Source organism: Homarus americanus, unplaced genomic scaffold (assembly GCF_018991925.1).
Source record: "Homarus americanus isolate GMGI-L3 unplaced genomic scaffold, GMGI_Hamer_2.0 scaffold57980, whole genome shotgun sequence".
In the NCBI taxonomy this organism is placed as follows: Eukaryota; Metazoa; Arthropoda; class Malacostraca; order Decapoda; family Nephropidae; genus Homarus; species Homarus americanus.
In genome coordinates, this window is record NW_024716703.1 from 24971488 (window position 1) to 25042788 (window position 71301).

Consider the following 71301-nt stretch of genomic DNA (forward strand, 5'->3'; position numbering starts at 1 on the left):
CAAAAGTGTTGTCGTTTGAAGCTTTTCTTGAGATACAAAAGATGTCTGAAATCCCACAAAATTTTGCAATTCTTCACTTTATCAACAAGAGAAGTTTCAGAGTTCCTTGTCCAAATAATTAGTGAGGCTTGTGACTCCATGCTGGCCGGGCTCAGTGAATGTAAACAAAATTAAAATTAAATATTATCTGTAATTTTCATTTGTATGTATACAGTACAATATATTCTAATGATATTTTATATGCATTTAAATCACTTAAAATTGTTTCCTAATAATATGTTTGAATGAAATAATTGCCTTTCAATTATAAGCATTATAAAACCCCAGTTGGACTCGAAATGTAGTCAAAACTTGCCCAAAACTCCCAGTGCTTTCAAATTTCCTCAGATCTCAGTTTTCAGGCGGAAAATTTGACCAAGGAATGCGGAAATTTGTCCAATATGATAACCCCTTAAGGGAGAAAGTGTGGTTGGCACTACACTCTGCAGTCTGTTACATCCCCAGCAGTAGAGCTAGGTACCCAATCAGCAGCTGGGTGAACTGAGGGCGCCTCATTCAGCGGGCGGCTGAGGAAGTGTTAGTCAGAGGGCGAATGGTATATGTACTCAGCCCCAGAGAAGAGCTGACGACTGCCAAAACATCCTTTAATGACTGAATCATAAAATGCGTCTCACTCATTTACATTTTCTCAAGCTCTATTTCGTTCCCTCTAAGAAAAATGAACAGTATAGAGTCTGTCTGTGTATGTTCAGGTATTCAGCAAGTCGATCACTCATTCATTCAGTCAATCAACCAGTCAGTCGTTCAGTAAGCTAAGACTGGTTTTCACAGAGCTGCCTCATACACAGTGTAGCTACAACAAGTACACACGCTCCCTCTCACTCCGTAATGATATTTCTCAACATTCTCATAACCCAAACATCTAATTCCCTCAATGATGTGTTGAGGAGCAGTTACCTCACCCCTCCCTCACACTGCACCTCACCCCTCCCTCACACTGCACCTCACCCCTCCCTCACACTGCACCTCACCCCTCCCTCACACTGCACCTCACCCCTCCCTCACACTGCACCTCACCCCTCCCTGTGAACTGCTACCACACACACACACACTGAGTCTACCGTAGCTGGTCAGTCCCATACAAGACAGCTTATAATGAACTTAACAGAGTGAACAAAGTCAAGGAGAACTATAATCTTTATTTCTCTTCCCCTTGCGAGTACTCCCCTGCCCTCCCCCACCCCCCTCCAACCCTCCCTACTCCCTGCTATTAACTCCGCTTCCTCTCCGCTAATATACTCCTCCTATATCTTCCTTCCCTCTATCTACTCCATCATCTCCTTTATTCCCTCTCCCTTCTCCTCCACTCCCTCCTCCTCTTCGCCCCTCTGGTATCATTTCTGGCTGGTGTTGACTCATCCAGTTTATGATTGGAGAGTTTGGGAATGGAGAGAAAAAGACGGGATCGAAACCTAAGTGGAAAGTCATCACCAGGAAGAGGAAAGTGAGAAGGAGGATCCCACACCCTATGATAACTCTTGACGTCATAAGAGTTAATAAAGAGTTTGGACACTAAGTGATTTGTGGAGTTATTGCGTCACTAGTGTAAACAAACGCGTGACTGTATCAAAAGTTCACATGGAAATTGGATCTGAAATGACTTATACTGTACGTGTCTGTGATTAATGAAAAGAGTTAAGATTCGGTTAGGTTAGGTTAGGTTAGGTTAGGTTAGGTTAGGTTAGGTTAGGTTAGGTTAGGTTAGGTTAGGCTAGGTTAGGTTAGGCTAGGCTAGGTTAGGTTAGGTTAGGCTAGGCTAGGTTAGGTTAGGTTAGGTTAGGTTAGGTTAGGTTAGGTTAGGTTAGGTTAGGTTAGGTTAGGTTAGGCTAGGTTAGGTTAGGTTAGGCTAGGTTAGGTTAGGTTAGGTTAGGTTACAAGTTATACAAAGTAATTAAGTCAACAAGCACACATGATAGTCTCACCGAGGAAATGTATCCTGCAGGAATGAGTCCCCGTGAGGCTCAAGTGAACATATGGCCGGAGAGTGTCGAGGCTTTGTGAAGGTAAGACTCTGGGAAGGTTTATGAACCCCAATTATTTAAACTAGTGAGATACAATGAAATTTAGTTTGATCATTTGAACTTCTTATGACGTATGCAATGACCCCAGAACCATAGCAATCGCCTCACTTAACCTAACCTAACTTAACTTACCTGTAATCAAACCGTGACTTAACCTGACCTAAACTACCTGTAATCAAACCGTAACATAACCTAACCTAACTTAACTTACCTGTAATCAAACCGTACCTACCTGTAATCAAACCGTAACATAACCTAACCTAACATAACTTACCTGTAATCAAACCGTGACTTAACCTGACCTAAACTACCTGTAATCAAACCGTAACATAACCTAACCTAACTTAACTTACCTGTAATCAATCCATAACCTAACCTAACCTCCCTCAGGGCATGTTGTGTATCCATGTGTGTGTGTGTGTGTGTGTGTGTATGTGTGTGAGTGTGTTTATATATGTGTAAAGATATATAATGTTCCTATGTGTTTTTAGTCCTCATTATCTACGGTATCATGTGAATGTCGTGTTGCTCAAAAAGGCCAAACGTATAAAAAGTAGCTGTTGTGTATCCAAAAGCTCCCCGAGTTACATCAAATGCGGCGCACCCATGAACACGTTTCCTCCTCCGGCGTGAACTTTTCCTCCTGCGCCTGCGTCGTTGTGAACTCCTTCTCTTCTGCGCATGCGTCGTTGTATTTTGGGTGAGAGTATAAAGGTATGACCAATGGCGAGAGATATTTAGTTCTCTTCTTCTCCTAAGTGTCGTCATGCTGCTACTGAACAAGGTATATTACTGTACTTGCTGGCGTGTTGTAGTGGTCGGCCGAGGGGTCATGTGGTGTGTGTGTTGTGTACGGTATGTGTATATTGTGCTGTGTATGTGTATATGTATGTTGTTATGTGTATTGTGTATGTGTGTTTTGTATTTTTTTTGGGGGGGGGAGGGGGGGGGTTGTTTCTTTTTACGGGATTAGCTCACTGATTATGAATTTTACTGGGAGTTCTCGACCACAATTTCCTATGCTTCACAACAGAGGTAGTGCAATGTTGTTAAAAGTACCACGGATATCAAAACAGACTACATCACTATAACCAAACCTGACCAAACTAATCTAATATAACCTAACCTAACCTAACCCATGCTAAGAAGAGCTATTATAATTTAAACTATCCTAATTAAACGATTCAGGGGTAGTTCTAGTTAGGTTAGACTAAAATTTCAACATATTTGCGGTGTCTTGCCACACCGCCTGACAATAATAATAAATTTACGATTGTGGCCTAAGAATACAGTATAACAAACCTAATTATACACGCACAAATTATTCTATATAATCACTTGTAATTATCGACTTACCAAACCACAACCCAAGCGTCTCGAGGGCAAATTCATGGTCAAAGCTGATGAATGGACATAAATCATCCCCTGGCCTCGTAATTGATATTTTTCTTTGGTCAGAATTGATGGATTAACAGGTATTATAACCAGGTGTTGCAAGAAGTGACTCATTGATGCCTCTCCGTGGTTACAATTGATGGATTGATGATTTATCGTCTATACTACTACCATTATCGTCATGGACAGTTACTCTCAGACAATTAACCTCACAGACAATTAATATTCCAGACAATTAATCTCACAGACAATTAACCTCACAGACAATTAATCGTTTGTTGGTGTGGCTTTATCATTCTACTGTTCCTTCAGTTATGACACACCCTCACCGCTCCAGTTTGTTGAGGTCTGACGTAACGTGACGACGAAACTGTTAACATCCTGAACCTACAGTGCTCCCAGCCGTTAAGTTCCTCGCAGGATGTTCATTTAATCAACACAAAAACTTAATGTTAATTGAATGGTTTTCATAATCGGTTTATACGTTAGTCTCCCGTTCAAAAAATAAATACAAAAATGAGTTGTCCACATCGTCATCACACGTGTATATGATAAAACTTGGAAGGCGTTGATCTCAAGTGTTTCTGAGTTTGGAAATGAAATTACGTCGAAATAATATACATACACTGCTAGCAAGGTAGGATTGAGTAATTAATCACGTGTAATACTGACAATTATCCTGTGATGGGCGTGTTTGAAGGAGGCGGTGACGGCGACCTTCCAAGGAGCGTCTCACACTTTTACTTAAAAAGATCTAGGCGGGAACAGACTGTTGCTAGCCCACTAATTGCTCCCAGGGAATCAGCAACATTTTCTGGACGTTTTGCAACAGCCCGTGGAAAGATGGAGTCACTCTCAGCTAACTCGCGCGTTAATGGCCACGATAAAGTCACCGCCCCTGAGCTTTGCTGACACTGCATTAAACACCTTTACTTATATTACTTAATGCTACTTAAGTCTATTGAGGTTGAAGGTATCAGCGCTGTGTATCCAGAACTTTATCCACTTTTAAGACAATCGTGCTGGCTCGTGACGCTCAGGTAGTGTACGCGACCTCTTGATCTGCCCAGTCCCTGTCCTGGCAGACCATGTAAATTATAACACACGTTCACAAGATGCATCGAGAGGTCGTTACGCCACAACTTGTGCTATGATCGTGTATACCTGATTACACAGACACACACACAACATAAGGTGACCATGGACCTTGAGAGAGAGCGGAGGAAAAGTAATCACAACACAAAGTACTGTACTGCGTGAGGGAGGAAAGAGAAGCATACGGCTGTAAGTGTGGCAGATGGTACTACAAGGTCGGCCTCTCTCTCTCTCTCTCTCCTAAGTAACGGTCCACGGTAACTACCACCTTACTACTACTACTACGACAGACGGTAAACCAGCCACCAAGGTCGAACGTTATACTCTTCCTCTCACTGTCTATGTCTGTCTATAGGTCTCTCTGTCTGTTTGTCTCTGTGTCTGTCTGTTTCTTTCTGTCTATCTGCCTCTCTCTCTCTATTTATCTGTCTGTCTCTTTCTTTCTCTCTGTCTGTCTCCCTCTCAACCCCCTCCAAGACGACTCGGCCTCCTCCACTGCCTTGAAGGAGAACGTCCACCTGCGCTTCACGTTCCCATAGGATGACTACCTCACGCCACAGGGGCCCTCGGCAGCTGTACCCAATGGACAGATCCTCCACACTGACACCCGGCACTAGAGGAAGATCTTGTGCAGTATTAGTCGTGTGTGTTGACCATAACCCCGCCAGGCTGAAGGACGCCACTCATAACGCCCACAAGTTATAGTAAACGACGAGGAGAAAAAGAGTAAAATAAGAGGAAATAAGAACAGCAATGAAGAGAGTTTGGTTAAATAAAGAGAAATATGAGGAGGTGGAGGATTATGAATGATGGTAGTAGTAGAAATACTAATGAAGCTGGAAGAGACAGACAGAAAGACAGACACACACACTGCTGCTGCTGTTTCATCTTGCCTGCAGATAGAGAAGCTAAAATATATCACACATTTGCAATATAAAAATTATTACTTCACTACTTCTTGTAACACACACACACACACACACACACACACACACATGCAATTTACCATCTGTCGTTGTCGTCATCCATATTATCACACTATTTCAGGCTCAGGTAGTGACTTGTTGATCCTCTAGGTTAGGTTAGCTTAGGTTTGGTTAGGTTAGCTTAGGTTTGGTTAGGTTAGCTTAGGTTTGGTTAGGTTAGGTTAGGTTAGGTTAGGTTGAGAATCCTCCATACAAGCACCTTAAGATAGCTTGTATTTATTTACTACTAAATTAATATTTTTTTGAGAATATTGAAATGAAATCGTCCATAAGTGACTAATTAATGTATAATGAATAATAGTAATGACATAAATTATAATGAAAATAAAGAAGAAATAAAACTCATTGTAATTATTGTTGTCAAGTCAAAACAGTGTGAGTGACGTACTCTGCTCTGCTCTCACCCATAATGAACTTTCTCTTAATAACTTTAATCTATCCATCCATCCATCCAACCATCTATCTATCTATCTATCTATCTATCTATCTATCTATCTGTTCGTGTAGTGACTGTTCCATATGTTGTCTGGTTAGGAAGATTCTTTTATTACACTGCAGCTCAGAGTATTTCAGTGTCTTCTACTGTATTGTGAAAGACGTTATGTTTCGTCTACTTAAACCAGAGGACGGAGATGAGGTTAAATTGGACACAAACAAAGAAAAATTAATTAATGTTATAACCAACACAAAAGTTTGACCAATCACCGACCCCATTTTCTCACTTCCTCCACACAATAATAACAACACAGCTATTGACCATCTGTCTTATACACTCACTGGTAAAAGTAGGTTAAATTAGGTCATGTTAGGTTGGGTAGGTCAGATAATAAAATATAATTGTACTGTGGAACTAAAGTGCGTGTGTGTGTGTGGGGGTGGGGTGTGGGGGAGGAGGGAAGAGCCTGAAGTGCAGATTTCCGTCTGGAGATTCAAAGAAATGTTTACGATTTTCACCTGTCTTTACGTCTGTGTTTCCTTTCACCTGATTAACCATATGTCATGTCATGGAGTAATTGTTCTACGGATATTTTAAAAACATGAACATATTTGATATCTGAATCACATTTGTTTTTGTAAAGGTGTGAAGGAGTGTGATACTGTAATGTTCTTATGTAATGGTGACTTTAGTGATGAGTGTTTCAGATATGTTTGCTGAAAGTTGAATGGGCTACAGTTCAAATAGACCCCACACCTAATAGACCCCACACCTAATAGACCCCACACCTAATAGACTCCACACCTAATAGACCCCACACCTAATAGACCCCACACCTAATAGACCCCACACCTAATAGACCCCACACCTAATAGACCCCACACCTAATAGACCCCACCACACCTAATAGACCACACACCTAATAGACCCCACACCTAATAGACCCCCACACCTAATAGACCACACACCTAATAGACCCCCACACCCTAATAGACCCACACCTAATAGGCCCACACCTAATAGACCCCACACCTAATAGACCCCACACCTAATAGACCCCACACCTAATAGGCCCCACACCTAATAGACCCCACACCTAATAGACCCCACACCTAATAGACCCCACACCTAATAGACCCCACACCTAATAGACCCCACACCTAATAGACCCCACACCTAATAGACCCCACACCTAATAGACCCCAGTCTTAATGGTCCCCGTCATTAGGTTTGGGACCCATTATTACCAGGGACCATCTAAGGCAGCAGTTATACCTTGTATGTTTACATTGTGTTCGTCCGTCCTGCCGTCACTCTCGCGTGCCGTGTGAGGCTCAGACGTGATGACAGGCGGCGTCTTCTTTTACATAATTACTGTATTAGTCACATTCACAGCCGCCTGAGAACACACACACACACACACACACGTTGTCGGCAGTGACTGTGGTTGTACGTGTGTTTGTCTGCGTTTGTTATCATGTCCTTGAGATAAATGTATAGTATATATCAGGTGCCTAAAAGAGAGCTCAGGTTCTCAACTGGCTCAGCCATGTTAATATTGTTATTATTATCCACTCTGTATCTTTGTTTTTCTTGCTAAATAAACTGTTTCATTTCAATTTAATGCTACTGCTTATCTTATTTACAGTGATTATAACAATGTATTTGTGTCCGATGTCAACACGTGTTATCAAAAGCTACCATTATATCTTCATATCGCATTTGCAGATCATCAAGAGTTATCAATAATTATCTTACACATACGCATTATTTTTCTTCGCTAACATGTGTCATGGATCACTATCAACAGCTGTTTACTTTTGCCTTTGTTTGTTATTATGTGCAACGATCACCCCTTGCGTGTCTACCGTCACCAGGTTGCACAGTGTCAGTGACCTTGCAAGATTATGTTTTCCTCATTCTAGTTTGTCGCTGAAGTAACCTACTGCCGGTGTAGTTGTAGCAAGAACAAAGGTTATTTATATCAGTTGGTAAGGTGTTGGCTAACCGTGATGGAGGGAGGGAGAGGGAGGGTTATTGAGAGGGAGGGGTTGCTGGAGGAGGGAGGGTTGCTGGAGGAGGGAGGGGAGAGGGGAGGGTTGTTGGAGGAGGGGGGAGGGTTGGAGGGAGAGGGAGAGGGAGGGTTACTGGAGGAGGGGGGGTTGCTGGAGGAGAGGGGAGAGGGAGGGTTACTGGAGAGGGGGGAGGGTTGTTGGAGGAGGGGGAGAGAGAGGGAGGGTTACTGGAGAGGGAGGGTTACTGGAGAGGGGGGAGGGAGGGTTGCGACAACAAGTGACCGCGATAATTAGCATATGTGTGTAGTGGTGTTGCAAGATATAGGAAATTTACTCTTACTGAAACTTACGTCACTACTACTACTACTACTACTACTATTATTATTATTATTATTATTATTATTATTATTATTATTATTATTATTATTATTATTATTATTATTATTATTATTATTATTATTATTATTATTATTATTATTATTATTATTATTATTTTTATTATTATTATTATTATTATTATTATTATTATTAATATTATTATTATTATTATTATTATTATTATTATTATTATTATTATTATTATTATTATTATTATTATTATTATTATTATTATTATTATTATTATTATTATTATTATTATTATTATTATTATTATTATTATTATTATTATTATTATTATTATTATTATTATTATTATTATTCCTGATTCTCATAATGGCACTGTCAGAGGTCACTGATGGCGCCCTAAGGAATCACCCATGTTATTGGCTCACCTGTGTACTGTTACAGATAGTGGTGGCTGTAGTGGTGTTATGGGTGGCGGGCTATGGCGCGGAGGGCACGGAGACCACGGAAGAAGAGGAGGACGGGGACCTGGAGACTTCGGAGACTCAAGATGGAGAGAGGGAGGCTAGGGAGACATTAGGCTATGATCCCTATGAGTTTGAGGCTCACGATATTCCTCTCTTAAACCAGGTAAGACTCACCACCTGGACACAGCGTCAACATAAAGGTCATTTTGGGCTTTTATATTGTGGATTTTTGTACTTATGCAAAACATCCTTAATTAAATAGTTAAAGAATATTATGAATGTCAGACGTGTACAGTAATAACTACTCTATAGACGTTTAAAGGAGCTGGTTAGTAAATAAATGGTGATTAGTTCAGTGTGGGGGCTAGTAGTCAAGTCGATATGTCCCCATTGGTTCTGTACGTATAAAATGAATTACGTTTATTGTTCATGTCTTCGCGTGAGTGTCGTGGTTCTGGAGGGCACCATCTTAAGATTACTATTTTCAACATAAGTAGTTTCACTTTCCATAGAACAATAATCATTTTGTTGCAATTTGATGCTCGTTTGACCATCCTAACACTTTGTACAGTATAGCTTATTCCTATGAGACATGTCATGGCATGTGGAGAAACACTATATCTGCACTGTCCATTTATACTGATTACATTTTCATCTATCTATTTTTCTATTTAAAAAATGTGATCATTGCCCTCCTTAAATAAACACGAGTTGTGTAGAAACCATTTATTTACAGACAGACTGACGGACCGCAGAGGGGCGGACCATGACTATACTGTACTGAACATATACCTCCCCCTCCCCCCCCCACACTCCGGCCCTTCATATAGTGTGGGGGATAAACTATCTTCTTTTCTCTCTCCTCCTCCACGTTCTCTCTTCTTCATGTTATCAATCTGGAAATGTTACTCTTTTTTGCTGTAACAGTGTGACAGTGGGGGAGTTATTACTACGGGGCTATTGTGTCGGTAAGTATCGTAAACTGTAGTAAACACAGAAGCTACGATAAATCTACAATAATTTGCCATAAAACTCGAGTACTGTATATCTTAAATATTAGTCTGAATACAATATATACTTGTCAATAAACTTTGCATATAATTGTTTCGTTGGTCAATGAAATTAGCATAGCATTATAATGTATCGATAGCTAAAATACAACTCCTTGTTGGGATGTGTTGACAGAAACATGTGAGTTACGACTTCGCGTACAGTGTCCGTGATGACGACACTGGCGCCTCCTACAGTCACGCAGAGGAACGAGAAGGCAAAACAACCCGCGGTGAATATCGGGTTTCCCTCCCCGATGGCCGAGTCCAGGTGGTGTCGTATATCGCAGATGAGAACGGATACCGGGCCAAGGTGTCTTACGAGCCTCTTCACGCCGTCCATCCACTACACGTACAAGAGGCTCTAAAGTACGCCCCGGAGATCAACCCCACCACCCCGCGACATCCCCGGCCTCCTCCTGGCTACAGTGCGCGTCGACCACCAAGGCCACGAGCACGAAGACTGAGACCTCGACCAACCACTCCCTTCCCGTCTACTCTTGGTCACCCTGACGCTCCTCCGCACCACCACTCGATACCAAAAGACGTTCCTTACCACCCGATACCAACTCAAGGCTCAGATCTTCCCATACCAACACGAGGCTCATACCTTCCCATACCAACTCAAGGCTCATATCTTCCCATACCAACAGACGTTCCCCATCATCCGATATCAACACAAACTTCCTACCTTCCCTTACCTAAGGAAACCCCTCTCCATCCGGTACCAGTGGGACCTCTCCTTCACACGATACCAACAGAATCCTCATCCTACCTCCCGAAACCAACAGAATCTTCATCCTACCTCCCGATACCAACAGAATCCCCATCCTACCTCCCGAAACCAACAGTATCATCCTCCTACCTCCCGATACCAACGAAGGATCCTTATCATCCTCCAAAACCAACAAAATCTACGTATTACAGTCCCTTACCACATAAGACTACCAACTATCCAACATCGAAATCCTACCTGCCCACACCTTTCTCCTCCTCACCCCAACAGGACTCAACACGCATCACAACGTATAAGCCTCGTTACCCCACCACCCAAGTGCCTCACGTTACTACAGAACCATTATTTTACCCCAGTGATCCTACCCCAGCAACTCACGGGTCTAAACTAGGGTCAACTTCGCCAATCACAGCCTCGACCCCTACAGTCACCCCTCTAGCTTATAAGACACTTAAGACATTAGCGCCTCTGAAGCTTCCTGAAGTGACGAGTTATAAGCCCAAGACAACAACTCCTGCAGTCACGACCTACTCACCCAAAACACTCAAAGATAAATCCACGTCTTATAAACCTGCCTCTATATTCCCCAGTACCCTCGCCCCTATCACTCCCTCGCCTCGTAAATCAACCTCATATTCTTCCCCTGGACCTTACTCTCCTACCCCTTATCCATCCTCAGGGTCTTATTCTCCCTCGCCTTATCCATCCCCTGTTCCTTACACTCCCTCACCTAACCCAGGCCCTTACTCAACCCCCTCATCCTACCCAGGCCCTTACTCAACCCCCTCACCCTATCCAGGCCCTTACTCAACGCCCTCACCCTACCCAGGCCCTTACTCAACCCTCACCTACCATGTCCTTACTAACCCCTCACCCTATTCTGCTTCCCACTCACCAGCACCCCCACCATACTCAGCGCCTTATGGGCCATCACCAGGGAGCACCGCCCTTTGGGGGTCCTTCACCCCGAACGTACGAGTCTTACCTGCCCTCCTATTTTGGCCCCCAGTACGGCCCCCTGCCTTCAGGGCCCCTCATACCCCCCTAGAGTCAAGGGACTGCCCCTCCACCCCAGAGACTTCTCACCGGCCCTTTTTTTCCCACCACTGCCGAGTCTCCCCTGTAAAGTGACGCACTGGGTAACCCGCACCCTGTATGGCTCTTCCCAGAGGACTGGGGTCATCCTACCCAGGGAAGAGGCAAGACCCTACCCTAGGGGAGGGCAAGACCCTGCCCAGAGGGCCACCGTCCAGGGCGAAGTTAGACACCGTCCAGGGGCGGGTTAGACACTGTCCAGGGGGAGTTAGACACTGTCCAGGGGGCGGAGTTAGACACTGTCCAGGGGGCGGAGTTAGACACTGTCCAGGGGGCAGAGTTAGACACTGTCCAGGGGGCGGAGTTAGACACTGTCCAGGGGGCGGAGGTAGGAGCTACCCTGGGGATGGAACCTGTAGGTGACACTCGGGGTTACTTCCCTCCTGTCAGGTGATATCTAGTCTGTCCTGTACCATACTGTACCTTAAACCATAAGTGTAACTTCTTACCTCCAGTCTATGTAGAGTCTGTATCTTACCTGTACCTCCAATTTACGTAGAGCCTGTAGATCGTCTATTATTCCCGGCTGCTCTCTGCCTAAGGAACACCATTATCCTGTGATTTGTCTTGTAATTTACCCCAGGTTATTGCGAGTCCTCTAGTGTGTGAATTACCTCCCTTAACGTTCTTATATGCCTTCTATGTCCTTTTTCAATAATTCTTTTTATGCCTAGAATCTTCTTTTAAGTTATCTATGCCTCATTTATCCTGCCTCTTATATTGACTTCCTCTGTGTCATTATGTTACTAATGCCTTAGGTCTTGTTTTGAGATCTTCTATGCTACCTACTCTAAGATGTTGTATGCCCTGGGTCTTTGTTTTTAAGTAGCTGTATGCACCGGATATTATTATGAGCTCATCAATGTATGCCTTGAGTTCTCTTATGCCTTATTTATGATCACTTTCTATAATATTCAGCTTCTTTTAAAACTCGCATGCCTTGTATCGTATTTTAGCCCCATATCCCCTATTTTAAGTCTTAATTGGAGCTCTTTGTACGTCATCTAAGCATTTATTTTTCTTTACGTCACCTTGAACTAATGTGCATTCTTATATTTACCTACGTTTTATTCTGTTTAACTTTCTTATATGTCTTGTGCCATATTTCTTATACTTTAATGCCCCTTGAGAGGGTCCTTGTGGGTCCCATATTCTTGTTTTTAAATTCGTGTTGTATCCTTAATTGTAAACCATTTTAGTTTATCGACCTTAAAGGGTTAAACCGGTATCCTGAAAGGGTTCTTGTATGCCTTGTTCTGTAGTTCCTTGCGTATCCTGTATCCTGTATGAGTCATATGTGTATCCTGTATCCTGTATGAGTCCTTGTGTATTTTTGTACTTAAGTCCATTTACGTCCTATATTTTGGGTAAGTCTATATATGTCTTGTAACTTAAGTCCATGTTTCCCCCTGTATTGTTTAGATTTTAGAGGCCCTTTACCTGGTATAAGTCTATGTACTGTATGTCTTATATTTTGCCCAGCTGTGTCACTGAGTATTGATGAACTCTTATAAAAATTCTTATACGTCTAAATATATGTTTTATTTATGTTTCCTTTAATGATTTATGTTTCAGGTCTTGTCATGAGGGGTACTGTAGTGTGTGTGTGTGTGTGTGTGTGTGTGTGTGTGTGTGTGTGTGTGTGTGTGTGTGTGTGTGTGTGTGTGTGTGTGTGTGTGTGTGTGTGTGTGTGTGTGTGTGTGTGTGTGTGTGTGTGTGTGTGTGTGTGTGTGCGTGTGTGTGTGTGTGCGTGTGTGTGTGTGTGTGCGTGTGTGCGTGTGTGTGTGTGTGTGTGTGTGTGTGTGTGTGTGTGCCACTTCCACGTGTTATACTAAATGGGGTTAGTTTTCTGGTTAGGTTAGATTAGAAGTGATACTATTCATTTCATTGTTTGTATTATATTATATCGTGACCCTTATGTGATACTATGTTGTGGCACTTTATACTATGTAGTACTACGTCATTCTGGAATCAACATAGAGTAGTTTAGAGTCGTCCTTGGTACTATCGTGCACTACAGTACGTTTTTATCACCTCGATGATCAGGTGTCATATGCAAGGCTTAGACAGAGTTGGACAGGTAGTCAAGGCAGGTAGAGCCTCCGCCGCTTGGGTCTGAGTGACACATTACCTCGTTATACTTTACTCCTTAATACTAACGTAGCCTTAAGTTTGTTCAAGACACCAGGTGAACGTATAGTAATTAATGTTCCTTTGGTCATGTTAAGGCTGGGTGCAATGTTTGTTAATTTTGTCATTTGTACGAGAAGTTGTGAAGAGTCGAGAATGGTCGTTCTTGTCCCAGAGTAGTGTTGGTGTGTGTGTGTGTGTCTGTGTGTGAGTGTGTGTGTCTGTGTGTGAGTGTGTGTGTGTGTGTGTGTGCCTATCCCTCCAGTACAGCCTCACACGTTAAGTCATGAGGGGAAATCACATACATACATACATACATACACATACATACATACATACATACATACATACATACACACATACATACAGTTTCCATTTAATGTGTACATAAATAATTGACAAAAGTTATACATTAAAGGATATTATTTATAGCTGTTGTTATATTTATCATCCTAATATAAATTTTATTACCTGCGTCAGTCAGCTCTATGTCTGACTCACTCACTCATCATCAATATCGTCAGCCCATCGTGTACCGCATTTACGTTGTTTGTTTGTTTGTTTGTTTGTTTATTGGTTTGTTTGTTTATTTTATCTAAGACAGAGAGAGAGATATCCGTACGACTTTCTTTGTAACAGACTAATATATCAGTAATTACTAAGGTTTTGTCAACACACTATAAAAATTGGCCAAACTTGTTTATAATCAACGTGTCTCAGATTTTGGCCTCAAACTACCAGCCACTGCGAGACTGTTGTTGTGGCTTTGATATGATCTACTTGTGTGGACTAATGAGGAACTCGAGCCGACTAGAAACTTAACCTTCAGGAATCGTTTGACGTCAGGGTCGAATCTAAACCCCTATTTGACCCATGATTCGTTTTAGGGTTCACTTTAGGGATATCGTGAACCCTATGAAGCCACGAAACAAACCTACGAGCAGGAATAACTCGACCAGGGATTCATTCTTCACTTCACAAGATTCGAATCGACGTCGAGCTGAACTTGGTAAAATCAGCTACAGCTCGTCAGTCGTCATTCCGCCATTCACGTCGCCCAGGACTGGTGGTGGTGCTCTGCCTGTCATACATCAACTACAGATACTCACGCATTGAACAGGTAGAGTAAATTCTCCTCCAAGTAATAAACAGGTGATTGAAGGGACGGTGATTATGTATAGACAGTTTTAAGAAATTTTTCACTTGTAAGTTCGTTCAATTTAATCTTGTTGCCGTCGAATATGAGAAGGAAACCCACGTCTGTGTTCATTAAAATTACGTTAAAAGATCAATATTAACCAACAAAACTCGTCTATTTGCAGGTATTGGGATTTAACTACGAAGATCTTTGTTTTTATATTTGTTTTAGGTTGAGGCTTTAGTAGTTCGGTTTAGATCCCATCTGATATAAACCCCGTCCTCACACACACACACACACACACCAGGTCGTAACATAGATGACTGTTGTTGTTCTGAGGATTTAAAGTAAGAATTTCCTTCGCAATTATTCCTTTTTCTTCCCTGATTAACATTGTGGTGGCCTCTTGTCTAAACCTTTTGTCGAAAATTCAGAGAACATAGTGAGTAGTTAGGATGACCAAAGACCTTCTCTCTACAGGAAATAGTGACAGGAGCCTTTCACCTACAACCTGCTCAGGAGTGTGTGCCATGGATCCAACAGATAGTGCCATGAACCCAGGGAATAGTGCCAGGAGCCCTACACCCATGACCTACACAGTTTCAACACACCCTGGACACTCGCGCTTCCATACCTCTCCCACAGCAAGCGGCCCGTCCTCCCCCTCAGCGTGCGGCCCGTCCTCCCCCTCAGCGTGCGGCCCGTCCTCCCCCTCAGCGTGCGGCCCGTCCTCCCCCTCAGCGTGCGGCCCGTCCTCCCCTCAGCGTGCGGCCCGTCCTCCCCCTCAGCGTGCAGCCCGTCCCTCCCCCCCTCGCGTGCAGCCCGTCCTCCCCCCCCCTCAGCGTGCAGCCCGTCCTCCCCTCAGCGTGGGACCCGTCCTCCCCCTCAGCGTGCAGCCCGTCCTCCCCCTCAGCGTGCAGCCCGTCCTCCCCCCCTCAGCGTGCGGCCGTCCTCCCCCCCCTCAGCGTGCAGCCGTCCTCCCCCCCTCAGCGTGCGGCTTCCGTCCTCCCCCCTCAGCGTGCAGCCCGTCCTCCCCTCAGCGTGCAGCCCGTCTCCCCCTCAGCGTGCAGCCGTCCTCCCCCCCTCAGCGTGCAGCCCGTCCCCTCCCCCTCAGCGTGCAGCCCGTCCTCCCCCTCAGCGTGCAGCCCGTCCTCCCCCTCAGCGTGCAGCCCGTCCTCCCCTCAGCGTGCGGCCGTCCTCCCCCCTCAGCGTCGGCCCGTCCTCCCCCCTCAGCGTGAAAGCCCGTCCTCCCCCTCCAGCGTGCTGACCCGTCCTCCCCCCTCCCGCGTCGCGGCCCGTCCCTCCTCCCCTCGGCGTGCGGCTCCGTCCTCCCCTCCGCGTGCGCGACCCGTCCTCCCCCTCCGCGTGCAGCCGTCCTCCCCTCGCGTGCGGCCGTCCCTCCCCTCCGGCGTGCCCGTCCTCCCCCCTCCAGCGTGCGGCACGTCCTCCCCTTCCACAGCGTGCGGCACGTCCTCCCCTTCCACAGCGTGCGGCACGTCCTCCCCTTCCACAGCGTGCGGCACGTCCTCCCCTTCCACAGCGTGCGGCACGTCCTCCCCTTCCACAGCGTGCGGCACGTCCTCCCCTTCCACAGCGTGCAGCATGACTTCTGTTACCCGCAGCTTGTCACTGCCAGCAACCTTCAGCACTAGTCTCCTTACAAGTGGCAGCATACACTCACACCTGATACCGTTTACCTCGCCGGCAGAGTCCTGTCAGAGCTACAAGAGCAGCATGGATCCCATCTGTCGCATCTGCCACGAAGGTAAGTGACGTCACCTCCCTTACCTGTGTTAACCAGTTCCAGAGACTACCTGTCCTCACTGCCTGACTAAGAGAATTATTTTTACTCATTTCCTGATTATTCCGTTACGGCGAATTCTTATTTATCAATTTAGTAAAGACAAGTGACGATAAAGAGGAATGAAAGTGACTCGACTCGTATGTTCTGTGCGGTTAGGGAAGAGTTTATAACCCGTTCCAGAGTTTATAGGTTTTGTTAATTCATTCTTACAGTTGTTTCACACCGCCTTGATGTTTGTATTAAGGATTGTGGTATAGGATATTGCCAGCAGTCTTAGTGGTAACTGGAGGAAAGTAATATTTAGCTTTGTTAGTAGTTATGTTAGTCAAGGATTTCTGACAATACTGAACATCTAAGCAGATGAATGTAAAAATCATTAAACGCTTATCCAACTTAACCTAACCCAACCAAATTTGACCTGATATGACCTACTTTAAAATGACCTAGCCTTTCTTAACCCAACTTAACCTAACCTAAACTGACCTAACCTGTACTAACCCAACCTAACCTAACCCAACCTGCCCATATTATTCGGAGGTGTCGTGGTCCTGCAGGTGAGGTAGTGGAGGAGCTTATCTCGCCGTGTTTGTGTACGGGAACTGTCGGGGCGGTGCACAAGTCGTGTCTGGAGCGGTGGCTGACCCTCGCAGACGGTGAGAAGTGTGAGATCTGCGGATACAACTTCACCCTCAAACGTACACCCAAACCCTTCTGGAAGGTATAAACCCATCAGAACGTAGTGTAATTTGCGTGATAATATTATTGGTAACTGTAGGTACTATTTTTTAGCAAGCGTGACTAAAGGTTTACTAAGCTTCAGCAGGTGCTACTATAGTGTGCGGCCTACAAAGATATATTTAGTTTAACCTAACCAGTACTGTAGTAGTCTGATCTACATCACTACAGTATCTGCTGTACGCTGACAACCCAGAGATCAGTCGGGCCTTGCTGGTGGACGGGATGTGTATGTTGTTGCTGACGCCGCTGGCTGCTCTCTCCATCTATCTGTGTACCATGGGCGCCCTTCAGTACATAAACGGAAATGATGAACACTTCACTGCCTTCACCAACCAGTTCATAGTCCTGACCAAGCAGAGAGTCGTGAGAATTAAGGTACTGTCAGCGTGTGTTACAGGTATCACCAGACATAGATTCAACCCCATATTGAAATATCCCCTTAATGGGACTCTAGCCCTTTCTGAATTGTTTCTGAGAAGGGATTCGAACCCATACTGAAATATCCATTGACTAGGGATATATCGGTTGAAAAAAAAATGTTGAATAGTGGAACCAACTGTGCATACCATACGTTTCTTCCCCCAAATAACTTAGTTCATGAGTGATTAGAGGTGTTTTTCTTTTTATTTACAAGTGTCAGGTTATTTTTCGTACAAATATGTGCATCAATTATTCAGGATAGCTTTGAGCCCCGCAAGAAGTACGGTCATCAGAGAGACCACGAAGGTGAGAAGGGTGGAGACAAGCCCTGGGAGGGTCTGGGTCTGGTGCTCCTGGCGCTGCTGCTCCTGGCTATCTACATTGCCTGGGCAACCATCGTCATCAGGTCAGCTGCTAACTGGTTTGAAGAAATACTTGAATTACCTCTTGACTAACCAATATTTACTTATTACGAGAATGTACCCAGTCCGCCCTGACGTAACGGAGGATTATTTTTTCATTGTTCCTCACATGTTAAATATCAGCAGAACAGATTGTTTACATTATGTTACAGAGCAAACCAGTCACAAATGTCAGTGCTAACATAATGTTCAGTGCAGAAGTATTTAAACTACTTTAGACGAGTAAATTTCACTTCATAGGCTGTTGGAATGTTTGGGGATGGCACTATAGAGTACAAATATTCAAAACGCTTATCTGAAATTACTGTATATACCTACAGAAGAAGGAAAGAGATGATATCCCTGTAAATGCCTAATACTAGGCATAAAAATAGTTTTACATAAGCCGTTGCTGTTACGTGACGCTAAATGTTACAGATACATGAAGTGAATATGTGGTGGTTCACAGGTACCAGGCGCGGGTGTGGCGTAGATGGCGTCTGATTCACCAGGACCTAGAGCTGGTAAACACCCACCGGAGTCCCAGCTATTTGTCCACCACTTTTTACCACAACCTCCGCACGAGTCTCAGTCCCATCAGCTTACAGACCTTCAATATTCTATCACCCGGCCAGCAGACAGTCGGTTCCCTGCCTGCCCTGTCTGCTGAGACCACCTCCCCGTCGCCAGCTTTACAAGCAGGCGAAGAGACGATGGTAAACTTAGACAGCCGGCAAGACTTACGTACATAAATTAAAGGAAGGTCTGTCAGTCAGGTTTTCAAGGAGACATAAGGATGATACGCAGAACCCGCTAAGAAATACATAATCAATGCGTCTGACTTTCAGTAGAGGTTTAGAGGAGATAAAGGAAAGCTGTAATACGCGCCAGTCCATCTGTTGGGTGGACAAGCTGTAGTGAGGGGGCTTCTTGCGTTGGCTCAGGGTTGGATAAAAAGTGTTTAAAATTTATATTTACAGTGTTCCATAATTTGAGGTTCATCACGAAAACACTCAAGTTATGATAGTGTTTATATTGTGAAAATTATAATGTTAAAAAGGTTACGCTAGGTTTTATTGTATGTCTGATGTGAGTGATCTGTTTTATCATTGTGACTCCTATTTTTAATAATAATAATACAAACAATATAAACTGTTTTATTTAATATAATAATAATGCTGCCTCAGGTACAGTCACCCAAAAAAGTCCTGTCGCGAACCATGAACCCGGAGATTCAGACTCTTGAATCAGAAGCATTTATGGACAGAATAATGTATCAGTGGCTACTGCTTCGGGTTCACGAGTCTGAATCGTGGTTCGCGACAGGACTCTTTTTGGGTGACTGTACATAACACAAGGAATCTATACAGTTACAAAGACCATCATGATGCCTATTCTAATTACAGGTATATACAGGGTGACAATTAATTCATGGACACATTTTTATTTTTTATTTGGATAGTATAACTTCCAGACGCCAATTATTATAAGAACACCGTATGGAAATATTGTTGAAATCCACTTGTTTATTTTTTGCCACACGAGCAATACAACAAGGCGAATGTTGCAAGAGCCTTTACTAAATCCGTTATTTCAATATTTAGGGACACTCCATGGCCACCCTCATCACCTCACCTACATATTTTTGTGTGGCTACTTAAGGTCCAAGGTGCAAATAAACCAAAAACATTACCTGAACTGAAGACAACATCAGACACGAAATAAATCGGATTTATTCTGAATCTTCAAGTTATGGATAACTGCTTCCGCTGCCGTGAATGCATACGTTCTAACGGAAATTAAGTGACATCAGTCATTTTCAAGTGTACTACATAAAAACTTAATGGACTCAAAACATGTAAGTATAAGTAATAACATAAGTACCAAACCTAACTTAACGTAATTTAGCCCTTTAGACGACAGGCTTTTCGAAGCTGACCAAAGTCGTCTGGCAGTGTTGGTAAAGGGTTAGATTGTCACATAATAACTTAATATTACGAAATATTTAAGGTTGAAGCTATTGATTGTATTACGTCATACAGTAAAAACACAATGTACTGTAATGTGCATTGTGACATGTTTATTTCTTTACATCACTAAATGTAGTTATAATTAACCTTGTTACACTAAACCGAAGTGTGCGCTGCGTTATGGTGTGTGTCATATTCTTTAATTAAACTGTTAGTTAGCATTGTTATCCATTAAATTCTCTGGTACACTCGCTGAGCCACGCAATCGTTCCCAGACCCGGGAGAGGGACGTTGTCGGCGCCCAGGGCACGGTAGTGACGTGTGGCTGCTCTATACAGGAAAACACGACCTAATAATCCTTCACAACATTTCCTCCTCTGACTTATCATTGATAATTAAATTCCGTATGTGTAATAACAACACATACAGTAATTGACAGCTGTTTGGCTCATAAGAGTGCTGGGTTTTTTGTGTTTTTTTACGGCATTTGCGTGATTCAGTTGGTGACGGAGTAAGTCATTCGTCCGCGGTGTGCCCTTAGCGCTGCAGTACTACAGTGGCGTGCGGCACAGCACCACCAGGTCTCTATCGGTCTGTTTATCTCGCCACACACCTCTTCACCATGATCTGGACCGTGAACTACAAGGTAAGCTACAAGCACCACTACTATGAGTACTCCACACTACGCCAGGATGATGATAAACAGTAGTAATGTCGATAATTGTATGATTGAATGACAAACGAATGAGACGACTATGTGATGATCTTGTTTGTTGGCTAATGGTAGTTAATGTTTTCCGAGATTTTAATATGTACTTCAGTTGATATGACGTATGAGACCATATATAATAAGTCACATTTTCTCTGAGCTGACTGACTCAAATTAACTGAAATTAAAAATACCTTCCACTCTCCCTCCTCCTTCCTTCCACTCCCTACCACCTCCTTCCTGCTACTCCCTCCCTCCTCCTTCCTTCCACTCCGTCGTGTTACAGACTGGCGGGGCATCAAAACCCTTGCCCTACAGAAGGTGGGTCGGTCTGGTGGTGCTGGTGCTCTTGGTAGCAGCAGCGGCTGGCCTCGCCTACCTCTACTTCTGGCAGTATACTGGAGAGGTCTTCCCCATCGTCAAGTTCGAGGACCAGCTCAGGGAGGTGAGTAGTGGTGAGGTACCTGGTGATGATGGTGGTGAGGTACCTGGTCGTGGTGGTGATGAATGTGATGTTTGGTGGTGATTTTAATTGTTGTTGTTTTAGATGCATTAAGTGTCAGAGTTATGCAGCACCGAGCAAAAAAATTACAATAAATATGGCAACACAACTTCTTAAAAAATAACAATTATAAAACATATATTACACATCCTTCTTATCGTCTCCTGGAAGTATGAGAAATCTGTATACTGTAAAATCTTCTTTTTTTTTTTAATATTAATATGTATTTCATCCATAATTTTCTAACACTTCTTTTAAATATAAACGCCTGAAGTGAAAAAGGCGTCACATGATTTAAATTATTGCGACGCCAGCTGCACTTTATAGTCAATTATTTACTCGAGCTTCTCGTGTTTCGCACAGGTAAATGTGTACTATGTCCACAGGTGTAACATCATAAACGCAACAGTAACAGTCGGTTTCCTCAGGTGTGTGCTAACCCCCGTCTACCACCACTGGAGTACCGTGGGGCCCAGAGCTTCTTCGAATACCTGAACAAAGTCGATGACGAACACTGCTACTCCTGGGTTGAGTTTGGCGGCGAGAAAATACCGGTTCCCTCTCAGGTGTGTGTGTGTGTATCTCTTGGTGACTAATTATTGGCAAGACAGGTGTAGGAAGACTGACTTATGTATAGTAATAATGTAATCACAGGTAAAATAAGTCTCCATCACAGCTACGATACAAAGATTAATTTAGATAAGTAAGGAGTGACCTAAGAGTGCTTATTGAAAGATTTGCAGTGATGACAGAGATCCAAATTATAGTAGTGAGTACACTGTTGTCTCTCCATCCCTCCTCCCACAGAGTGAGACGCAGTGCGTAGACGAGGTGCGCAAGACGAAGTACATCTGCTTCAACGAGGAGTACAAGATGACTCACGACCCTTGCCTTGTCTACAGCTTCGGGAAGGACGTCGACAATCAGTTCGAGAGAGACATGCAGATGTTCAGCTGTGAGGTCCACGCTTTCGACCATGAGAGGGTAAGTAGCACAGGCGTACGTGAACTAGGTGAAAAAAGGTCTTACTGCAGTTATAGCTAGAGATGAGCGGAATGGGATAACTCAAATTGTTATTTTGAATCACTTTTCTTTTGAATCATTACAGGAACTTGGATGATATGAATATCGTAAGCAATAATTGAACATATTCATTTGTCAGTGGATGCACTAAAAATATTTAAAACTTGTCTTAAGAAATTATATTCTGGGCATGTCGTTACACCTGGCGCTTGGGTTAGATTTAAAGCCTCGGCGTGCATAGGTGATATAGTTAGTTATCTGAGTAATGCTGTAGTGTGTGTGTCTTATATGTACTGCAGTGGGGTTTTCTTATGTATCCTTGTCCTTATAATATGTCCATGTGTGTGTGTGTGTGTGTGTGTGCGCGAATGTCAGGTGACGGAAGCGGAACACGTGCAGAGGTCAGAGTTCTGGAAGGAGCACGCGTGGAACATCGCCCAGTTTCCCTACGATAAACCTGAAGGGGAGGGGCGGATTCAGCGTCGCCGCTCCCTCGACTACATTGCCTCCTCCCTTGGACACAGCGGGCGAGAGATTAAGTACCTCAAGAGTGACTTGGAGGGCAGGGAGTGGATCCTTCTCAAAGAAGTCATTTCCAACCTCCACAAGCTGGATATACAACAGGTCAGTACCACAGGTCATCATAGGTCATTGTTAAGATCATTGTAGATCAGGAGCAAACTTTCCACATATCAGGCCCAAGGTCATCAAAAGTTAGAGCCGAAATTGTCAGAGGTAAGCCCTACAGTACACGTCAGGCCTGAGGACATTACAAGTGTTTGGAAGTCAGAGTCAATCCTCAGGTCATCACTGCTGTTAGTAGGTTAGGTGGTCATGTTCTAAGGTCATCAAAGTTCAGGAGTGAGAGGTCATCACCTCAATGTCTGTAATATTCGATATGGTCAGGTTAATTCTCAGGTCAGGGCAGGAGTACGACCTCGACACTGACGTTAGTCACAACATTACCGCTCCGCCCCCACACAAAATCAGTCTTCAAAAATATGTACTGTTGTATAGGCTTTTCCATTGGCTCTTCAGTGAACAGGTAGGGTGGCTGAGGCCCTTTAAAGCCTGAGAATTCCTGATATGGTACTCGAGTAATAACTTGTGTTCAGGTAACCACTGCAGCACGTGACATGAAAGGTGTTCTCCCGTGGAACATTGTATAAAAATATATGACGGAGAGATAAGAAATCATAAACTGTATGTATGTGAATGTGGTTCTTGAGCGCTGTGTAACTAAAGGAGGGTAGCCTATAGTTACTTCCTGGCCCACAGATTGGCGTCAGACTCCATATTCCCATCACGGTGAACGAGATGAGTGGTGAGGCGAGACATCAGTACTTCGCCAAGCTGTTTCAGGTAACGTCACCACACTACCACTTGTTCACTCAAACCTTCACCTACTACATACTCTCAAACACACACACACACACACACATACACACATACACACACACCCGCGCATAAGTTTTTATCAATACCATGATAATCTTAACTTAAAAAAGGGAACAATTTATTTTATTTTTTTGTCATACTGCACTGCACTTCAAAATTCACCCCCGCCATCAGCTTCCTAGCCGGTAAGGTTAGTCCAATGATAGTGAGGAGAAAACCAGAGTACAGAACCCAGCAGGATGTGTGATGTCTGGTAGTCACACCCTCCTTAGGTGGGAATCGAATCCCTGGATCACAATAGTGAAAGTCATGACCATTACTGAATTATCTACACATATTAAGTAATTCATCTCTTTTTTCGTGTTTTCAGGTCATTTATATTCAGTATTACTTCTCCAGGTGTTCCAGGGGCTACAGTGTGCAGGGTACAAGTATGTGTTGGGTCGAGCCATCAGGTACTACAAGGGCTCTATCAAAATACCCGAGACGGAAAACAAGGTTTTCTACCCAGCCTACGAGGTTAACTGGGCCAAGGTCCTGTAGACACCATCTATTATGGAAGAGTTGTCTTGATCTCATTCTACCCCTCTGAGACAGGCAGTGTAAGGAGTCTTGATGGAGAGTGTAAGGGGGCGAGATATAGAAAGACCAAGTCGTCTTTGGTCGCCTTGTTCAACATACTGTTCTTCATCATCATTATCTTATTCTCTTGTAGTTTTTCTCTCCATTTACCTTATTCTACTCATTTTATTTTCATTTCAGCTGATTCACAAGATTTTCATATTTAATATTCAACTTACAAGCAACATTTTTTTACAGCCATCTCGACATAAGCCAAAGAAGAGAGATGATAGGCAAGTCACTTATGAGCATATCTTGTTCAAGTAAAAACCTGATTTTTTTATTACTGTACTTTGATTTAATTGTGCAAATCAAGTACCTGTACCAGTAACCCAATATTTTAGAGTGGACTAATTCTTGCTGTTTACTGATAAAGTTTTTATATTCATTTGTCAAGGTGACGTTTTTAGTGTCTTATATTTTATTGAATGTATAAATCAGTTCGTGATGAGGGAAATTAGCTCTTAAGTACAGTACAGTATAGTTGTGGGTTTGTATACTGTGACTACGAGAATTATACAGGAGCTGTGGGCAGAGGTAAAGCTCCTGAGATCGTACTGTACCTGTACTGTGTATGTACTTGCATATATAAAACTTTAGAAACATATTACTAACAACAAAATCCAGAATACAATACTTGTATCAAACTGTTCTCTCACCAATTAATTCCAATAAATGTCTTTCCTCCAGTGATAAAAGATTTACTTGTATATTTCTTACCTCAAGCAATATAATTTAGCCCAAAGTTGTTATTGCTAAAGAAAATGGCCCTACAGTACAATACTTGTATATTTTATTTGCCAACAGCTGTTGATACAAAATCTATTTTGTTAATGCTCTTCAATATGAAGTTGAACCTGCATTAAGCCATGAGTGTTGGGTTCGGATAAACTATCCGGTAAAATTCTGAGTAAATTTAAATTCCGGCTATTGGAGAGTTCCACCTTAGAGGAATTCTGGCCAACAGATAGGTATTACCGATACAGTATTCTAGTTTAAGCTTACTTTTGTAATTAATGTCTGTAGTTATGAAAGGTTCAATTTTATGAAATGAAAACACAGTTAGTTAAACATTTTATTTTCTTAATTTCTGCACAAGCTTATCAAAATATTCCACTTCTACGAATTTACAAATCTCCGTGAAAGAAGATACCAAAAATACATATACAAAAATAAATGATCAGGACAGATTGGTCTTGGAAGCCTATCACAGAATGGTCCAGAAGACAAAATATGAGAAGTAGTGTGAAATCTGAGCTGATTCTCCAACTTTGTGTAAAGCAACAACAGTTTTTCACACAATCTGTGTTCTCTACGGAACTTGGATGTCCCAGTGAGTCTTGCATTTATCCTTCGGTCCTCGTACTCATTCTTTCCTTATTTTGTGGTTCACTTACACATAAATTACCATATTCTTCCTAAATTCATAAAATGGTGCATTGGTGAGTGTACAGTAATTGTTCAAAATCATTAATTATTCTATAAAAGGGGTACAGTATTAGTAATATCAATGAGTTTTTTCTCCAGAAGTTTCTATTATAATTTTCAAATGAAAAACAATTTTTCCATGTCTTTTGTGTACAGTATTCATGTTGGTATAAGAATTCACCATACAGTATTGGCCAAATTGTTTGCAATCCTCATTTTAAATGTTAATAGGCCATCATCCTTCTGCTTGTATTTAGTAACAATTAATACAACTAATCTGATGATATAAAGAATATGGTCATTTCTGTAACACATTCCTGATACTGTACTAAATTACCATATTCTTGAAATTATTATATACGTATAACGGTAGTGACTACCCTAATAGAGCTCATCAATAAGGAAATAAACTAATCTTCTTTATTTAACTCTTCTAAGTCCACTGGCATGACCTCACCGAGTTGCTGGACTCGAGAACAACACAGATTCTTCATTACTGTCTCCCTGCCTTGCTTGTCAAGTTCTACTGTAGTGCTCCCCTTCAACGACAATACTCCAAGGTAACCATCTAGTTCACCCTCGTGTACAGTGTTATCCAAACTAACCAGTTATCAAAATAATTGTTGCTTTACACAAAATGGCACAAAAAAATCCCCAAAAGAATGGGGTTGGCATCTGGACTAAGGAAAATCTTTGGTCTAAGTTCATGACTATTTTATACAAAAGAAGACTTCTTCAAAAAAATGATGAAATCAAGAAGTATTTTGGTGGATTTACAAACAAGAGACAAGAAAAGAAGCTTTGGTTCTGTTGAAAATTTAGATATTTAAATTAAGAAACATTCCCTAATGCTCTTAACTTACCATGTACTGCACTGTATCTAATGACAAATTAAACACTAGTTACAAGAAAAATAAACCGAAGCAGTCGAGCTACAATTCATGCCATTTGTCTATACTGTATGTATTATTATATATATGCAACTATATATTTATTATCTACACACACAAGCTTTCATCAACACATTGCCAGTGGGCCCCTATCTCACTGTGACTGGTTCAAGAGCAAAATCATGTTACTGTACGTACTGTAGTACCTCATGATGATCGCAGACAGAACCAACCAAATTAAACCTAACAATCCATGGGTAGGTTTGGTTAGGTTAATTGGTTCAGTAGGAATTATCTTGTATATGTAGTTTGCTTTCTAATCATGTGTGTTTCAACCAGCCACAGTGTGACTGACAGGTACTCTCTGGCCGCATCTCTCATCATTCAGTACTGTACTCAGCATGAACAGGTTTATGACTACGTACATTATTTTGAAACCTATTGGTACTTATATATTCATTTTAGATTTTTTATTTCTTATTACCAGTCTGTTTATATCTCGGTTCAAAATCAATTCCAAAATCTTTACTACAGAGGAATTATCTGAAACAGAAGGGGATGAGTAAGTGAAGTGGTGTGTTAGGGGTTGGTCAAGTCTTACAAGTACTGCACTGTAAATGAGGTTAATTCTTATAAATTAATTATGTCTTGTAAGAAAGGTCAAGTCTTGTGTGTCAGGTCTATTAAGTCAAGTTTATGAACCAAAGTCTTTGACAGAAAATACATAAACAGATAATGAATCTTCCCTCCATAATAAGTAAAAGATAAATCCAACTATAATTATTTGAGCATTTCTATGTACGTAATATAAAACTCTAAAATATTGTAAATACATATAAATCAGTTACCTAAAATGTCATGGGACAAAACAGTTATAAAAAAAGATGACAAAGTATACTAGGCATTGATGAACACTGGTATGTAATTTTACAAATACTTAAGAACTAGTCATCTTCTCCAAAAGCAAAGTGATATTGGTTATTTCACCTTAAGTGAACAAAATATAGGATGAAATCGTGACACTTCACTTCTGACGATGCCATAATTATCTAGCCTGGAATGTTGAGTATCTAATCTCTCATAAATTAGCAAATTTCCCTAAATTCATTCAAATCTAAATGAGAGCCACTGGTAATGGGGTAGTCCCCTGACAAAAAAATAAAAAAAATGTGGCTATAACTCTAAATACAACTTAGTGGATAACAGGACTACAATCCCAAGCAAAAGTGAAATCATGGTGTCTACAAGAAATGCCATGCAAAGTGTCACAGATGGAAAGGAAAGCATTACAGCTGTGTCCCCCAAAACTGTTTGTTGGGGAACTAATGAGGTTAAAAACTATGAAAATATATACACAGCTTTAACTGACAAGAGGTTCAAGATTGTTGAAGGTTTTCAGAGTAAATATTCCATCCTAATGATTTTAATTTTCTTATTTCTTTTCTTTTTGGGGACAAATAGGTTAGGGATGGCTCATTGTCACAATGTGGCCACATAAAATGAACACTTACAAATGAACCCACAGTGACAGCTACATGGGCCTACCAACACACAGGATGGGTGTATCTCCCCAAAACTGCCTGCTTATGACACGTGGTCAGTGAGTAGAATCCTGAGTATACACGCCAAGTACTGTAGTATGGATCAGCTGCCAATAAAACTTCAAATGCATGTGAAAACAAATTTTCAATAATAATGGTAATTAACAATTATAGAACATACTGTACAGTGAATTTTCAATAACTATAACAAATTAGACCTTTAAATATCAATGGCTCCCATGAGCATAACAATGCATTTAAAATCTAACCTATACATATAATGTTTCCCAAATTGTCAAAATATACAGGTATCATACACTACCTGACGGCTAGGGGTTTGCAATACACACACAAGATTCCATTACTTATTTCTTAAACAAAATTGAAGAGACATGATTGCTACCATTCACAACTTAACATTAGACTTTACAGTGACCTCTACTAGTTTTTTTACCTCTATCAAGTGGATTATACTGGTTAGAAGGACTAAGTTGTACCATATTAGAGGCAGTGGGGAATCCTGAGTGGTTTTCTGAATGTGGATGCACCCACTTTTCATTTTTTTAGCTACATTAGCCAACTTCGTTAATATGTTTTCTGACTGGTGGACAGGGCGAGAAATGCTTCCTCCCAGCCCACACTAATACCTGCACAGCTAAAGTCTACCAATTGTGTCCCTTAATTTAATGTTTTTCTCTCCTAATTATTCTCAACTTTATTTAACTGAACTAATTTAATGACAGCTTTAAGGAATTTTTTCTACCCTCTGGCACATACAATTATTATAGTGCAAGCAAAGGAGAATATCAACTTAAATGAGTAACAAATATATCTGGGAATGAAAGCATCAAAACATCATATAGATAATAAGCTTAGGTGAGATATATGTTAACTGGTAGTGAGACAACCATTAACAATTGTGGACTAAAACATCTCGTAGGAAAAAATGCCTGTTTAAATGCTTAGATTCAAATACTTTTGTCTTTAGAGGCAACATAAATATTTGGTTATTACAATAAAAATCCTTCATGAATATGTTTAAAGTAATGGATCCACAGCAGAGTTTTACCACCACACAATTACCATACAGTATACTATAACAGGATGGTGACTGATCATATAGGACTCTGCCATAACGGGCCTACACCTAACTTAAAGGGGTCAATTCTAATGGGCCCCAATCCTAATGGCCAGGTTAAGTTTGGATTTATTAGGACTGGAACTAATATGATTTGCAACCAAGAGGGAAACACCAGAACAGGTTACCAGTATACGTATACCAAAAGACTATTAAATCAAGACAAAAAATTTCCAGAGAAAAAGTCAAGAATTTTTTTCCTTAGAAATTTTTACTCATTCTTCCACACAGGATGATAGAAGACATTATTGCTCTCCTGCATCTTATTACCACAACTGGAATATATTGTCTTAAAAGCTAGTTAATCACTGCAAACACCTTGGGTTCAGCTTATATTTAGGGACAAAACAAAATATGGCCTTGAGACTCTTCAGCCCAGGTCATCCCACCTTATAGTGGAGTGAGGTGCTGGATATAAGATAAGAATGCATTTATTTCCAAATGTCATATCAGGCCTGTAAGCTCCACACAGTAGTAATAAGGTAAATTATATTATCTGTCCACCTTCTGCAAGCATGGGGAGGATTTTTCAAGGTCTTTTGGAGTAAAAATAAATAAAATAAATTGACACTCCAAGATTCACAAGAAAGGGTATATTGTATTGTGCTTTTTTCTTTACAATTTACAAGAGTAATACAGTACAGGTAGTCAGATTACTGTTAATTTGTTCATGAAATGTGATTTTTGTAGATTTTGGGATTTGCATATTTTTCTCAGAACCCAAATGAGTTTCATTACCAATACTGTACGGGTACTACTCAAAAATAAACCTTATGAGAAAAAAAACTAAGTATGAGAACTCTATTTATAACACCTTACTAGCAGAATTATTACCTAAATTTTACTATAAATACAGTTTTAACCATCTAAAATAAGTGTAACACATAAGACAAACAGCATAAACACACACAGTTCTGCATACAGAAAGTCCAATGAAATTCTTTCAATATTACATACTGTACTGTATATGTAAAAAGAAATTCTAAATAATCCTACCATTTTGTATCAAATTATATGAATACAGGAACCCCTCAAACTGAACTTTAACTACTGTACCAATAAATCTGTAAACATCAGACCCTATTTCTTAAATAGTGTATATGTACTCTTTGTTTTCTCAAAATCAGCTCAGTATACCAAGTAACTTCACTACAATGGTCCATTCAGACTCTACCCCGGGGATCCAAAAACACCACCGTCCCAGATTCAGTCTTGTGTTCTGCCCACATCATATTCTAGTGGTCATATATGCTCTTTATGTACAGTATTTTTTTGAGGATACCAAACCCCATTTCATCACCCTGGCAAGTGTGAATGGTAGTGACTAAGGTGTAAAGCCAAAAGGAGCATACAAGCAATGCTGATAAATTGTTAATAAGCAAACACCTCAGATGTAGAGACATCACATGACCAACACCAAGACATCAGCCATATCACCCCCATCGTTCCCTATATCTTGGCTTTAGATAGAAGGGGAGGCAAACAGATGTCCAGTATTAGTAAAGGAGAAAAATGGAGTACTCAGAGAAAACCTGCAATGATTACTAAGGTCACATTGGATTACACCTTTCTCACATCTGACCTGGATCGGGATTGACCCCAGAACACACTGGTGAGAGACATCAACACCACTATAGTCTCTGATGATGAGTACAACCCTATTCTCTACTGTATATGTCTACCAATACACCTATTTTTCAGATATTGTACTGGGAGTCTTTTAATGTGCCTATTACAGTCATTACCTCAAAAAATAATAAGTATATTGAATATTAAGTTGATGAAACAAAATGCCATAATGGATAGTTTGTACATCAACCAATAGACTGCAGCACATAATTCTTTAAAATATGAACCTGTAAAGCCCTCCGTAGGAACAAATCATAGCACAATGGAAATCCTTTCAAAGAGATTCACAACAATAATTCCTTTCAGTGGAGAGTTCGTAAAGCAATTTCATCACGAAGTACATCGAGCAAGTTTGGTACAACATCCTCTTGCCTCCTCTGTTTTCGTAAAAGTTCAATTTTGCTTCTGATGTAAGTCTTATCCTTCCCTAACAGCCGCCAGAGACTGTCACAAAACATTAGAAGTGGAAAATAAAGACCTTTACCTATCTTTCTGTTACTATGTGACTTAAATTTCTTAAGAGCAATCTGAGAGAACACATAAGCTCTATCGTAATTACTCACGGCGTGTAAGCAAACGATCAACTGGCAGAGTGTTCGGAGGATGAGTCCAGTGTCCCAGTGAAGACTACTCAATAGTATATAAGTATTTTCTAGGATAGGACATGCTTCTTCAAACTGAGAATGGAGAAGGAGATTATTGCTTATCGTTACCTCTGGATGATACAGGAACTTGGAGAAAACAGCTGTACGACTCAGCACTCCCTCATCCTGTACAAAATTCATAAATCGCGCCAATCCTTTGCAACGATCCGTAATCACGTCCATGCTGAAGTTACCTGAAAGATGTGCAACTAATTAATAAATGAAACATAACATTCAGTGAGGAAACTTTATCTATTAAACCTCAAATAAAAATATATACAATAGCCAGTAAACAGCATCAAGAAACAGATAATTTTAGAGGTGAAATTTGACATTATTAACTGAAATTAGTGTGGTGAAGGAACAACAGTTGACAAACAGTAGTGAAAGAGAAAACATACATATGCTTCTCAGCAAATTAAAGTTATTCTTATTGGTCTTCTAGTGTTTCTGTCCAAAAGAAATTCTTTTGGGACACAGTTGAAAGAACACAAAATTATTCTAGTACAACAGATCACAAGTGTTAAGATTACAAGTGAGCAACTAAGACTGAGCATGACTTGGGATGTATAACTGAGTGTACTATTGGTATTGGGCAAACTGCATTAAGAAGGAAAAGGCTTGTATAATGAAAAAGAAAATATGAATTTATACATAAATATAATGTACACTGGTTTCCCTCAAACATAAAATGGACCTCAATTTACTACTCACCTATAAGAACCTTCTTGGGGAAACCTTCAAATTCCTCCATGAGGGATCTATGAGAATCCATCAAAGCATTGTACACAGAGAGGAACTCGGAATATCTGCGTTCAAACGTGGCGCACTTCTTGAGTATGGGCTCATATGATACACCATCCTCCCCCTCGGAGTATTGTAGGAATCGCTGTGCCTCAACTGTGTACACCTGTGGATTGTACTCTCCTGTTACAATTGTATTGGAATTATTTCAGTGAATGTATTATCCTCTCTCCCTCTTTGTCTTAACTTTCATTCTGAATCAGATCCTGCAAATACTGTTTGAGTACCAGTTGAAGTTTTAGATAAAAAATACAGGTACTGTAAAGTAATTTCCAAGTGGTGACAATGCAGTAAAGTTATACAGTAGTACGGAGTATAAAAGTATAATTTCTGTTCTGTTGCTAGTACAATATCATGTTTCTACCTGCAGGTTTTATCAATTTATCAACCACAAATAATAATGTTCAAAAGACTGAATAGGAAACAAGGTGGATTAAACAATATCCATCTATTTATGTCCCAAGTTTAGAAAAAACAATTTAGCTGTTATTGGGAAACTAAAGACATAAAATAAAAAGCAAGGTTGTGTTCACTGCAGTAGATACTTTATGGGATGCTTCACACACATAATATGAAAATCATATTTCTCTATGTGGTTACACCTCTCCCACTTTTGTGTGGGGCATATCAAGGGGCACAGAAACCTCAGAGGGGACAAATACAGTACCGGCAATGTAGATATTTTTAAACAATTAGAAATGCTCACACAAATTTGCTAATACAGTATACAGTACTTTTAAAATAAAAACAAATCTTATAAAAATAAAATCTCAAGTTATTTTTATACTTGCTCAGTGAAAAACATATTGATCAGTTTGCATCTGAGGTGGTAAGAGTGGGTTTAAGTCGAGATTTACTTATACACAACTTTGTACCAACTTAACATACTGAGGAAATCATGGTAACACAGATAAGAATCATAATCATAATTCACCTAATGAAATGTACTATGGATGTGTAGATGAATGGTAAAACATACACCACACAAACAAACGGTAATGGATTTGATTCCCAACAACATTGGAAGATTGGGCTTCTTCCCTTAACACTAGCCATTGTGGCAATAAAATGTGCATATTGCGCTATCAAATGTGTTCGTCAATTTTGGAACAGCCTTTCAAAGGCTGTAATCTGAGCTAAGGGTAACCTACTAGTCACTAAAATCTAAGAATCATAGCAACAGTCTGGTTACCCTATATAACAGCAGGAGAAGGCTTGCAAGCATTAAGAGAAAAGATATGTTCAATAAACTTTTCCTCCTTTACTTACTTGAGGATATTTTGACCATAAACAAGGTCTTCAATCACTGTAGAATGGAAAGCTGTAAAATATATAAACCTGTCCATTTTATGGACAATTGAAGTATACTTTACTTTCCTACAGCTTTGTTGTTTGTGAATGTCACGCCTTATAGTGCTTGCCTTCTTTATTGATGTACATTTACTAGAATATAGCTGTGACTTTTACTGTTGATTGAGTATGGTTTAATTGTACAGAAAATATCTTGATTCTTACCACAAACTTTTCCTCTTTAGTTATCTGAGTACGTGCTGATTGGATAACATATCTGACGACAGTCCTGCACTCCCTCCTAGAAGCAGAGAAAGAGTAAGGTGGAGTCCTTGATGCTAGTGAAGTGACAGGATCATCTGTAATGTAATTAAGAATACAGAACATCTCTTAATAAGATTGAAATTAACCACTTGTCTTGTTATCAAGAATTTCTTTTTCATCATATTTAAATACAATACATGTGCAGGTATAATTGGCACCAGTCCTAATGGCTTTCAACTTAACCCAATCATGAAATACGGGTCGCAGCCCATTTCAACAATATTTTTTAGTTATTGAAGGAGACTAAAAGCTCAAATAATTCAAATTGCCCCAAATAAGTGCTACTGTACCTTCATTGTCTGATGACAAAAGATCGTCTCGAGAAGTTGTTGAGCTCTGAGTGGGAGGGCATGATGGCTCTGAGTTGCAGGGTGAAGAACAAGTTGGTTCTGGGTTGTAGGAGGGATGTGACAGCTCTAATTCACATGATGGATTTGCATGGCACAAAAGTGCAACCTCTTCCTCCTCTTCCTCCAGTGCACTGATATCATCATCAGTGTCCATTCTACCAGTACGTTCTAAAAAGTATTGAACAGAGTTAGCTAAGTGACAAGAATAGTCTTAGCTATATTTATATTCCTAACTCAATTAAAGTGTTGGTGGTACAGCGGTAATGAATGTATCTCTCACCAACATGTCAAGGGTTTGAATTCAGCTTGGTCCAGACACACATGAGAAGGGTGTTACCAGTGTGCTACTACCACACACCACAGGTCTCCCAGAACCCAGTTTCCTCCTGTACTAACACTCGATAGACCAACCGTCCGAAAAGTTAGTAAGCTGATAAGTGGTGAAAATCATAAAAAAAAAAGGCACAGAATTTGTGAAACTGTCATTACATAGGGACTGGTACTGTACCTGCACTTTATATATAAATAATTATGCTATACGGTTCTAGATACATGTCATACCTATAAGACACATTATCATAAGTTTATATTAATTTTGTTAATGATGTATAACTGGAAAGTAGTTACACAGTGTAAATTATTTATTATTTTATAATATTTCATAAAATGTCTTGGTCTTAACAAATGCTTCCCAGTGACCTTTCCATATCTTACCTTACCAAATCTATGTAACCTAACCAGCCTAACCTAAGCCAATTTGCCTAATTTAACCTTACCTAAATTAATGTGCTTCTATCCTAGGATAGGTAGGTTAGGTGGACTTGGTTGTTCAGAATGAATAAATAGCCCAAGCGGCTAGCAAGCCGTTCAGTGGTAGCAGTCTCCTCATAAATTACCAAAATCAATAATACAGGTACAGTATATGTATCATATTATCCTACTGATACCGACTAATAGATGTCGAAGGCAATATTTGGCTATTAAGGCTAACAGATAGAAAATAAATGTCCGATCATTACCTTCAGTATTAATATTTACTAACAGATTAACTATCCTTCCAGCGTTCACTCGTGTTGTACAAATACCGTCAATCTATAGGAGCGTCTTTCTTCATTGTCTCAGATAAATAAGGCATGTCAAAAGTTAAAAGCTACATGAGATTCACTGTGAGATAAGACGTGACCTGAGGGAGCTGGTGGTGGTGGGTGTGACGCCCTGCCAGGTGGTGTCGTCCGCTGTTTTGTTTACAAGTTTTCCCGGGAAATTTAAATACCCTAAACCATGTGTGTTTTGATCGGTTACTTCTTGAATATCCAGAAAATATGTTTGTTTTTTTCGATTTTGTTTCCTTTTCTAAATGACCTTATGGCATAAATGACAGCAATTCCAAGTTTGTTTAAAATTATAAATGAAAGTTAAAGGGGACATATTTAGGGAACGGGTGTATTGCTGTAAGAATTAATAAATGACTCCATACAAATAAATAAAAAATCCTCAACTCTCTGAAACACTTTAGAACATTTTGTTTTTAATATGGAGTTTATACGATTAGATACACCACGTTTTCTAGGGTCATAAGCAAATGGTACAATCGTCATCCAAGGTCAAATTGGTTCAGCATGCGTACATAGACAATACAGGTATACATTTGTAGATAGATATTTATTCAGTAAAATCATCATAGAAATTTACATTGATTCAGCATGTATATAGACAATACAATTATACACTCCAGTTTACATAGACAGTGCAGGTCTACAAACACTAATTGTAAAAAGTAAGGCGATGTGACCAAGCATAAACAACTTAACCAAGAATTACCCAAGAAACCAATTGTGTTAAAAATTGTCTGCCAACATACTCCTGTCCTTGGGCGCTTGATGATACTCCCGTCTTCCGAAAACTTCCATAAACTCGTGAAATTTCATCAGCATGCAAACTTGAGCTCAAAAGTTGGTGATACTTGTTTAGAAAATTATCTTTAATACTTCACTTAACCTTTGGATTCCTTTACCGTTAAAAAATCTGATAAAAAGATGCCCAAAATAACGAGTTTCCTTGTGGGGGGGGGGGGGTTTAGAGGGCACCCCACATGTGCAGGATAGAATAAAATGATTGAGAGATAGATAAAAGAAAGTAAAGATAGATAAATAAATTAATACTGTTACTTCAATAGAATCTTCTAGTGTGACTTTTGTGAGGGTTCTCCCCCCACCTTCCATCTCCACCATCACCATCCTGACCATTACCACTATCACCACCATTATCCTGACCATCACCACCATCACCACCACCCTGACCATCACCACCCTGACCATTACCACAATCACCACCACTATCCTGACCATCACTACCACCGTCACCACCACCAGTAACCACCGTCACCAATCACCACCATCACCATCTTCACTACCACCATCACCATTATCACCATCACCACCACTATACACCATTCTCTACTCGGTCTTCTTTTCTTCATCATCGCTGCTGCTGTCACTTGAAGTATCATTATTCTTTACTTTCTTGTCATTGTTGTTTGAACCACCAGTGTCATTCTTCACTTTCTTGCAACAATAATAACAGCTGGTGACGAGGAGGAGGATCAGCATGAGAACGACGAAGATGGTAGCCACGTAGACCAGGACGAGGAAGGGCAGGTCAAGGAGGACGATGACGGCGAGGGAGAAGATGTGGAGGGAGATGTTGCAAGAATCACCGGGGCAGAAGCTTCGTCTCTCCACCAACCAGACGTTACCTGTTCCACACCGGTGAGAGAGTTGAGTTAGGTTAGGTTGGGTTAGGTTAGGTTGGGTTAGGTTGGGTTGGGTTAGGTTGGGTTGGGTTAAGTTAGGTTAGGTTAGGTGTGTTTTCATGCTTTAATAGACTATCTCCCTTAACCGTGAACTTTAATAATCTTGATATGATATAAATTGTACTGGGAAAAAAATATTAATTTAGTAATTTAATGTTACAGTATTTTAGCTGTGTAGTGATTTACACGTGGTGACAATATTAAAATGTTAAATGATTTAAATATATGAGGAGAAATGTGACAAGTGGTTGACGCCCGAGTCCAAGATGGGGTGAGGAGCCTTGGGTGTGGGCTGGTGGGGGTGAGGAGCCTTGGGTGTGGGCTGGTGGGGGTTAGGGAGAGTCGGTGGCAGGAGGAGGAAGGTCGAAGTCAAATGATAAGGAACATAATGTCATGGCTCGCGTGTTTCCATTTCCACAGGCAGGGAGGATGTTTCCCTCAGTCAGTCAGTCATAGAAGGCAATCAAAGAGCTTATTCATGTAACAAATAATCAAAACAAGAACTTACCGACACCAATCCAGGCGAACTGGAAGATGATAAGAGCGACAACGGGAGTGAAGATAACTATGGAAGCTGGTGGCCACGAGATAGCAATCCATTTGGGGAAGATCAGGTACCAACACACCTTCATTACTGTCACCAGCATCACGGTACCTGCAGGTATACACACTCTCATTCAGTACCTGGTAACGTATCTTTGGTTAGAATATGACAAGCATCTTACGTGATATCTAGACCATTACAAATTCAATATATGAAAAAGGATTTATCTTTTCTACACACACACACACACACACACACACACACACACACACACACACACACACACACACGCACGCACACACACACACACACACACACACACACACACACACACGCGAGGGATAGGGTGACATACTAACCGAAGACGATAAGCCAAATTGATATCCACTCGAGGTCGTTGCAGGGGCGTAGGTAGAGAGAGCCCATGACTATACTAGCTATGGCAAGCAACACGTACAGTACCACGCAGATGACACCCACCCACTCCTGCCAGCTGAGTCCTGAAGTAACAACACACAAGATAGGAAGATTAGGTTAAGGTAAATATTTTAATTTGCTTAAGATTAGGTTAGGTTTGGTTTGGTTAAAATGAGTTTGGGTAGGATACGTTAGGTTAGATTTGGTTAAATTTGTTGTAATAAATGGTATATTGAAGGTTTTAAGTGTCATAGTGAAAGGTTGTGCGAGAGACATTGTTAAGGTGAGAGATTTTAGGGAGGTGAGAGAGACAGACACGTGAGCAACAGAGACAGATACTGACGGTAGGTCCGCCCGGGGAGACAGCAGTAAGGGAACTTGTAGGTGTTGTCCTCAAGGTTCAACTCTTCCGTCTTGTTCTTAGTGATGCAGGCGGCGATGGACAGCGCCTGGGTGACACCATGAAACAGTTAACACACACACACACGCACATACATGTACGTTATATATTTTCTTTATATACATATGCATTATTTAGTTATACATATTTTCATTTATGTGTAAGTTACTGGCTATGTATATCTGAAGAAATTGATTATATCTATAATTCTAAGTGAAGGAAATTATTAAAATATATCTTATTACATTTAATAACACTCACCAGGAAGAAGAAGGCGTAGAAGACGTCGAACACCACAACCACGGCCAGAGCGAAGTGTAGGAAGGGGTAGTTACACTCCTGGACGTATATGTTACTAGCTGATGAACTCTGGCAAGCAAGGTAGGCTCCAGCCACCGCCACGTTCCCTGCAGGTCAGGTTAGGTTTGGTTAGGTCAGGCTATATCTAAGAAAGTTAACTTCACTTAGGTTCAGAAACTGTTGCTAAATTGTAAGATAGACAGATAGACATTTTCTAAGGTACACCAAACAGAAGAAATGAGAAAAAAAAACAATTCCATATTTCTTTTTTTAATATAATATTCACTAAATCATCCTATAGTTACATGTCTTGCTTTTAACACGAACTAACTATATAATGAAAACAACACTAGCTTTTAGAAGAGTTTAATCCTACCTGGCAGGCATGCAATATATACCAAGATATCATTATCACTAAGGCACGTGCAGTAGATCGAGCTGATTATGAGATATCAACCAATTTCGTGTAAAAGGTGATAAGAGAACATCAACCTAGCGTCCGTGCAGCAGGTGATAATAACAAGATATCAAGCAGTTTCGTAAGTGTGCAGGATATCGATATAAAATTCGTGCTCGTAGTTATGGTCATGCGTAAGATGATAACAGGATATCAACGTAGTGCTGCAGTGTAAAAGATGATAACAGGATATCGACTCACCGAGGACAAGCCAGATGAAGTTGATGACGAGGAGGGTGACAGCGAGGATGAGAGGTCCGTCTAACAGTCTCCCGTGAGCTAACTTGGCCCTCCATGCCAGGATCCCCACCAGAGCCCCCAGCGAGCTCACACCTGTACCACACCACACCTGTATACTACACCTGTACCACTACACACCTGTATACTACACTTGTACCACCACACACCTGCACTATCACACCACATCCTGTATACTACACCTGCACCACACCACACCTGTATACTACACCTGTACCACCACACACCTGTATACTACACCTGTACCACACCACACTTGTTTACTACACCTACACCACACCTGTACCACCACACACGTCAATACTACACCTTTATCGTTACATATCTGAATACCATAACCACTATATACCTGTAACTCTACCACATAGTAGTTATCACATGTGGTGTACATAACTGTGTGAGCGTCATGCTTGTACACACGTCTTAAGTGAGCGGTACACATGTTTACAAATGCATATATTTGAGTATGTGCCTCCCAAGTTGTAGTGGTTAGTTAAGTAGAAAAAGTAGGAAAGTAATAGTAATAGTAGTAGTAGTAGTAGTATGAATATATCATTAACCATTATTATTATTATTATTATTTGTGTCATCATGAGTCATTATAAGTCAGTGAGTCAGGTAGAGTAGCCTGACTCACCGTAATATGAGTCAATAGCGAGACTCACCGTGAATGACGAGCCACAGGTCCAGGAGGTTGTCATACCAGTAACACCGAGTCACGGGCACCACCACAGCCGCCAGGGACAGTAGACTCAACACTACACACGTGATGGACTGTAACACCTCCGCCGACCCACATCCTGCCGAGGTGTAACGCTATGTAACGTCCTGCCGTGCTATGTAACGTCCTGTCGTGCTATGTAACATCCTATCGTGCTATGTAACATCCTGCTGTGCTATGTAACATCCTGCCGTGCTATGTAACATCCTGTCGTGCTATGTAACATCCTGTCGTGCTATGTAACGTCCTGCCGTGCTATGTAACATCCTGTCGTGCTATGTAACATCCTGTCGTGCTATGTAACATCCTGTCGTGCTATGTAACATCCTGCTGTGCTATGTAACGTCCTGTCGTGCTGTGTAACATCCTACCGTGCTATGTAACATCCTGGCAAGGTATCAGTAACGCTATGTAACACTCCCACTGTGCAGTAGTTGTCAAGGAATGTATTTTTGTGATCTTATCTTTAAATAAAAATAATGATTAATTTAGTAATCTTAATTTAACATTATTTAAACAGATACAATAATAGTTACAAAATATAAAATACAGTATTATATTTATAAGGTGAATCATGACCGGTGGTGATCGTTGTGTGTTCTAGCTCAAGATTGAAGAAGCCGCAAGTCCAGAAAACTGTGAGGGCAAACTTTTTCGGGGTGAGGGTTGTAAACTCTTGGAACAATCTACCAGAGAGTGCTGTGACGGCACCGAGTGTGAGGTCTTTCAAGACAAGACTTGACCAACACTGGAGCAGGTTCAGGTACATTCAGGAGCCGGTGCATGCCCAGTACTTGCCAACAGTGCGTAACAGAGACGTGACCGATCGCCCAAGCGGCTAACGAGCCGATCAGTGGTGAAGAGGATAAAATAAAAAAAAACAGGGTTCGGAACTTAAATTTGAAAAAGTTGTTTATGTTTTCCATAGTTTCTTTTACCTGGGGAATATGTTTTCATCATCGAGTTTGGAAGATATGAGTGTAACTTAGATAAGGTGTTTATCTTGGTGAGTTGTAGTTAGGTGTACAGGAATACTTACTCCGTGAGGTGGGTGAAGGGGTGACCTCACTCTGAGCTGTAAATGGTAATGAAGACAGTGTTAGAGGTGGTTAGGTTAGGTTAGAAGATCGTGGGGTGGTAGCATTTGGGTTAAGTGAACACTAAACAAAATTAAACCACGACACCAGGATGTGATAAATATCATATTACAAAAATAAACTAGAATATTGCTGATATTTATGAATGTATATGTGTTTATATGAATGTTTATGTACATGTTTATATTTATATGTATGTGTATGAATGTAGACAAATCAATGATCACTGAACTTACGCATCACTCTGGCAAAAGGCATCTCTCTCCTGGTAATGGGGACGACCCTCCTCTCGCTCTTCACACCTGGGCAGCACTGTTCTCACCCAGTCCTCTTTGGGAGAAAAAGATACGTATATATAGATAAAGATAGATATACATACAGATACACTTAAGACACAGGCTGTCATAGAGGGAATTATTTTATGACGCTTTAATCCGAAACGGGGTGTTGGGCCTAAATTATACTTTGAAATTTTAAGAAATATGATCAAATATCTATGACAAACAATAATACTGTACTTACAGGTAAAGTGTTTATAATAAAAAATAAATAATTAAAAGTTACATCAACGCTAATATCATATTTACGAAATTTTAAAACAGCTATATGAGAAAGAGTATGGGTAGTGTGAAGACTGCATTGATATACATATATAATCCATGTAATATAACAGAAATATCTCAGACTTGGGATAGAACACTTGGAAAAAAAAATATTCCCCGACAAGGTTAGAACCCAAAGACTATCCTGAGATGAAATTACAAGCGGCAAAGACGTTAATTATTTACCTGAAGGGAGTGTGTGTGTGGATAGAAAACTCTGAAACAGGACTATGCTTCACACACCTTCACCACCACACCTGCCAGCACAATAACTCTCCCGGCACCTCACTGCTTCCCATCCCCTACCAGTGTACACACCCATTGACCTCATCTGATATAACTTCCCCCCTCCCCCTTGATCCAAATACATTCCTAAACACAAGAGATTGAAATCGAAATGCTTGTGAAATCTCTGGTCTATTAACGTTGCGGTCTGCGGGGACGGCTCTAACAGTCAGCCCCAGATTCCCGTAATAAAATCAATCGTGAGTTTGTCTAGTTTGGGTTGGGTTAGATCTATCACGCACTTCATCGTAATTCAGATGATCTAATTCCGTTGCAGCTGCGAGGATGAGTAAACTTACAGAGATCAACTTCAGAGTGATCCAATGTTATAATGATTTACTCTTCCGCGAAACTATATATACTGCATAACATATAATACAAAATTATGAAAAAAATATAAAAAGTTTGTTGTTATGTTAGGCATATACACCCAGGCTAATATACAGGAATAAACAGTATACCGATAACTACCTATGCTTGATCAAATATAAAAAATACGCAATTTAAAACATCATTAAAGTCAAATAAATAGAAATTCAGAAATACTGGCGAATATAAACTAATTAGATATATTTAACATACAAATAAACAGTGACAATTTAAATTAAAAAAAAAAAACAAGAAAATCATGCGGGGGAAATTTGTATCGTTTTTGTCCCTGTGGCGTAAAGAAGTGCTTATTGTAGAAGCTTTTGTAGCGTAGAGAAGGGATTATTGTAAAAGCTTATGTTGCGTAGAGAATCAATTTTGTAGACATATTGTAGTGGTATCATTATATCCCGTTAGTATCTTTCATAACCTCTACACTCACACACACACACACACACACACACACACACACACACACACTGGAGGACAACTTTTAACTAAGATACATCACCTTTGAGGACGATGATTTAACCCTTTGAAGACGATGATTCACCCCTTTGAGGACGATGATTTAACCCTTTGTGGACGATTATTCACCCCTTTGAGGATGATGATTTAACCCTTTGTGGACGATGATTTAACCCATTGAGGACGAAATTTTAACCTTTTTATCCCCGAAGGATTAATTGGTAAAGGTTATGTGAGGGAGGTAGTGATAGCTGGGGGGAAGGGGGGGAAGGAGGGGTAGTCGTAATGTTGGTGAGGGGGAGGGGAGGGAGGGGGATGAAGGTAAGAGGAGGGGCGAGCCATCAACAGTAGTAGAGGTGTGATAGTTGTACCGACGGCAGGTAGCAGCCAGCTCTCCTTCACCTCACCACGAATCACTACACTGACCAGGTATCTTTGTGACGCTACAATGACTTAGTTATGTAGTGACCATATATTCTTGGGATTATTTAAGTGAGGTAATGTTTGTGGTGTGACTGCTCTCAAAACTTACATTGAAGTAGAAACATTTTTTTTTGCGAATATCTTAATACATTATTGATGTTAATCCTACATGAAGGCACCAGCCGTGTGTTGAAGATCGTCAACATTACCGGGTGAAAGGATATGGCACTCGCCTCATTCACTAAGGGTCGCTGGTTCGATCGTGGGGCAATCCCAGATCACCCAGCTGTAGATGGGTATTTAACTTAACAAGATGGGAAAGTGAATGAGACTGAGTGCAGTACCGGCTATGCTGCCTCCTTGTGTACCGAAGGCTTACCACACAGTGTGATGTAACCACACTGTCTCTAAAGGCGGCGGCACACTGGGCACTTTCCTCCAAACATGTTTGGCAAACACGCTCTGGCCAGCAAAACAAAGAGACGTTTTGCGTCACACTGGGGTGTTTTGTTGGCCCGTCTGCCCAACACAACGAAAACAACAACAAAGTGGCTAGATGAGGTTCACCATGGATCCTGTTGCTACAGTTGAGGCCTTGCAGGATTGTGCTATCGTTCTTCAATTGATGAAGAAAAGACAATGGTCGCGTCGTGAAGTTTGTTTAAAAGTGGCGGCCAGTGTGCCGCCACCTCAACGGGCCTTATGGGACCCATTTTCACCTTTACCGATATTAAAGTGGGTTTTTTTTTACCTTCCTATACATTCATACCTTTGTGTGTGTGTTTGTATATCTACATATATATGATGTATGTACGCCATATTTATAGATAGTTTCTAAGAGGATAATAATGTCATAGCTGTATCAAACTAAGATGACACAAGCGGGTTATTTCTGAAACTGATGTTATATTATGTTCTAAATATGGATGTATTTGTGAAGTAAGGTTATTATTATTATTATTATTATTATTATTATTATTATTATTATTATTATTATTACATGCAGGTAGACAGTGGACGTGTCGGAGTTATCACCACCACACGCCTGCAGGCTGTAGAGTATCACCATGTCGATGCTGAGTGAGTACACCCTCTTTGAGTCCGGTTAGCTTTTGTTTATTTTTCTATAATAAAATTTTATGAACATATTTATGCCACAAGACCCTGAAATAATTTGTTCTATAAATTTCCTCTATTCTGATTGACCGGTTGATTGACTGACTGATTGGATTATTGATTGACTGGTTGACTGAATGACTAACTAAATGACTGACTGACTGAATGACATCACTCAATAGCCATTTATTATCTTGTTTCAGAGTCGACCGATACTCAGAAATACTTATACATGTAAACATATTTACTCGTGCTATTATCTATCGCATTTTCAGGTGTATAAAGCCCCCCCTCCCCCACTCGTCACCCCCTCCTTACTTTACCCCAGATAGATAGTAATCTCTCCTCCCCACACTGACCTGCCTCTACCCCCTATAGATAAAGATCATCATTCACCACCTCCCTTTATTCCTCCCTGCCATCTCCCCCTCCCTGACCTCCATCTCTGGACACGTTCCCAACACTACCTGATTGATTACTCTAATATAGAAACTGATTATAGGTCTTATTTGTGTTTTCTGGTAATTATGTGAATTACATTGACCCGTTGTACCAGATTCTCTCTCTCTCTCTCTCTCTCTCTCTCTCTCTTTCTCTCCTTCCATCTTGATACGCCTTAGCTTGGGTGAGAATCTGAGACAGCTACCTCGTTTGAGATACAGTCAGGTCATTGATCCTCGTTCGTGAATCTGGATCCGAATTCAAACCCGGGTACTTTACATAGAACGTCACAGTGCCTTAGTGCCAGTAACTCCTCCTTGGCATCACTAAGTTCACTAACACCTTGGTATCACTTGCAGTTCTTTAGCGCCAGTAATTCCTCCTTGGGACTAGTAAATCCTCCTTAGCGCCACTAAAGCCTTCTTCCACGTCACTTAAACCTTCCTCAGCGTCACTAACCCCTATCCTGGCGTTAATAGATCCTTCCTTGGCGCCATTAACTCCTCTTTCTTGGTCGTGGCAGAAGTGACCTCCCTTCGATGGACCGTGTTCTTCCTCAATGGGGTGTTGGTATGCCTCTCCGTAGTGTCAGTGATCTTGGGTGCCCTCAGCATCATCAGCTGTGCTCAAGAGACTTTTCTGGACTACTGGCTTCTAGTATTAGGTGAGTCATGCTACTACCCCTGGACTACTAAGGTTAGGTTAGGTTAGATTAATTTGAGTTTGGTTAGGTTAGTTTAGGTTTGGTTAGATTATATTAGGTTATATTAAGTTAGATTAAATTAGGTAAGATAATTTTGGTTAAGTTATGATAAACTTAATCTACGATATTATTATAAATAACACCAAATTCTGACCTTAGGTATAACTACCCTGGGGTTCGTGGTGAGTTTTGTCGTGTGGCGCATCACTCCCTCCTGTGGCCGACTCATTAGTGGTACCAAACACCTCATGATCTTCCTTCTCATCATCAACGCCGGCTGGCTTATCCTAGGTAAGGGCTGGTTCCAGTCTTTCAAAGATTCCGTTCCTTAATTAACTACTTCTGGAGACAATGGATTATTGACTTATTACTGTATATACTGTATATAAATTATTATTATTATTATATCATTATTATTATTATTATTACAGGTAACGTCGCGGTGACCTTATCCAATCTAGAATGTCAAGGAATCGACGTCATCGACTTTTACGATACTGACTGCTCGTCCTCCCTCTTGCCTTACTCTCTGGCCATCGTCGTCATATTTGATATCTTCTACACCATTCTCTTCGTGGTATTAACTTCAAAGATGGCCAATGACTTTTTTTTTTTTTTTAGATTTGTGAAAGGTGCTGTATATTACTTGTTCAACATTGATTACGATATGATAGTCTTGTTACTGTTTTTTAGTGGAATTCTTATTTTTCTTCTTTCTACACAATACTGTATGTGTCTACTTAACAATTATTCGACACCATGTCTTTTTCACATAACTTTTTTAAGAATTTTTGAATTTCATGAAGATCAGGAAATTCAGCTTATTTCACTTGATTACACAACCTAATGCTAACCAAACTAACCTAACCCTTCCCCCGCTTAGTGTTAGGATGTTTCATCAAGTGAGATAAGCTGGGTTTCCTGATCTTCATGAGATCCTTAAGTGCTCATAGTGGTAATGACTCGATCGGAACAGTGTGAAGTCTAAAGTAGTCTTGGTTTCCCCCAGACACTGTGCCTGAATTATGGCGGCTGCTGTGACTTTGAGCCCTCCGTATTCAACATCAAGAAAGGTTAGTAATATTATCTCTACTATGACAGCCATCTCAATAGTTCATGAACAAGACGTCAGTTACTTCACTATCATGAAATACCTCTCAGTGGTTCATGAAGAAGACATCGGCAGTAAACTTGTCACTATAACAACAAAAGATGCTAGGCTGTACACGGGTTCTCTGTTCCCCTCAGTGAGTATCAAGATCTGGTGGGTCTATATACTAGTCTTGATTTTCTACGGAGTGTTGTCAGTTGCTAGTATAATCGTGGGCTCCATCTACCTTCGTCCTTGTTACGACGAAGACAAAATTCCTCTCTGGATCATTATTCACGGTCAGTAACCTTGTTTTCTATACTGTATATCTACTTATATATTAATGTTTAGGTTTGTTACGTCATGATTTTGTTTTGCTGTTTCTTGTCATCGAATTTAGAATCTTAATCCGGATCCGAAGAAACATAAATACCTTGGTGTTTTTGTCTCTGTTCTAGGGATACTTTTCCTGCATTCCATATTACTCATCCCACACAGGTGCTCTGACGTTGTTGTCTCTGTTGCTGATAGCGTTCAAACTAAAAGGATACAACTATCTACAAGCCTCCTGGGTCCAGCCGACTTTCATGCTCGTGCTGCCACTCTTCACCGTTGTCTCCGTCAAGATAATCTCCCTCGCTTTTGGTTAGTGCCGTGGTGGTGTAGTTACCTGGGGGGGGGTAAGTTCTATTGATTAAGAAAGAGAAAGTTTTTTGTTTCTTTAAAATTCTATGGCATAATTTTATCTACTATATTTGTTATTGTTTTAATACTTGTCAATGGGAATTTAGCTGACGATACTCATAGATAGATAGATGTTTACTATTGCTCTTGTGTTATAATATTTGTGTTTTGTTTGACGCACAGGTAACTTGTGGCTGTACAGGGTCGGCGATGATTCCTGCTCAGATTACCACAACGTCTGTGATGAAACTCTATACACCTTCACTATCGTCGCCATTATCCTCTTCGATCTGCCAGTCGTTGTGCTCTTCTACGTGTCTCTTGCTATGATTATCCTGATGGCGTTCTTGTTCAACCTCACCTGTTGCTACTACTGGTGTGATGGTGACGAGGTGGAGGAGGATCTTGTAGAAAAGGAGGCTGAGTGTAGGATGTCTGGGTAGATGTGTGGTGGTGATGGTGTTGTGTGACGCAGTGTTGATAGTGGGACGCGTTGTGTGACGTTTGTGGTGGCAGTTTGACGTAGTAATGACAGTGGTGGTGAAGGTGTGGTTTTGTCTGACGTAAGTAATGGTGGTGGTGATTTTGTTTATAGTGATGGTGATTATGGTGTTAGAGGTGGAGGTGGTGATGGAGGTAGTGGTGTGACGAAAAAATGATGGCGGTAGCAGTAGTGGTGGTGATGGTGGTGGTGATGGTGGTGGTGATAATAATAATAAGACCGGAGAAGAATTAGAATCAATTTTTTAAAGATATTGTACAAGAAAGTGAAGTTTCAACATCCAAAAATCCATGTCTGCTGATTTTATTAAATTATTCAAGAAAATGTAGAGTTAAACAGATTACAATGAAGACTTTAATGTGTTTATTGGTGAGTCGTAATAAGTCCTGACGTATAATGCATCTCCGAGTATAATGATGTCATTTACCAAACTAAAGTTGATTATAAGAAACACCTGCTTGATGTACGTGGATAATGAAATGCAGTTCTCTGATCGTTGTGAGGTGACCCTTGGTACATAAGTTAATGGGATTGCAGGTTAAAGGGGCCCTAACTTAACCTAACCTAACCTAGGTATATATTAGATTTGAATTTCATTAAGTTAGGTTCCCTCAGAAAAGGGACTCCGTAGATAAAAATATAGTTAGATATTTATCCAGTAAAATCACCATACAAGTTTACCTGGATTCAGCATGTTTATAGACTGCAGGTTTATCAATAATGTACTTAGACACCATGGATATACATACAGATGTAATCAATAAGTCGATTTGACCAACGAAAGCTAACAAAGTCATCAGATTCTTATTTCTAGTTGAGTCCTTTGCTTAGGCAGAGTATCTAATTATGGTTTGGTTAGGTTAGTTTGAGGGCTCAAGGTACTACTTGACTAGTCCACTTCTTGGTACTGCACTGTATGTTGTTCAGAAAATACATCTTAGTAACCATTTTATGTATGCGCATTTTACACCCTACATAATATTACATAATTACTGCACATGTAACATTTTTCAGTCTTACCTTTAATCATATCTGGTTTATCAAAAGGTAATTATCATACAGGTATATATGTTTTCTTGATATATTTATGAATTTCTAAGTGTTGGTCTTATTTCCGGTTGTTAATTCTGTCATCGGCTCACCAGTTTCTCGTGGCAGTTTTAAAGCTTGAAAATAAAACTGATTTCCAGAATGTAGTTTTATTTCCAAACACCATTCAAGGGAAATTTAGAATTTATGTGTTAATATTTAAAATCTGGGTCATACTTATGTGGATTCGAATTTATAAGTATCATATATTGCACCTACTTGTTAACAGCGTCGTATTGCAGGGAAATTACAATGGGATGAGGGAAGAGATGAGAGGTATCAACTGGCCTGACTCATTAAGGTACAAGACCGCAGACACTACGCTGAATATCATAACTAGTAAAGTGACCCATTGCTTCTAGGAATACGAGGGGATCCCTACACATGAACCATGCGGCGGTCGACAAAATTAAGAAGAAAACCCAGAAATTCAAGACGTGGGTTGGGTCAAACGATGAGCAAGACAGGAGGATGTATACAAGAGCCAGAAACCAAGCAAAGATAGAGTGTAGAAGGGCTGAAAAGGAATTTCAGAGGCTGGTTGCAAGCGAGGTCAAGTCAAACCCAAAGGCGTTTTACCGCTATGCAAAGTCGAAATTGAAAACTCGAGTAGGAGTATCAGACCTGAGGCTGGTGGATAGAAGTTACGCAGAATCTGACCAGGATAAAGCTGAGGCATTGAACAGCTTCTTTTCCTCGGTGTTCACAAGAGAGGATGCAACTAACCTTCCTGCGTTTGAGGACAGACGGTTCGACACAGTACTGACCCACATTGTGTTCACAGAAGAGGGTATTAGAAATAAACTGTCCAGGCTAAAGGTCCATAAGAGTCCCGGCCCTGACATGGTGCATCCTAGAGTGCTAAGAGAGTTGTGCAACGAGCTTGCCGAGCCCCTGAAGATCCTGTTTTGTAAATGCCTGGATGAACAAAAGGTCCCCAGTGAATGGACAGTGACTTAGGTGAGTCCTATCTTCAAGAAGGGCGATCGTCTCTTACCTGCTGAGATTCAATGTCACGAAGTGTAAGAGGATGCACCTGGGGCGTACCAACAGTAAGGAGGCGTATCATATGTCCCAACGGGATGAAGAAACTGCACTAGTTGAGACTGAATGTGAGAAGGACCTAGGTGTGTATGTTGACAATGAGCTGAAGTTCTCGGGCCATTGCGAGAAGAAAGTAAATCAGGCAAATAAATTACTGTCACCCCGTCTGGTCCCCGAGATATGCTAGGGACTATCAGTTGGTTGAAAATGTTCAAAGGAGGGCAACCAGACTGGTGCCTGCACTTTGGCACCTCAGCTACCCTGAGAGATTGGAGCGCCTGAACTTGCCTAGCTTATACTACAGACGGGCAAGGGGGGACCTAGTTGAGGTGTATAAGCATCTCGGGGGGCACTACTCAGTTGAGTGTCCTTACTTGGAGGTGGCGGACGCTCGCCCCACAAGGGGTCACAGCTCAAGATTAAAGAAGCCGCAAGTCCAGAAAACTGTGAGGGCAAACTTTTTCGGAGTGAGAGTTGTAAACTCTTGGAACAATCTACCAGAAAGTGTTGTGACGGCACCGAGTGTGAGCTCTTTCAAGACCAGACTTGACCAACACTGGAGCAGGTTCAGGTACATTCAGGAGCCGGTGCATGCCCAGTACTTGCCAACAGTGCGTAACAGAGACGTGACCGATCGCCCAAGCGGCTAACGAGCCGATCAGTGGTGAAGAGGATAAAATAAAAAGAAAAGAAGTAAAGTTATTAATGTAATGATAAATGGAAAATAATTTACTATTCACATACCAAAATGTTAAAGGATAGATATATATTTATGAAGGTAGATAGCAATGGTAATTATTTGTGGAAAGTACCTGCTAAATTATAGTTAGGAAATACGTAAAGGAAAATTTAGTTGCTGCTTCTGTCTAAAAAAACTAAACACACAGAAATAGGCGAATTATAATGTTAAAATAATACAGCGAACAGAGCAGTTAGTAATTGTTTAATATTTAGAATTTATAAGTCATTTTAGTCTCAAAACAACTACACAAATATTATTAAATTATTTAAGATATATTTACATATTTTTAAATGTAAAAATATATAAATAAAGTTAAATTCCTCTCTAGATTTTTATAGATGTAGTTTAACATTGGCTGTTTAGTGACGTCACGAGGACCACGACAATAACAAACCCAGGCAGCCAGACTGGGACTCATTACATCAGACTCGGGAACAGTTGGGCCAATTGGGTAGTTAGAGTACTCGTTAACAACACTTGTGGCGTATCATGGATTGGTTAAGAAGATTTATTGGCTTTCATGATAGGTAAGAAAGTCTTGATTTATTAGTGAATGAACATTATTACGGTATTATGAGTAGCACTTTCTAAGGTAAAGGCTTAATAAACAGCTATCACCATCTGGCTAGTGGCTACCCTATATTATCCTAATAGAATAATTTATAATGAAATGGATATAAAAATGACAGGTGGCTCCCAAATACTTGTTTTTTCTCCATTAATTTATACAGTAATAGTTTGGTTAAATGATTATAACTCATTGAGACAGATGGTGTTAGCGTGTGGTTCATTACCCCTAGTCTGGTCACACCCAAGACCTTGAGCCCCGTGCTAGTAACCTGAGCGAGTTATTTATACCTGAAACCTGACCAAACCAGCTTAAGCTAACCTAACTGTACATTATTTGCACCTGAAGCCTCACCTGACTTAACCTAACTATATATCCTTTTTCTCTTTATGCAGGTGTGCTTATATGATTGTATGTCCATCATGCTTTAAAACCATTCATGTTTACAGATCCCAACAAGATGCCAACCCACTTAGGAACCCTACGTGGGAGGAGATTAGAAGATCTGAAGGGTAAGACCATACAGTATTAAGTGTGTGAATATCTTACAAGGTTAGGTAGAGATATAATTACTTCCCCCTTTTCTAATATGACATTCTATCTTAGAGGATTCAGGGATGATAGTAAAGAATAAAATATACATTACAATAGAATCTTAATGTCTTTGGCTTAACACTCATCAGAAGGAAAACAATTTCAATTTAAAGAATAATTTAGAGTTAACATTATCATGATCATGTCCCCTCCTAAATGGTGCATTAAGGCCAGTTCTACAGATGGTCATGTGCTGTGTTTAGCAGGGTTGGAAAATGGTTGGGAAGATCAAAGAATTGGTAGAAGTTTGGGTAAAGGAGAGAGTTAGATAATAGAACATCAAGTACAGTATGAATGAAATTGTATGACAGTATCTGTAGATAAAAAAAAACAGAGGGAACCTGCAGTTATTTAGTAGTGCAGTTCTTAAAAAAGTAGATTGAATTTTCTTATAGAAATGGGTAAATTAATGATAGCTTCATTTTACAGGCTTATTTTCACTGATATCTTTTTCCCTTTAACAGGACACCACCTTCAGCTGGTCCATTTGTGGGTGGTGATGATGATTTTACCCCCTTTAAAGATTTTGAAAGCTCCTACTCCTCATTATTTAATGAAATGGATAACATGCTCAGGCAGTTCAATATGATGATGGAAGATTTTCAGCGTCATCCTGGCCAGGTCATCACGAAGCTGCCAGGTTAGTGTTCATTTATGTTCACCATTTTTGTAAATATATTTGTATGTATAGGATTAATGTGGTATTTCCTGTATTTTCCCATCCTGTAACAAGTACTGTTCACACTAAGTGTATATACAGTATTTTTTAAAATTTTTAAATATCCTCAAAAACTTTAACTTCTTTTTTGTGCTGTACATAATCTTAAACTTACACTTACTTTTCAGTGTAAATATATTTAATCCTGAAAGGAGGAGGAAATAATAGGGGTGAGTGTACATGTCCACGTGTAAAAATTAACATGAAAGGGCCGAGACGAGAAGTTGAAATGAGGGGCAGCCTTCGTGAGGTATCTCATCATCTCATAAATTTACTGTGTGGCTTATGGACAAAGAATGTACTGTAGCCAAAAGTGTCCTGAATCTGATTGTCATATATCGCTTTATACCATAAAGGAAGTGGAAACCCTACGTATCGTTATGGAAACAAAATTGTATGAAATTCCTATTTATGTACAGTAATAACTCGCCATTTAGTCGAGAGCATGATATGGCTTATTCCTCCTCGATCAAGTGCCAAACACACAGTAGGATTCTAGCCACATGACCACACTTGGCCAATCACCAAACTGCACCATCCTCTCAGGCTGTATTAAACGCCCGAGAACCTGTGGGATTGTGTATCTTCCGACGCTGTTTCCTCATATTTTTGTTTGGGGTGATTGGACACCTCTACAAGCTGAATACCCACTCATACTTGTTTATATTCTCAACTTGTATACAGAACTTTCAAAATGAAGCCTTAACTGCCAAATTAATTCACAGGGCTTCATAAATCACTTCACTTTTATCTGCTGAATAATGTGGAATGATATTTCATATACGTACTCTCTTAGCTGGATAACTTGCTCACATCCTCAAATTGGACACAGGACATACGAGGTGAATCCTTAGCTTCTATGTTAATTCACAATGTTTCATGTCACTTCACTATGCATACAAAGTGACATGAAGTGATATGATTCTTACCACATTACCTTGTTCCTAAGCTTTCAGTTGTTGAAGTAAAGTGTTCTGAAAATATTGCTGTAGACTTCCAATACAATACAGTACTGTAGTTCATTTAGGATCTCATTTTATTAATTTACTATTTTATTTCAGCAATTGATGAAGATCCGTCAGATCATAAGTCACCTCGTGATTTCCTACTGAAAGAGCCAGACAGCGAACCATCCGAAGATTCCAATAATCCACCTGATGGACACACTCCTCATCACCCATATTCTCCCTACTTTGGACCCACTCATCCTTACTCTGGGTAAAGTTACTTTCTCTTTACTCACATTATAAAATGCTTCAAAGAAAAAATTATGGTTCTTGTATAGTATGCACAAAGTTGTACTGTATAGTGTTCTTTTCCTTGGCAGGGTTTTCTTTTGAACTCACTGGAGTACTGTAAGGCTGTTACTTTAGCAAAGGTTTATGTTCTAATCCTTAATATTCAAGTTAGATTTATAATAGACCATATGATGTTGGTGTGAACTGACTAAGTAGATCAGACTAATGTTGTGGTAAATCAAAATGTGTCGGAATTTCAATTTTGTTTTTCACAGAGAGATACAGACAGGCCAGATAGGGTCCAATCTGTCCAGTTTTCCATTTTAACAAAGTCCAGTTTATATGGGTAACATGAAACTCTATGTGGGCAACTCTATGGAAAAAAATATTTATTTACCCCAAAATTTTGAATTACAAATATCAAATTAGTGATGATACTGTACAGTATAGTCAGCTATAAATCTGAGTACATTAATAATGTACAGTAATTCACCAAGCAGGGTCACTGCGCATCAAATTGCTATGCCATGTTCCTAAGTCTAGACAAGATTTTGGGGGAGAGAAATTACAGTACTATACTGTAATGTGCAGAGTTGTTTATAAAATGATATTTTGAAGGAATTTAATCCAATAATCACACATGGTATACAATACAATACTTAGAAACAACAAATCACCATCCTGGAATACTGTACTGTTGGCTAATGCATTTACACAGTACCTACAGTAGGCATGGCAGTAGAAGCTCCAAGAGGTTATGACCTTGTTTGTAAAGAATTTTTTTCTTCTTATTTCTTCTTGTTACAATTTTTATTGTTGTATATATTGCTGGTGTAACAGTCAGCATGATTGCCTCACAAGTGAGTGCACCCATGTTTGATCCCCAGGCAGCAGGATTTGGATGCTAATCGATTTGCGGATCGTGTTCTGGAGTAATGGTTATCCAGTGCAATCGGAGAGTTGTCCGGTCTTCTTGGATTATTCCTTGACATTGGCTCACACAGCTCATTAATGTAGGGTGTGGTTGTTGTTTTGGTGACAGCTTCTACACCTTAAACAAATTCACACCTAGGAGGCCCAAGGGCCAGCCATCATCAATCATGAAGGGGCATCTTTACTTACATGCACAGTGCTGTTGAGGAAAACTAACTTTAAATATTTAATTGTCACAAATCATGATTGTGATTGGTTGTACTGAATCTCAAAGGGCGCAGAATTGTAATTTAGTGATATGTCAGGTTTTTGCTGTATACGTCCCTCTCTTTGCAACATTTACATTATTACCAAAGTATATTAATTTCTATGGTAGGATTACTTTGGAACTCATTAAAGTACCGTATATATTTTTCCTTGGTGAAATGTACTGTACGCTGTAACGTAATATCGGACAGTACTGTAAACAGTATTGTCTTCAGGCTGACGTAATAGAGTTCCTAATAACAAATACAGTAATACTGTATCTCCATTGGCTGGAATCCCTCAAACCCGGAACTCTCCGATAGCCGGAATTTGAATTTTCTCGGAAAATCGTTCCCATATCTGGAATTTTATGAAAAGTTCCAACTTTGGGAATGATTTTCCGAGGGGCACATTTTCCGGAAAATTCAGAGAAAATTTTTCTGGTACCCGGAAAATTCCGGGGAAGGGGAATTTTTTTCCGGGTTCAAGAGATGATGTAATGGGCAATTTCTGGAACTTCCGAGAACATTTTTCCATTACCCGTCTTGTTACCTGTAAATCTCTCATTCCCGGAAGTGCTCTGCATCAATTGTTCTGGCTTATGGAGATATCACTGTACAATAGGTAATTTCATGAACTGTGGAATTGTTTATTTTTGTAAAATTATAGGTTTTTCACTGTTTTTCTGTGTTCAATTTTAAACTTTATATTAAAAGACTTATTGTTAATCATTTTTTTCTAAACAGCCCAGCAGATGATGATGATGATGGGGAGAATGATGGCTACCATGATGAATTCCACAGGTTTGGTGGAGGATTTGGTATACAGGTATTTGACCCACACCGTATGATTGATGATTTCTTCAAGGACTTTGGTGGATGGAACTTTGGAGAGATGCAGCCTTTTGGAGAAAATCCAGGTGAGTATGGCATTATTATTATTAATTTAGAATTAAATGTGTTTTATCAGTGTGTAGTGATGAAATAGAATGGTTCATATATCCACATATCTCTCCACACCTCTCAACAAAGAGTGAAACAGTTAGTGCAGGATATAGACGAGATCACTTTACCTTAGTGCAAAGTCATTGGATATCAACTTTTGCTCTTCTTATTTTTTAACCCCTAACATATGGCCAACGTACATATACATGACCGTAGGATGTTGTGGCTAACATATATGTATGTCGTTCTTGCCTGCCATGATTTTTAAAAGCCTATTCCCTTCCCATGTTACCAATTTTTACATCTCAAGTTATGGCGAGGACAGGTAACACATGGGTGTGTATGTGTACAAGTATTTCATCTCATATTCTCTACTGTAAATAAATAACCTATTTTTGTTACACACAAAGGACTTGTGTATGAGTTTGTCTGTATGTCTGTGTATTTCATAGTGTATGATGTGAGATGTACACAATAGGTCTAGGAGCACAGCTTATGAGAGGTAAACACACAGCTTTGTATGGAGCTTGAAAAAAATAAATCAGTCTGTGGTAGTGTACAGTACGTATATTATTTTTACAGATATTGATGTACCATAAATAGCATAGATAGTATTGTATGTCAAAGATGTTCAAAATTATTATACAGTACAATATTATGGGCTACTATTCGTGTTATTTCAAGAATAACACCCAGGAAAACATAATGACGCAACTAAAAACTGTACAGTATTTGCCTCCCAGTTGCCAAATATGCACCTTCTTTTTTACCGTATTACAGTATATCTTTCTGTATGGCTCTTTATTATATCATATAAAAAAAATAAGAATTGAAAAACGCCATATTTTTGCACATATAGTGTGTAGCGAAGTTTCGGATGTCTGTTCATTAGGGGTTAAACTATACTGTATCTACATATGCACATTTTAATTCTCATCAAAAATGTTCAGTTCTTCATTTTACATAGTTCATCAATTACCATACTTCTCTTTTTTAACAGATTCTCATGCCTTGCCTGGGCCTGGAACAGACTCTGGCGGACACAGTAGAGATTCTCTCATAAAGAAAGAGGACACAGATCTTGATGACAGGTATCTTTAGAATTTTGGAGTATCTTTCATTATTTGTTTACAGTACAGCACATTACTTTACATTACAGTACAGTACATTACATTACACTACAGTACATTACAGTAAGGATAAGAAATATATAACTCAAGGTAATGGAAACAAGAGACTTACTGAAAAAATTACATACTACTTCCTGAAGAATATTGAGGAATAATTAAAGAAAGGTGTACAGGTATAGGCATGAATCACTCCTAAGTTCTTATACACAGGAGAGTTAGATAGATTAATTAAAACACAAAACCAGAGCAGAGTTGATGAATAAGCTCATGAAATTTCTAAAGGGTTTGTGCATCTGCTCCCTTGAATTTAATTATAAATTTAATTACTGTACTACAATGTTAGGTATGTTGATGAGTTAGCTTCAGTTAGTTTTATAGATATGTAGACAATTAGGTTAGCTTAGAGGTAAATATATGAACAGTTAGTTTTGGTGAAAATATTTTAGTATCTGTCTCCAGTTTGGTTTGATTCACTAGTTTACACTTTTTTTCTGCACTATCTTACAGCAGCAAGTCATTGTATTAGATATCATTTAAAACTCAACCACCTTAGATGTTTATGAAATGTCTTGTTTTTATCCCTATGCTAGATGTAGATAAGATTTCTAGATAGGATTATTTTTATTGTGATGTAGAATTGGTCATAACACTGTATGTACTAGACAGCTTTTGTCATTTTGAAATTAAACTTTTTTTCCCCCTGTGTCTGTCGCTCAAAAGGATTACAGGAGGCCTTTCTCAGCTGTTGAAAGAGGAAAAGGGACCCAGTTACTCCTATGATGCCCCACCAACAAGTCCAGATTCAAGTGTTCCAAACGTTATTCAACCAGAGACAGACCGATCTCAACCAGGAATTAGAGGGAGTTACAGGTCAACATCTATTGTTAGAATTCGACGGTCTGACGGAGTGAGTAACAATGTCCTGTTTATGTTTTTTATATTTTATAGGGTGAAATTAAAGGCAAAATATGCAGTCTTTGATAAGTTCTTTGTCTGTGGACCGGTCTAATGGTTCTGCTATTTCACATGCAATCACATAGCTAGCTCTCACAACTGTCCTGGATTGGTTTTTGAAAAATGTCCTGCCCTTTTATGAGATTCATTATGAGTTCTTTCTTGCTCTCTGTAATAGCATGTCTGGATTCAAAGTGATGTTTCAGGTTGTAAACTTTTGGGATGGCTATAGATTCTTTAAAGACAAGACACAAGGGTTTACCATGAACCTATACAAACGAGAACTTTGAGGCTTATTCTTCTTGAAAGAGGTGTCTGTTATCCCAGTTTCATTTAGCAGCCATATTGATGATCATCATCATCTCCAACTTTCCCCATCACCACTATCACCTCCAACACCACCACCACAATCTCTATCACCTCCAACCACCACTAACACCACCACCATCACCAACCATCAGCACCATCACCTCCAGCCACTGCCAGCACCCACCTTAATATAGTACCACCACCACTCTCACCATATTCCAAGAAATCACAGATATTTGTACTTGAAACTTGAAAACTCTCACATCCAACTAACTGTCAACACTACCAATTATTATCTCCTTCAACGATCAATACCGACCTTAATGCCTTTATTACCACTCTTCCACTCACTACCTGCTACCATAACCACTGATGTCAAATACTGCTACATTATAAGCAAGTAACTGTACGAGTAGCAGATATATGAGGATGTAGGACTAATGTGAACTCTTTATACTTTATTACCTCCAACCTTTCTTCTGTACTAGTTGGCTTTATGTACATGAGTTGCCTGATTCATGTGAAAGCAGTAAATGAGGGATTGATCCTGGTATTACTTTTTATAATTGAGTATGGACTGGGCAGCTTAGATCTTTCCCCTCTTACTTATTTGATCCGTAACTGAGAGGGTTGATATTGTTGTCCATTTTCGAACCAACAAATTTTGATATTGGAGAACATTTATGGCAATGACAGCTGGAGCTCCAATACTCCCATTAGTTAAGGGACTAGGGTTGTGTTTGGAAAAATTGGCAGTATTTTCAAATTTATTTCTGGACTTCAATCTCAGCCAGACAAATCAGGGGTTCTGATAACTCTGCTTTTTAAAATAATGTAAACTGTTGACTTGTTGCTTGTACTGTACGTGAGTTGCTTAATTCTTGATATGTTTTAAAATGCCATTTCAGGATCAGTCTCTAATTTTCCTGTTTGAAGGATAGGACGAAGTTAGGACTTCGAGTAAGTCACATTTTGAGAAGTCCTTTCATAAATGAGATTTACAGTCAGAAAGCCTAGAATGTCATCTGGCTTGACTTCAGAGATTCAGCGGTCAGGAGCTTTTATAGAAGACTGAAATTTAAATTTATGAAGATTCCTTTGGTTTTGCAGAAGTTGAGGCTAACTACATTTTATAGCGACCCCATGGTGGTCTGAATTTAACTTTCAGGCACACCAATGCCCCTGTCCAAACACCCAGTATTTTGGTGCTACCATTACTATTATAAAATATGCATGTACAGGATTTAGCAGTGTTACCTGCAAAAAAAATTTTCAGACCATTGAGGAGACTAAAAGGTACACAGACAGCAGCGGTCGTGAAGAGGTGATAGTGACACACTCACAGCCAGATAATGGTAGTGGATCTGGTCCTCTTCAACAACCTGGTAAGTTAACATTACCTTTTACATAGTCTTTTGCCAATTGGCTCTCCTTTAGTTTGGTAAGTCACCTTAATCTGTTATTAATTCTTTGACCATGTGGTATTAGGGACAGTGATAACATCTTTGATCCTGTTTTTCAGTCCTGTAAGTCAACCTTACTTCTTATTAATACTTCGATTCTATGGCATTAGGAACAACAGTGAATATTCTCACCCCTTTGAAATTCTTTTTGCAAATTATCACATGTATTTTTTTATACACTATAGCAGAACACTATTTAGTATTTTGTCAATCTAATGTTAGTTTTCTTATTCTCGTTTAGCTTCGTAAATACTCACTGTTTAGATACCCCTTCGTCACTTCCCTCACTTTGTTTACTTTGGTTGCATGAAACAAGTTTTATCCAACATTTTTCATTAGATCAAATGATTCAGTAGTGTACACTCAAGAAGGCTTCACCTCTCCTATTAGAAACCCTCTGTAACACTCCTCCCTTCCCTATAGATTGATAACTCTTTTCATCTGCTGTTGATGCTCTTACCAATACAAAAATTATGTTGGAGTGGATAATATTGACGCTATTGTTGATTAAATTTATATACACATTATACCTTTATTTTATTTTCACAGGTGAACTAGAAGGAGCCAATAGCCATGATGGATACTGGCCTTTCATCTTCTCCAAGATCTTTACACGATAGATACTGAGTTTTTGCTAAGATCCAGCTGCCAACAAAAGTGATCGATTTAACTGTTGGTGTGGGCTGGTCCAAATTGCTTCTTGAATAAATCTTTTCAGATATACACCTAATTTCATTAATAACTAAGCATAGTCATCACTTTGAGTCACTGTAGTTTGTCCTCTTTGTTTTTGTGATATGCAGCTTCATATATCTTTGCTGGGCTTCCTACTTGAACATTTATGAAGACTTTGTTAATGAACTGTTGGATCATTGTCTCTTGTCTAGCATAAATCTTCTTATTTCTATGATGATACTGTACTGCACTGGGTCTTGTGTGTGTGGTGTCATTTTTCAAGAATCTCCATAAGTCATTTAAACAGTCATGATTAAAACTTTTTATTCTACATGTGCTGAAAGGTGTTTGCTTTGTGTCCAACATAAATTTTAAAGTTAAGATATTTGGTGAAGAGTCATTGGACAATGTGTTCTTTAAGGAGTATGGTATAGTTCATGAAACAAGTGTTAATGAATATAGCAACTTTATACTGGATATCCTTTATATGGTAATAGTCTTTAAAAAGATTAAATGTATTTACTTTTGAGAAATTTAAGGAATCATCACAAAGATCATGTTTGAGGTCATTAGTCCTCTTACATAAGCAGCTGTTTAGCCAAGTTGTATCTGGATTTTGCAAAAGTTTCAGAATATATTGTTCTGTAAATAACTGTCCATCGACTTCTTTTGTCTGGTGTGTTTGTACATAAACATGTATTATACATTATATGTATGGATTACTATGAAGCAGTTTACAAAACTGATTAAATAATAAAGTTGTTATGATTTAGGATGAATATGTCACAGTACAGTACTGTCTTAGCTAAAACCTTTTCATTTGCCAGATATTCTTGCACAATACGATGTAGACCTTTGTTGTTGGGGGCTCGAAATTATCATTATTACAATATGTGAAAGCTATTGGAAATGTTTGGAAAGGTTCTTTTCTGTTGGAGTTATACTTTTCATATTTATATACCCTGTACTGTACCATCATATTTACAGTCATTGTGCATGTGGTGGTGTCCAGCATTTGTTAACTTTTAACTTCTTTGTTTATATGCAATAATTTTTTTTAATATTAGAAGAAATTTACTGTAGAAAAAAAAGAGAGGTAATTTTACCTTTTTTATTGTGTTAGCTTTTATGGTTCCAGGATTGTACATCGTAGATTAAAAAAAAATCTTTATTGTGGTTTTCAACAGATGGTGAGCTTTCTTGCTCCAGTTGGTAAGGATATCGTATTTATTGTTTAATTTAGCTACAGTGGTCCCTCGTTTTGCGTGGGCGTAACGCTCCTGATATTACCACGAAAGAGCAAAACCGTCATTACTATAACCATGAATACTATTTTCTGGATTTTCACTTACCATGTAATACTCAATATTATAACCTATAACCTTCCCCGATCACTTGTGTGGCCTTAAATGTGTTCCTAATGATCTGTAAACCTCTTTCCCTCTCACACATCATTAAATAACATGTAAAGACAACATAATAAAGATGCAAATAAAAATGAACATTATTTTATATATGATGTGCCTAAATAAAATACCTGTACAATGCATATGGAATACTGTACTGTACTGACCAGCCCAGTTATGGTGTTCTGTCCTCTTGATCTTCCCTTCCAACTCTTCCCTGATACATCACAGCAGATGATGAATGAATGACGATGATGATGAATAATCTATCGCAAACTGTTGGTTCGTTCATCCTATATTCCCTAGTGCATGCCGCATAGCTCATGCTGCTCTGAAGTTTCTTTATTATTTTGACTACTAAAATCAACACTTTTCCATTTCTCTTGGGTTTCTTTGGTGTGTTACTGCCCTTGTCACCACCTTTAGAAGGATGTTTTGGAGCCATGATGGGATTTATGAGTACACAACACGGGTCACAGTGAGATGTATAAACAGTATGGCGAGGGGAGGCGGGAAGCTGTGCTCTGCGGTACTGATGCCTGGAGGTTTCTTACGGAAATCCGTTTGTGCGCGCAATTCATCCTCATAGGAAATCGGTAATACCTGTTACAATGAAAATAATTTTTTTATAAAAATCTGCAAAATCAACACCACAAAAACGAGGGTGCACTGTATTATGTACTGTGATTTTTCTTGTTACTTTATATTTTGTGTAACTTAACAAGCTGTCTTCTGCTTGGCTGCTGATATAGAAAGCTTTAAAGTATTTACTAAGACTTATTGTGTGAGACTGCTGGGGTATGCTAAAATACTTTTTCTCTCTGAACTAAAATTTAATGTGCCTAACTATTTAAGTACATCCAGAATAATACACAAGCACCAAGAAATGACCTCGAAAACCCATAAGTGGCGAGTAATTAGCATTGCAAAAGTAATTAAAATATTCTAAAAATCATTTGAACATTTTCTAAAAGCCATTTGAACAAGTTATAATCAAGATATCAAATTTTGGTTAACAGATCGTAAGCAGCACATTCAGGTACCTACTGCACAGAAATTTTGAACAAAATCATTTTTGGCCGAAATGAAAAAATTATCAAGTCTATAGCATAAAAAGGATTTTTTGACTAAAAATATTTTCTCTGTGAACTAAAATTTAATGTGCCTAACTATTTAAGTACATCAGGAATAATACACAAGCACCAAGAAATGACCTCCGAAACCCATAAGTGGCGGAAGTAATTAGCATTGCAAAGTAATTAAAATATTCTAAAAATCATTTGAACATTTCTAAAAGCCATTTGAACAAGTTATAATCAAGATATCAAATTTTTGGTTAACAGATCCTTAAACAGCACATTCTGGAGTACCTATACTACATTTGAACCAAAATCCATTTTTGGCCGAAATGAAGAAAATTGTAAGTCTATAGCCTTAAGGATTTTTGGCCAAAATACGTTTTCTCTCTGAACTAAAATTTAATATTTTCACTATTTAAGTACATCCAGAATAATACACAAGCACCAGAAAGGACCTCGAAAAAACCCATAAGTGGCGAAGTAATTAGCATTGCAAAAAGTAATTAAATCTAAAATCATTTGAACATTTTAAAGCCATTTGAACAAGTTATAATCAAGATATCAAATTTTTGGTTAACAGATCGTAAGCAGCACATTCAGGAGTACCTATACTGGAGAATTTTGAACCAAAATCCCATTTTTTGGCCGGAAAATAGAAAGAAATTATAAGTCTACCAAAAGCAGCAAAGGATTTTGACCAAAAATGCGATTTTTCTCTCTGAACTAAATTTAATGTGCCTAACTATTTAAGTACATCAGAATAATACACAAGCACCAAGAAATATAAAGCCCATAAGTGGCAGTAATTAGCATTGCAAAAAGCAATTAAAAATATTCTAAAATCATTTGAACATTTTTCTAAAAGCCATTTGAACAAGTTATAATCAAGATATCAAATTTTGGTTTAACAGATCGTAAGCAGCACATTCAGGAGTACCTATACTGAAATTTAGACAAATCCATTTTTTGGCGAAATGAAGAAAATTATGAAGATCTATAGCCTTAAAAGGATTTTTTGACTAAAAATACGTTTTCTCTCTGAACTAAAATTTAATGTGCCTAACTATTTAAGTACATCAGGAATAATACGCTTTTAAGAAATGAGCCTCCAGCACCCATAAGTGGCGAGTAATTACTTGTGCAAAAAGTAATTAAAATATTCTAAAATCATTTGAACATTTTTCTAAAAGCCATGAACAAGTTATAATCAAGATATCAGAATTTTTGGTTAACAGATCCTTAAGCAGCACATTCTGGAGTACCCTATACTGAAATTTTGAACAAATCATTTTTTGGCCAGAAATGAAGAAAGGTGTAAGTCTATAGCCTTAAGGATTTTTTGGCCAAGCACGTTTTCTCCTCTGAACTAAAATTTAATGTGCCTAACTATTTAAGTACATCCCAGAATAATACACAACACCAAGAAATGACACTCAAAGCCCATAAGTGGCCCAAATGTGATGGTACAAAAAGTAATTAAAATATTCTAAAAAATCATTTGAACATTTCTCAAAAGCCATTTGAACAAGTTATAATCAAGATATCAAATTTTGGTTAACAGATCCTTAAGCAGCACATTCAGGAGTACCTATACTGAAATTTTGAACAAAATCCATTTTGGCCGTAGAAGAAAAATTATGAATCTATGGCATAAAAGGATTTTTTGGCCAAAAATACGTTTTTCTCTCTGAACTAAAATTTAATGTGCCTAACTATTTAAGTACATCAGGAATAATACACAAGCACCAGAAGCGAAAACCCATAAGTGGCGGTATGACTAGCATTAAAAAAGTAATTAAAATATTCTAAAATCATTTGAACATTTTCTAAAGCCATTTGAACAAGTTATAATCAAGATATCAAATTTTTTTGGTTAGCTGAATCCAGCAAAGCAGCACATTCAGAATTACCTATACTGAAATTTTGAACAAATCATTTTTGGCCGAAATGAAAATTGTAAGTCTATAGCCTTAAAGGATTTTTTGACCAAAAATACGTTTTCTCTCTGAACTAAAATTTAATGTGCCTAACTATTTAAAGTACATCAGAATAATACACAAGCACCAGAAATGACCTCGAAAACCCATAAGAAATTGGCGGAGTAATTAGCATTGCAAAAGTAATTAAAATATTCTAAAAATCATTTGAACATTTTCTAAAAGCCATTTGAACAAGTTATAATCAAGATATCAAATTTTGGTTAACAGATCCTTAAGCAGCACATTCTGGAGTACCTATATAATTTTTAGACAAAATCCATTTTTGGCCAGAAATGAAAGAAAATTGTAAGTCTATAGCCTTAAAAGTTTTTGGCCAAAAATACGTTTTTTCTCTCGAACTAAAATTTTAATGGCGCTAACTATTTAAACATCAGAATAATACAAGCGCAAGAAATGACCTCGAAAACCCATAGAAATTGGCGAGTAATTAGCATTACCAAAAATGGTAATATTCTAAAAATCATTTTGAACATTTTCTAAAAGCCATTTGAACAAGTTTATGATCAAGATAACCAAATTTTTTGGTTAACAGATCCTTAAGCAGCACATTCTGGAGTACCTATACTGAGTACGAACAAAATCCATTTTTGGCCAAAAATACGTTTTCTCTGAACTAAAATTTAATGTGCCTAACTATTTAAAGGCATCGAATAATACACAAGCACCAAGAAATGACCTCGAAAAACCACCGTGTGGCGAGTAATTAACGCGCATTACCAAAGTAATTAAAATATTCATAAAATCATTTGAACATTTTCTAAAGCCATTTGAACAAGTTATAAATAAAGATATCAAATTTTGGTTAACAGATCGTAAGCAGCACATTCTGGAGTACCTATACTGAAATTTTGAATTAAAATCCATTTTGTGAAAATAGAAAATTGTAGAATCTATATAGCATAAAGGATTTTTTGGCCAAAAATACGTTTTTCTCTCTGAACTAAAATTTAATGTACCTAACTATTTAAGTACAGCCGAATAATACTGAAAAGCACCAAGAAATGACCTCGAAACCCATAAGTGGCAGTAATTAGCATTACCAAAAGTAATTAAAAATATTCTAAAAATCATTTGAACATTTTTCTAAAAGCCATTTGAACAAGTTATAATCAAGATATCAAATTTTGGTTAACAGATCCTTAAGCAGCACATTCAGAATTACCTATGCTGAAATTTTGAACAAAAATCATTTTTGGCCGAAATAGAAAAAATTGAAGTCTATAGCCTTAAAGTTTTTTGACCAAAAATACGTTTTCTCTCTGAACTAAAATTTAATGTGCCTAACTATTTAAGTACATCAGAATAATACACAAGCACCAAGAAATGACCTCCAACCCATAAGTGGCGAGTAATTAGCATTACAAAAAGTAATTAAAATATTCTAAAATTATTTGAACATTTTCTAAAAGCCATTTGAGCAAGTTATAATCAAGATATCAAATTTTGGTTAACAGATCCTTAAGCAGCCCATTCAGGAGTACCTATACTGAAATTTTGAACAAAATCCATTTTTGGGCCGAAAATGACAAAAATTGTAAGTCTATAGCCTTAAAGGATTTTTGGCCAAAAATACTTTTTCTCTCTGGACTAGAATTTAATGTGCCTAACTATTTAAGTACATCCAGAATAATACACAAGCACCAAGAAATGACCCTGAAAACCCATAAGTGGCGAGTAATTAGCATTGCAAAAGTAATTAAAATATTCTAAAAACTTTGAACATTTTCTAAAAAGTCATTTGAACAAGTTATAATCAAGATATCAAATTTTGGTTAACAGATCCTAAGCAGCACCATTCAGGAGTACCCACTGAAATTTTGAACAAAATCCATTTTTTGGCCGAAATGACGAAAATTGTAAGTCTAAAGCCTTAAAGGATTTTTGGCCAAAAATACTTTTTTTCTCTGAACTAAAATTTAATGTGCCTAACTATTTAAGTACATCCAGAATAATACACAAGCACCAAGAAATGACCTCGAAAACCCATAAGTGGCGAGTAATTAGCATTGCAAAAGTAATTAAAATATTCTAAAAATCATTTGAAAATTTTCTAAAAGCCATTTGAACAAGTTATAATCAAGATATCAAATTTTGGTTAACAGATCCTTAAGCAGCACATTCAGGAGTACCTATACTGAAATTTTGAACAAAATCCATTTTTTGGCCGAAAATGACAAAAATTGTAAGTCTAAAGCCTAAAAGGATTTTTGGCCAAAAATACGTTTTCTCTCTGAACTAAAATTTAATGTGCCTAACTATTTAAGTACATCCACACACAAGCACCAAGAAATGACCTCGAAACCCATAAGTGGGCGAGTAATTAGCATTGCAAAAGTAAATGAAATATTCTAAAAATCATTTGAACATTTTCTAAAAGCCATTTGAACAAGTTATAATCAAGATATCAAATTTTGGTTAACAGATCCTTAAGCAGCACATTCAGGAGTACCTATACTGAAATTTTGAACAAAATTCATTTTTTGGCCGAAAATGACAAAAATTGTAAGTCTTATGCCTTAAAGGATTTTTTGCCCAAAATACCTTTTCTCTCTGAACTAAAATTTAATGTGCTTAACTATTTAAGTACATTCAGAATAATACACAAGCACCAAGAAATGACCTCGAAAACCCATAAGTGGCGAGTAATTAGCATTGCAAAATTAATTAAAATATTCTAAAAATCATTTGAACATTTTCTAAAAGTCATTTGAACAAGTTATAATCAAGATATCAAATTTTGGGTAAGAGATCCTTAAGCAGCACATTCAGGAGTACCTATACTGAAATTTTGAACAAAATCCATTTTTGGCCGAAAATGACAAAAGTTGTAAGTCTAATGCCTTAAAAGGATTTTTACCAAAAATACGTTTTCTCTCTGAACTAAAATTTAATGTGCCTAACTATTTAAGTAATATCCAGAATAATACACAAGCACCAAGAAATGACTCTCGAAAAACCCATAAGTGGCGAGTAATTAGCATTGCAAAAGTAATTAAAATATTCTAAAATCATTTGAACATTTTCAAAAGCTTTCATTTGAACAAGTTATAATCAAGATATCAAATTTGGTTAACAGATCCTAAGCAGCACATTCAGGAGTACCTATACTGAAATTTTGAACAAAATCCATTTTTTGGCCGAAAATGACAAAAATTGTAAGTCTTATGCCTTAAAGGATTTTTGGCCAAAATACGTTTTCTCTCTGAACTAAAATTTAATGTGCCTAACTATTTAAGTACATCCAGAATAATACACAAGCACCAAGAAATGACCTCGAAAACCCATAAGTGGCGAGAAATTAGCATTGCAAAAGTAATTAAAATATTCTAAAAATCATTTAAACATTTTCTAAAAGCCATTTGAACAAGTTATAATCAAGATATCAAATTTTGGTTAACAGATCCTTAAGCAGCACATTCAGGAGTACCTATACTGAAATTTTAAACAAAATCCATTTTTGGGCCGAAATGACAAAATTTGTAAGTCTAAAGCCTTAAAGGATTTTTGGCCAAAAATCATTTTTCTCTGAACTAAAATTTAATGTGCCTAACTATTTAAGTACATCCAGAATAATACACAAGCACCAAGAAATGACCTCGAAAACCCCATAAGTGGCGAGTAATTACATTGCAAAAGTAATTAAAATATTCTAAAAATCATTTGAACATTTTCTAAAAGCCATTTGAACAAGTTATAATCAAGATATCAAATTTTGGTTAACAGATCCTTAAGCAGCACATTCAGGAGTACCTATACTGAAATTTTGAACAAAATCCATTTTTTGGCCGAAATGACAAAAATTGTAAGTCTAAAGCCTTAAACGATTTTTGGCCAAAAATACGTTTTCTCTCTGAACTAAAATTTAATGTGCCTAACTATTTAAGTACATCCAGAATAATACACAAGCACCAAGAAATGACCTCGAAAACTCATAAGTGGCGAGTAATTAGCATTGCAAAAGTAATTAAAATATTCTAAAATCATTTGAACATTTTCTAAAAGCCATTTGAACAAGTTATAATCAAGATATCAAATTTTGGTTAACAGATCCTTAAGCAGCACATTCAGGAGGACCTATACTGAAATTTTGAACAAAATCCATTTTTTGGCCGAAAATGACAAAAATTGTAAGTCTAAAGCCTTAAAGGATTTTTGGCCAAAATACGTTTTCTCTCTGAACTAAAATTTAATGTGCCTAACTATTTAAGTACATCCAGAATAATACACAAGCACCAAGAAATGACCTCGAAAACCCATAAGTGGCGAGAAATTAGCATTGCAAAAGTAATTAAAATATTCTAAAAATCATTTGAACATTTTCTAAAAGCCATTTGAACAAGTTATAATCAAGATATCAAATTTTGGTTAACAGATCCCAAGCAGCATTATCTAGGAGTACCTATACTCGAAATTTTTGAATAAAAATCCATTTTTGGCCGAAAATGACAAAATTGTAAAAGTCTAATGCCTTAAAGGATTTTTTGGATGCTTTTCTCTCTGAACTAAAATTTGTTAATATTTATGTACATAAGTATATACAAAGCTGAAAATGACATCGAAAACCCATAAGTGGCGAGTATTAGCATTGAAAGGGGTAATTAAAATATTCTAAAAATCATTTTTTGAACATTTTTTCTAAAGCCATTTGGACAAGTTATAATCAAGATATAAATTTTGGTTAACAGATCGTAAGCAGCACATTCGGGTACCTATGCTGAAATTTTGAACAAATCCATTTTTGGCCAATGACAAAAAATTGTAAGTCTATAATTGAGGTTTTTTGAAAATGGTTTTTCTCTCTGAACTAAAATTTAATGTGCCTTCCATAAATATGAAAATGGAGGTATAAGTTTGCTTGTCACAATACAGTATACAGCAAAATCATGATCTGTGTGGCTGTAGAAATTAAGGACTAACTCAAATATAAATATCTTCATTGAATTCTCTATAGTAGGGGTGTACACAATCCAGATGAGTTGCTCGTAAAATGGGTGCAATTTTACTAATAATGCAATGCCACTTCTATTTGGATACCTTTCTATCCTAACCACTAAGATTTGAGGACTTGGTTCAGATTATGTTAGGCAGAGATTTAGCCTAATATTATTGTGGCTAATTTAACCAGTACTATGCCATTTAATTTTATGTTCCACACACTCATGGTATATACACAAATTTCATGCTATACTTTCTTGTACTGTATCTAAATAAAATAAAGTATTAAAAGTAATAGCTTATTTTTTGTGTTTGTGGATTTTTATAAACTATTCTGTATTTAATTTTAGAAATGAAGTGTTGAGCCATTAAAAAATCTAACCGGCTTGGATTCTGGAATGTGCTGGCCATCTCATACTGAATACTGTTTATGCATTTCAACGTTGTCCAACTAGCATAGCACTAACATCAGAACCCAACAGCCAATCATCACCCAGCACTGTCATGGAGACCCAGCAGCAGCCATCCATCACCTAGCACTATCATGGAACCCAGCAGCCAATCATCACCTAGCACTATCATGAGACCCAGCAGCCATTCATCACCTAGCACTATCATGGAACCCAGCAGCCAATCATCACCCAGCACTGTCGCGGAGACCCAGCAGCCATTCCATACCTAGCATATCATGGAGGCCAACGGCCAATCATCACCTAGCACTATCACTTGGGGAGCCCAGCAGCCAATCATCACCTAGCACTATCATATGGAACCCAGCAGCCAATCATCACCCAGCACTGTCATGGAACCCAGCAACCATTCATCACCCTATCTCTGGGGCCAGCAACCAAATTTCATCACTACTTTATCATGAGACCAGCAGCCATTCATCACCTAGCACTATCATGGAGACATAGTAATCATCACCCCAGCACTGTCCTTGGAGACCTTGG

At 39.0% G+C, this 71301-nt stretch overlaps 7 protein-coding genes across 8 annotated transcripts; 5 read left to right on the forward strand and 2 right to left on the reverse strand.

Annotated features, from left to right (window-relative positions):
* The first annotated feature begins 2840 nt into the window (after nucleotides 1-2840).
* Nucleotides 2841-11736, forward strand: LOC121858420 (adhesive plaque matrix protein-like). The gene is made up of 3 exons (XM_042354868.1): nucleotides 2841-2865; nucleotides 8798-8983; nucleotides 10006-11736. Exons 1-3 carry the CDS (start codon nucleotides 2848-2850, stop codon nucleotides 11734-11736), a joined length of 1935 nt encoding a protein of 644 aa, XP_042210802.1. The 5' UTR covers nucleotides 2841-2847.
* A 4834-nt stretch (nucleotides 11737-16570) lies between these two features.
* Nucleotides 16571-18690, forward strand: LOC121858421 (E3 ubiquitin-protein ligase MARCHF3-like). Its single transcript, XM_042354869.1, has 4 exons — nucleotides 16571-16733; nucleotides 17327-17490; nucleotides 17679-17885; nucleotides 18188-18690. The coding sequence occupies exons 1-4, from the start codon at nucleotides 16571-16573 to the stop codon at nucleotides 18383-18385; spliced, it is 732 nt and encodes a 243-aa protein (XP_042210803.1). The 3' UTR covers nucleotides 18386-18690.
* Nucleotides 18691-20589: 1899 nt separating this feature from the next.
* LOC121858451 lies at nucleotides 20590-25246 on the forward strand. Its single transcript, XM_042354894.1, has 7 exons — nucleotides 20590-20947; nucleotides 21297-21455; nucleotides 21941-22078; nucleotides 22320-22496; nucleotides 22911-23159; nucleotides 23814-23897; nucleotides 24333-25246. Exons 1-7 carry the CDS (start codon nucleotides 20924-20926, stop codon nucleotides 24474-24476), a joined length of 975 nt encoding a protein of 324 aa, XP_042210828.1. The 5' UTR covers nucleotides 20590-20923; the 3' UTR covers nucleotides 24477-25246.
* Nucleotides 25247-25616: 370 nt separating this feature from the next.
* Nucleotides 25617-35817, reverse strand: LOC121858357 (sorting nexin-20-like). Its single transcript, XM_042354792.1, has 5 exons — nucleotides 35612-35817; nucleotides 34533-34760; nucleotides 34144-34277; nucleotides 32539-32734; nucleotides 25617-32018 (listed from the first exon to the last, which is right to left on the reverse strand). Exons 2-5 carry the CDS (start codon nucleotides 34744-34746, stop codon nucleotides 31483-31485), a joined length of 1080 nt encoding a protein of 359 aa, XP_042210726.1. The 5' UTR covers nucleotides 34747-34760; nucleotides 35612-35817; the 3' UTR covers nucleotides 25617-31482.
* Nucleotides 35818-36968: 1151 nt separating this feature from the next.
* On the reverse strand, nucleotides 36969-42475 carry LOC121858452. The gene is made up of 10 exons (XM_042354895.1): nucleotides 42387-42475; nucleotides 41835-41928; nucleotides 41541-41576; nucleotides 40446-40580; nucleotides 39724-39855; nucleotides 39027-39172; nucleotides 38709-38814; nucleotides 38308-38448; nucleotides 37913-38059; nucleotides 36969-37347 (listed from the first exon to the last, which is right to left on the reverse strand). Exons 2-10 carry the CDS (start codon nucleotides 41854-41856, stop codon nucleotides 37049-37051), a joined length of 1164 nt encoding a protein of 387 aa, XP_042210829.1. The 5' UTR covers nucleotides 41857-41928; nucleotides 42387-42475; the 3' UTR covers nucleotides 36969-37048.
* Nucleotides 42476-43678: 1203 nt separating this feature from the next.
* LOC121858453 lies at nucleotides 43679-48382 on the forward strand. 2 transcript variants are annotated; one of them, XM_042354896.1, is made up of 9 exons: nucleotides 43679-43751; nucleotides 44752-44825; nucleotides 45826-45966; nucleotides 46165-46296; nucleotides 46437-46582; nucleotides 47015-47078; nucleotides 47254-47394; nucleotides 47594-47740; nucleotides 47963-48382. In XM_042354896.1, exons 2-9 carry the CDS (start codon nucleotides 44813-44815, stop codon nucleotides 48220-48222), a joined length of 1044 nt encoding a protein of 347 aa, XP_042210830.1. In that variant the 5' UTR covers nucleotides 43679-43751; nucleotides 44752-44812; the 3' UTR covers nucleotides 48223-48382. The 2 variants fall into 2 exon arrangements, with proteins under 2 accessions (XP_042210830.1, XP_042210831.1); XM_042354897.1 differs by having other exon boundaries at nucleotides 43700-43751; nucleotides 44756-44825.
* A 3144-nt stretch (nucleotides 48383-51526) lies between these two features.
* LOC121858358 lies at nucleotides 51527-62430 on the forward strand. The gene is made up of 9 exons (XM_042354793.1): nucleotides 51527-51683; nucleotides 52174-52236; nucleotides 52783-52958; nucleotides 54098-54254; nucleotides 56200-56372; nucleotides 57398-57488; nucleotides 58248-58434; nucleotides 60067-60175; nucleotides 60803-62430. The coding sequence occupies exons 1-9, from the start codon at nucleotides 51646-51648 to the stop codon at nucleotides 60871-60873; spliced, it is 1065 nt and encodes a 354-aa protein (XP_042210727.1). The 5' UTR covers nucleotides 51527-51645; the 3' UTR covers nucleotides 60874-62430.
* Nucleotides 62431-71301: the final 8871 nt, after the last annotated feature.

Excerpts from the sequence above, each read along its gene's own strand:
- LOC121858421 (XM_042354869.1), top strand. The coding sequence starts at position 16,571 with ATGACTTCTGTTACCCGCAGCTTGTCACTGCCAGCAACCTTCAGCACT. Across the intron at positions 17,491-17,678 it reads CACCCAAACCCTTCTGGAAG|TATCTGCTGTACGCTGACAA; the intron begins GTATAAACCCAT and ends ACATCACTACAG. Across the intron at positions 17,886-18,187 it reads AGAGAGTCGTGAGAATTAAG|GATAGCTTTGAGCCCCGCAA; the intron begins GTACTGTCAGCG and ends TCAATTATTCAG.
- LOC121858358 (XM_042354793.1), top strand. The coding sequence starts at position 51,646 with ATGGATTGGTTAAGAAGATTTATTGGCTTTCATGATAG. Across the intron at positions 51,684-52,173 it reads TTTATTGGCTTTCATGATAG|ATCCCAACAAGATGCCAACC; the intron begins GTAAGAAAGTCT and ends TCATGTTTACAG. Across the intron at positions 52,237-52,782 it reads GAGATTAGAAGATCTGAAGG|GACACCACCTTCAGCTGGTC; the intron begins GTAAGACCATAC and ends TCCCTTTAACAG.
- LOC121858452 (XM_042354895.1), bottom strand. The coding sequence starts at position 41,856 with ATGCCTTTTGCCAGAGTGATGC. Across the intron at positions 39,856-40,445 it reads CCTGTGGCTCGTCATTCACG|GTGTGAGCTCGCTGGGGGCT; the intron begins GTGAGTCTCGCT and ends GGTGTGGTACAG. Across the intron at positions 39,173-39,723 it reads CTTCATCTGGCTTGTCCTCG|GGAACGTGGCGGTGGCTGGA; the intron begins GTGAGTCGATAT and ends CCTGACCTGCAG.
- LOC121858453 (XM_042354896.1), top strand. Across the intron at positions 45,967-46,164 it reads CTACTGGCTTCTAGTATTAG|GTATAACTACCCTGGGGTTC; the intron begins GTGAGTCATGCT and ends TTCTGACCTTAG. Across the intron at positions 46,583-47,014 it reads TCTACACCATTCTCTTCGTG|ACACTGTGCCTGAATTATGG; the intron begins GTATTAACTTCA and ends GGTTTCCCCCAG.
- LOC121858357 (XM_042354792.1), bottom strand. The coding sequence starts at position 34,746 with ATGGACACTGATGATGATATCAGTGCACTGGAGGAAGAGGAGGAAGAG. Across the intron at positions 32,735-34,143 it reads CTAAAGAGGAAAAGTTTGTG|GTGTACACAGTTGAGGCACA; the intron begins GTAAGAATCAAG and ends TACAATCCACAG. Across the intron at positions 32,019-32,538 it reads CCCCAAGAAGGTTCTTATAG|GTAACTTCAGCATGGACGTG; the intron begins GTGAGTAGTAAA and ends CACATCTTTCAG.
- LOC121858420 (XM_042354868.1), top strand. Across the intron at positions 8,984-10,005 it reads ATATTCCTCTCTTAAACCAG|AAACATGTGAGTTACGACTT; the intron begins GTAAGACTCACC and ends ATGTGTTGACAG.
- LOC121858451 (XM_042354894.1), top strand. The coding sequence starts at position 20,924 with ATGATCTGGACCGTGAACTACAAG. Across the intron at positions 22,079-22,319 it reads AAATACCGGTTCCCTCTCAG|AGTGAGACGCAGTGCGTAGA; the intron begins GTGTGTGTGTGT and ends CTCCTCCCACAG. Across the intron at positions 23,160-23,813 it reads ACAAGCTGGATATACAACAG|ATTGGCGTCAGACTCCATAT; the intron begins GTCAGTACCACA and ends CCTGGCCCACAG.